The sequence below is a fragment of the Oncorhynchus nerka genome, linkage group LG2 (genome assembly GCF_034236695.1).
Source record: "Oncorhynchus nerka isolate Pitt River linkage group LG2, Oner_Uvic_2.0, whole genome shotgun sequence".
NCBI lineage: Eukaryota > Metazoa > Chordata > Actinopteri > Salmoniformes > Salmonidae > Oncorhynchus > Oncorhynchus nerka.
In genome coordinates, this window is record NC_088397.1 from 82,823,963 (window position 1) to 82,896,051 (window position 72,089).

The following is a 72,089-nucleotide window of genomic DNA, read 5'->3' on the forward strand; positions in this document are numbered from 1 at the left end:
CGTCAGTTGAGGATGCCTGGTCATTCTTTAAAAGTAACTTCCTCACCATCTTAGATAAGCATACTCCGTTCAGAAAATGCAGAACTAAGAACAGATATAGCCCCTGGTTCACTCCAGACCTGACTGCCCTCGACCAGCACAAAAATATTCCGTGGCGGACTGCAATAGCATCGAATAGTCCCCGCGATATGCAACTGTTCAGGGAAGTCAGGAATCAATACACACAGTCAGTCAGGAAAGCAAAGGCCAGCTTTTTCAAGCAGAAATTTGCATCCTGTAGCTCTAACTCCAAAAAGTTCTGGGACACTGTAAAGTCCATGGAGAACAAGAGCACCTCCTCCCAGCTGCCCACTGCATTGAGGCGAGGTAACACAGTCACCACCGATAAATCCATGATAATCGAAAACTTCAACAGGCATTTCTCAACGGCTGGCCATGCCTTCCTCCTGGCTACTCCAACCTCGGACAACAGCTCCACCTCCCCAGCTTATCCTTTACCCAAATCCAGATAGCAGATGTTCTGAAAGAGCTGCAAAACCTGGACCCGTACAAATCAGCTGGGCTTGACAATCTGGACCCTCTATTTCTGAAACTATCCGCCGCCATTGTCGCAACCCCTATTACCAGCCTGTTCAACGTCTCTTTCATATCGTCTGAGATCCCCAAGGACTGGAAAGCTGCCGCGGTCATCCCCCTCTTCAAAAGGGGAGACACCCTGGACCCAAACTGTTACAGACCTATATCCATCCTGCCCCGCCTATCTAAGGTCTTCGAAAGCCAAGTCAACAGACAGATCACTGACCATCTCGAATCCCACCGTACCTTCTCCGCTGTGCAATCTGGTTTCCGAGCCAGTCACAGGTGCACCTCAGCTACGCTAAAGGTACTAAACGATATCATAACCGCCATCTATAAAAAACAGTACTGTGCAGCCGTCTTCATCGACCTGGCCAAGGTTTTCGACTCTGTCAATCACCATATTCTTATCGGCAGACTCAGTACCCTCGGTTTTTCTAATGACTGCCTTGCCTGGTTCTCCAACTACTTTGCAGACAGAGTTCAGTGTGTCAAATCGGAGGGCATGTTGTCCGGTCCTCTGGCAGTCTCTATGGGGGTGCCACAGGGTTCAATTCTCGGGCCGACTCTTTTCTCTGTATATATCAATGATGTTGCTCTTGCTGCGGGCGATTCCCTGACCTCTACGCAGACGACACCATTCTGTATACTTCTGGCCCTTCCTTGGAAACTGTGCTATCTAACCTCCAAACGAGCTTCAATGCCATACAACACTCCTTCCGCGGCCTCCAACTGCTCTTAAACGCTAGTAAAACCAAATGCATGCTTTTCAACCATTCGCTGCCTGCACCCGCACGCCCGACTAGCTTCACCACCCTGGATGTTTCCGACCTAGAATATGTGGACATCTATAAGTACCTAGGTGTCTGGTTAGACTGTAAACTCTCCTTCCAGACTCATATCAAACATCTCCAATCCAAAATTAAATCTAGAATCGGCTTTCTATTTCACACAAAGCCTCCTTCACTCACGCCGCCAAACTTACCCTAGTAAATCTGACTATCCTACCGATCCTTGACTTCGGCTATGTCATCTACAAAATGGCTTCCAATTCTCTAGTCAGCAAACTGGATGCAGTTTATCACAGTGCCATCCGCTTTGTTACTAAAGCACCTTATACCCCCCACCACTGCGACCCGTGTATGCTCTAGTCGGTGTTAATCTGCTAAATTGTAATTATTCGCCTACCTCTTCATTTCTTTTGCACACAATGTAAATAGACTCTTTTTTATATATAAAAAAAATTATACTGTTTTATTGACTTGTTAATTGTTTACTCCATGTGTAACTCTGTGTTGTTGTCTGTTCACACTGCTATGCTTTATCTTGGCCAGGTCGCAGTTAATCTGACAATTAATCTTAATGGTTGTACAGTCGTCTCAAATAAAACTGTGAAGGACCTCGGTGTTACTCTGGACCCTGATCTCTCTTTTGAAGAACATATCAAGACCATTTCGAGGACAGCTTTTTTCCATCTACGTAACATTGCAAAAATCAGAAACTTTCTGTCCAAAACTGATGCAGAAAAATTAATCCATGCTTTTGTCACTTCTAGGTTAGACTACTGCAATGCTCTACTTTCCGGCTACCCGGATAAAGCACTAAATAAACTTCAGTTAGCGCTAAATACGGCTGCTAGAATCCTGACTAGAACCAAAAAAATTGATCATATTACTCCAGTGCTAGCCTCTCTACACTGGCTTCCTGTCAAAGCAAGGGCTGATTTCAAGGTTTTACTGCTGGTTTGTCCTCTGACAAATCAACTGTAAATTTCGGTGTTCTTCAAGGTTCCGTTTTAGGACCACTATTGTTTTCACTATATATTTTACCTCTTGGGGATGTTATTCGAAAACATAATGTTAACTTTCACTGCTATGCGGATGACACACAGCCGTACATTTCAATGAAACATGGTGAAGCCCCAAAATTGCCCTCGCTAGAAGCATGTGTTTCAGACATAAGGAAGTGGATGGCTACAAACTTTCTACTATTAAACTCGGACAAAACAGAGATGCTTGTTCTAGGTCCCAAGAAACAAAGAGATATTCTGTTGAATCTGACAATTAATCTTAATGGTTGTACAGTCGTCTCAAATAAAACTGTGAAGGACCTCAGCGTTACTCTGGACCCTGATCTCTCTTTTGAAGAACATATCAAGACCATTTCGAGGACAACTTTTTTCCATCTACGTAACATTGCAAAAATCAGAAACTTTCTGTCCAAAACTGATGCAGAAAAATTAATCCATGCTTTTGTCACTTCTAGGTTAGACTACTGCAATGCTCTACTTTCCGGCTACCCGGATAAAGCACTAAATAAACTTCAGTTAGCGCTAAATACGGCTGCTAGAATCCTGACTAGAACCAAAAAATTTGATCATATTACTCCAGTGCTAGCCTCTCTACACTGGCTTCCTGTCAAAGCAAGGGCTGATTTCAAGGTTTTACTGCTAACCTACAAAGCATTACATAGGCTTGCTCCTACCTATCTCTCTGATTTGGTCCTGCCGTACATACCTACACGTACGCTATGGTCACAAGACGCAGGCCTCCTAATTGTCCCTAGAATTTCTAAGCAAACAGCTGGAGGCAGGGCTTTCTCCTATAGAGCTCCATTTTTATTGAACGGTCTGCCTACCCATGTCAGAGACGCAAACTCGGTCTCAACCTTTAAGTCTTTACTGAAGACTCATCTCTTCAGTGGGTCATATGATTGAGTGTAGTCTGGCCCAGGAGTGGGAAGGTGAACGGAAAGGATCTGGAGCAACGAACCGCCCTTGCTGTCTCTGCCTGGCCGGTTCCCCTCTTTCCACTGGGATTCTCTGCCTCTAACCCTATTACAGGGGCTGAGTCACTGGCTTACTGAGGCTCTCTCATGCCGTCCCTGGAGGGGGTGCGTCACCTGAGTGGGTTGATTCACTGTTGTGGTCATCCTGTCTGGGTTGGCGCCCCCCCCTTGGGTTGTGCCGTGGCGGAGATCTTTGTGAGCTATACTCAGCCTTGTCTCAGGATAGTAAGTTGGTGGTTGAAGATATCCCTCTAGTGGTGTGGGGGCTGTGCTTTGGCAAAGTGGGTGGGGTTATATCCTTCCTGTTTGGCCCTGTCCGGGGGTGTCCTCGGATGGGGCCACAGTGTCTCCTGACCCCTCCTGTCTCAGCCTCCAGTATTAAGCTGCAGTAGTTTATGTGTCGGGGGGCTAGGGTCAGTTTGTTATATCTGGAGTACTTCTCCTGTCCTATTCGCTGTCCTGTGTGAATCTAAGTGTGCGTTCTCTAATTTTCTCCTTCTCTCTTTCTTTCTCTCTCTCGGAGGACCTGAGCCCTAGGACCATGCCCCAGGACTACCTGACATGATGACTCCTTGCTGTCCCCAGTCCACCTGGCCATGCTGCTGCTCCAGTTTCAACTGACCTGAGCCCTAGGACCATGCCCCAGGACTACCTGACATGATGGCTCCTTGCTGTCCCCAGTCCACCTGGCCATGCTGCTGCTCCAGTTTCAACTGTTCTGCCTTACTATTATTCGACCATGCTGGTCATTTATGAACATTTGAACATCTTGGCCATGTTCTGTTATAATCTCCACCCGGCACAGCCAGAAGAGGACTGGCCACCCCACATATGCTCTCTCTAATTCTCTCTTTCTTTCTCTCTCTCGGAGGACCTGAGCCCTAGGACCGTGCCCCAGGACTACCTGACATGATGACTCCTTGCTGTCCCCAGTCCACCTGACTGTGCTGCTGCTCCAGTTTCAACTGTTCTGCCTTATTATTATTCGACCATGCTGGTCAGTTATGAACATTTGAACATCTTGGCCATGTTCTGTTATAATCTCCACCCGGCACAGCCAGAAGAGGACTGGCCACCCCACATAGCCTGGTTCCTCTCTAGGTTTCTTCCTAGGTTTTGGCCTTTCTAGGGAGTTTTTCCTAGCCACCGTGCTTCTACACCTGCATTGCTTGCTGTTTGGGGTTTTAGGCTGGGTTTCTGTACAGCACTTTGAGATATCAGCTGATGTACGAAGGGCTATATAAATACATTTGATTTGATTTGATTTTATTTGACTGGTGCTGGAGACAGCAGGTCTAGAACGGATGAAGTCTGCGGAGCTCGTGCTACGGGCTGATGGCCGACTGGGCCTGAGGACTGTGACACCAGTAGAGGTAACTTGTGGCCTAGAAGGGCAGGAGGCTAGTCCCGAAACCACTCCTGCCGTGTTTTGGCTGTGTGATTAGGTCGTTGTCCTGTTGGAAGGTGAACCTTCGCCCCCAGTAGGAGGTCCTGAGCGCTCTGGAGCAGGTTTTCATCAAAGATCTCTGTACTTTCTTCCGTTCCTTCAATCCTGACTAGTCTCCCAGTCCCTGCCGGTGAAAAACATCCCCACAGTATGATGCTTCAACCACCGTGCTTCACCGTTGGGATGGTGTTGGCCAGGTGATGAGCGGTGCCTTGTTTCTTCCAGACGTGAAGGTTGGCATTCAGGCCAAAGAGTTCAATCTTGGTTTCATCAGACCAGAGAATCTTGTTTCTCATGGTCTGAGAGTCCTTTAGGTGCCTTTTGGCAAACTCCAGGGGGGCTGTTATGTGTCTTTTACTGAAGAGTGGCTTCCGTCTGACCACTCAACCATAAAGGTCTGATTGGTGTAGTGCTGCAGAGATGATTGTCCTTCTAGTTTACTGAGTAAAGGGTCTGAATACTTATGTAAATGTCATATTTCAGTTTAAAAAATGTATACATTTGCAAAAGTTTTTGCTTCATCATTATGGGGTATTGTGTGTAGTATGATGAGAAACAATGAATACTTTCCAAATACACTGTACATGAATAAATTGCATTTGGCATTACACTTGTAACAAGTTTATAAAGAGCTATAAGCACAGCAGCAATATAAACATCAAGCTAAACATGAACTTCTCACTGGAGAGAGAAAAAATTATTACTGATATTTATAAGGGGACAGGATTTATGCCACCCTCTCTCCCCTGCATCGTGCAATAATCTGCCAGGTTTAGATCTTATCAGATCTGCAGCGCCCTAAGGTTGTAAATTACTCTCCATCAACCATCTGGAAGGATTCGAGAAGCTTCCCCATGGCAGTGCAATAACACACTCTAGCAAAGGCCGTATGAAAAGCGCTGCGGTAGTGTGTGCTACAACAGACTGTTTACCAATAAGAACAAATAACTTCTGCATTAGCACTTGAGCAACCAATACAATAAGGGGCTTCCGAGTGGCGCAGCGGTCTTAGGCACTGCATCTCAGCAACCTTTATCTAAACAGTCTGTTTGAGAACAACTTTAAGATTGGGTTTTGGAAGTGTTTTTTCTCCAATTTATGCTTTTGACACAAATACGAGTATAGGAGTCGACAACATTACTCGGGTGTGAGTTAACAGAATATGTACTTTTAAAAGTGAGATTTTCACTGGGTAGTTACTTTAACCATTACTTCAACATCCATTTCCACCATCATGATTAGTGCATCAGCCTCACACTTCTTCCAGAACAGGTTTTATCATCTTTACAGGTATCTACTTCTTTGTCATATATGATGTCCTGCTTCTGATCATATTCATGTCAAGATTAACATTAGAATTTATAGCTATAGTGCAGCCAAAGGCTATATGTCATCGGGGGAATCATCAATCAAATTGTAAAAGGTGTGGTAAAGTAGTCTAGTCTTCCTTACTGTCATGTGGTTTTTAATTTACATTTAACACAATCCTCCAAGTCCACATTATGCTACTTAACTAACAAACTGCTCATCAGGCCTTCCTTTGATTAGTTGTGTTAGTGAAGGGATAGAACACAAATGTGTACTCCTTTGAGTGCCTAGGGACAGGATTGGGAAACACAAACGCATGAAAGCATGTTTGGGCTTTTAATACCTGTTTGGTGCCTTCAGAAAGTATTCATACCCATTGACTTATTCCAAGTTTTGTTGTGTTACAGCCTACTCAACAAATTGGATGCAGTCTATCACAGTGCAATCCGTTTTGTCACCAAAGCCCCATATACTACCCACCATTGCGACCTGTACGCTCTCGTTGGCTGGCCCTCGCTCCATACTCATCGCCAAACCCACTGGCTCCATGTCATCTACAAGACCCATGTATTAACTGCACCTGTTTGAACTCGTTACCTGTATAAAAGACACCTGTCCACACATCAATCAAACAGACTCCAACCTTTCCACAATGGCCAAGACCAGAGAGCTGTGTAAGGACATCAGGGATACAATTGTAGACCTGCACAAGGCTAGGATGGGCTACAGGACAATAGGCAAGCAGCTTGGTGAGAAGGCAACAACTGTTGGAACAATTATGGAAGAAGTTCAAGATGACGGTCAATCAACCTCGGTCTGGGGCTCCATGCAAGATCTCACCTTGTGGGGCATCAATGATCATGAGGAAGGTGAGGGATCAGCCCAGAACTACACGGCAGGACCTGAGAGAGCTGGGACCACAGTCTCAAAGAAAACCATTAGTCATGGATTAAAATCCTGCAGCGCACGCAAGGTCCCCCTGCTCAAGCCAGCGCATATCCAGGCCCGTCTGAAGTTTGCCAATGACCATCTGGATGATCCAGAGTAGGAATGGGAGAAGGTCACGTGGTCTGATGAGACAAAAATAGAGCTTTTTGGTCTAAACTCCACTCGCCGTGTTTGGAGGAAGAAGAAGGATGAGTACAACCCCAAGAACATCATCCCTACTCTGAAGCATGGAGGTGGAAACATCATTCTTTGGGGATGCTTTTCTGCAAAGGGGACAGGACGACTGCACGTATTGAGGGGAGGATGTATGTATCGCGAGATCTTGGCCAACAACCTCCTTCCCTCAGTAAGAGCATTGAAGATGGGTCGTGGCTGGGTCTTCCAGCAACGACCCGAAACACACAGCCAGGGCAACTAAGGAGTGGCTCCGTAAGAAGCATCTCAAGGTCCTGGAGTGGCCTAGCCAGTCTCTAGACCTGAACCCAATAGAAAATCTTTGGAGGGAGCTGAAAGTCTGTATTTCCCAGCGACAGCCCCGAAACCTGAAGTAACTGGAGAAGGTCTGTATGGAGGAGTGGCCCAAAATCCCTGCTGCAGTGTGTGCAAACCTGGCCAAGAACTACAGGAAACGTATGATCTCTGTAATTGCAAACAAAGTTTCTGTACCAAATATTAAGTTCTGCTTTTCTGATGTATCAAATACTTATGTCATGCAATAAAATGCAAATTAATTACTTAAAAATCATACAATGTGATTTTCTGGATTTTTTTTCAGTTTATGTATACCTATGATAAAAATGACAGACCTCTACATGCTTTGTAAGTAGGAAAACCTGCAAAATCGGCATTGTATCAAATACTTGTTCTCCCCCTGTACATAAGTATTCACAACCCTGAGTCAATACATGTTAGAATAACATTTGGTAGAGATTGTACAATATTTTCACATTATTGTTTTTTTTACTCTTCAAGCTCTGTCAAGCTTGTTGTTGAGCATTGCTAGACAGCTATTTTCAAGTCTTGCCATTGATTTTAAAGCCGATTTAAGTCAAAACTCTAAGACACTCAGGAACATCCAATGTCATCTTGGTTAGTAACTCCCGTTTATATTTGGACTTGTGTTTTTGTCACGCCCTGATCTGTTTCACCTGTCCTTGTGCTTGTCTCCACCCCCTCCAGGTTTCACCGATCTTCCTCGCTTATCCTCTGTTTGTCTGTCTGTGCCAGTTCAAGTCAACCAGCGTTTTGTCTCAGCTCCTATTTTTCCCCAGTCTCCCTTTTCTTGTCCTCCTGGTTTTTGACCCTTGACTGTCCTGACCCGGTATCCGCCTGCCTGACCACTATGCCTGTCCTTGAGCCTGCCTGCCGTCCTCTACCTTTGCTTCACCTCTGGATTACCGACCTCTGCCTGACCTGACCCTGAGCCTGACTGCCATCCTGTACCTTTGCTCCACCTCTGGATTTTCGACCCCTGCCCGCCTTGACCTGTCGTTTGCCTGCCCGTTACAATAAACATTGTTACTTCACACAGTCTGCACTTGGATCTTACCATGATTCCTGATAGTTTTAGGTTATTGTCCTGCTGAATGGTGAATTTGTCTCCCAGTGTTGGTTGGAAAGCAGACTGAACCATGCTTTCCTCTAGGATTGTGCATGTGCTTAGCGCTATTCCATTTCTTTTTATGCTAAAATACTCCCTAGTCGTTGCCGACGACAAGCATACTCATAACAGACATTTTTTTGAGAGAGAATGACGCCGAAGGAGATGGCTGCCGTTTTACGATCCCATAACCTATTGTGCTATTGTGTATTATTTTTCACGTTATTGTAACGGTTTTCTTTAGGTGAAGTAGAGGCGGACCAAAACGCAGCGTGGTGTTATTCATGTTCTTTAATAAAAAAAGATAAACACGAACACTACAAAACAATAAACGTGGAAAACCAAAAACAGCCCTATCTGGTGCAAAACACAGAGACAGGAACAATCACCCACAAACACACAGTGAAACCCAGGCTACCTAAATATGGTTCCCAATCAGAGACAATGACTAAGACCTGCCTCTGATTGAGAACCATATCAGGCCAGACATAGAAATAGACAAACAAGACATCCAACATAGAATGCCCACTCAGATCACACCCTGACCAACCAAAACATAGAAACATACAAAGCAAACTATGGTCAGGGTGTGACAGTTATTTGTATCTTATTTTGTACATAATGTTTCTGCCACTGTGTCTTATGACTGAAAAGAGCTTCCAGATATCAGGTCAGCGATTACTCACCCCGTACTGGAGGAATACTTTTTCTTTAACGAGACGGACGAGAAGGATTTACTTCAGACACCCGACAAGGCCCTCATTCCCGTCATTCACAGGAGAAAGACACAGAGGTATCATGGACGAAGGTCCGGGTGCCTTGTAAGGATCGCCGCGAGGGTAATCTACCTTTATCATTGGTCCTATTTGCCAACGTACAATCAATCAATAATAAAATAGACTAACTATGATTAAGTATATATTCTCCCAAAGGATCAATAAACACTGTAATAGCTTCTGTTTCACAGAGTCGTGGCTGAACGACAACATGAATAAAATACGATTGCTGGGTTTTAAGCTTTTTTGGCAGAATAGAACAACGCAGCCTCTGGTAAGACAAGGGGTGGAGGTCTATGTATATTAGTAAACAACAGCTGGTGCACGAAATCTGAGTTTTCATCTGTATTTTTTGTAGCTGTCTATATACCACCACAAACTGATGCTGGCACCATGACCGCACTCAATGAACTGTATAACAAGAGGCGATGCTCGTAGTGGCCGGGGACTTTAATGCAGGGAAACTCAAATCCATTTTACCTCATTTCTATCAGAATGTTAAATGTGCAACCAGAGGGAAAAAACTCTAGACCACCTTTATACCACACACAGAGAGCTCTCCCTCGCCCTTCATTTGGCAAATCTGACCATAATTCTATCCTCCTGATTCCTGCTTACAATCAAAAACTAAAGCAGGAAGCACCAGTGACTCAGTCAATAAGAAAGTGGTCAGACGAAGCAAATGCCAAGCTACAGGACTGTTATGCTAGCACAGACTGGAATATGTTCCGGGATTCTTCCAATGGCATTGAGGAGTACACCACATCAGTCACTGGCTTCATCAATAAGTGCATCAATGACATTGTCCCCACAGTGACTGTACGTACATACCCCAACCAGAAGCCATGGATTACGGGCAACATCCGCACTGAGCTAAAGGGTAGAGCTGCCGCTTTCACGGAGCGGGTCTCTAACCCGGAAGCTTATAAGAAATCCCACTATTCCCTCCAACGAACAGTCAAATAGGCAAAGCGTCAATACAGGACTAAGATTGACTCGTACTACACCGGCTCTGACGCTCGTCGGATGTGGTATGGCTTGCAAACTAGACTACAAAGGGAAGCACAGCCGAGAGCTGCCCAGTGACACGAGCCTACCAGACAAGCTAAATTACTTCTATGCTCACTTCGAGGCAAGTAACGCAGAAGCATGCATGAGAGCATCAGCTGTTCCGAATTATTGTGTGATCATGCTCTCCGTAGCCTATGTGAGTAAGACCTATAAACAGGTCAACATTCACAAGGTCGCAGGGCCAGACGGATTACCAGGACGTGTACTCCAAGCATGCGCTAACCAACTGGCAAGTGTCTTTACTGACATTTTCATCCCTGCCTAAATCACTACCGACCCATAGCACTCAGGTCTGTAACCATGAAATGCTTTGAAAGGCTGGTCATGGCTCACATCAACACCATTGTCCCAGAAAACCTAGAGCCACTCCAATTTGCATACCGCCCAAACAGATCCACAGACGATGCAATCTCTATTGCACTCCACACTGCCCTTTCCCACATGGACAAAAGGAACATGTGAGAATGCTATTCATTGACTACAACTCAGCGTTCAACAACATAGTGCCCTTTAAGCTCATCACTAAATCAAAATGTATTTGTACGTGCGCCGAATACAACAGGTGCAGATCTTACAGTGAAATGCTTACTTACAGGCTCTAACCAACAGTGCAAGAAAGGTATTAGGTGAACAATAGGTAAGTAAAGAAATAAAACAACAGTAAAAAGACTAGGCTATATACAGTAGCGAGAATATAAAAGTAGGGATGGCAACATACAGACACTGGTTAGTCAGGCTGATTGAGGTAGTATGTACAGTCGTGGCCAAAAGTATTGAGAATGATACAAATATACATTTTCACAAAGTCTGCTGCCTCAGTGTCTTTAGATATTTTTGTCTGATGTTACTATGGGATACTGAAGTATAACTACAAGCATTTCATAAGTGTCAAAGGCTTTTTTTGAATATTACATGAAGTTGATGAAAGAGTCAATATTTGCAGTGTTGACCCTTCTTTTTCAAGACCTCTGCGAATCCGCCCTGGCATGCTGTCAATTAACTTCTGGGCCACTGATGGCAGCCCATTCTTGCATAATCAATGTTTGGAGTTTTCAGAATTTTGGGGGTTTGGTTTGTCCACCCGCCTCTTGATGATTGACCACAAGTTCTCAATGGGATTAAGGTCTGAGGAGTTTCCTGTCCATGGACCCAAAATATCGATGTTTTGTTCCCCGAGCCACTTAGTTATCACTTTTTCCTTATGGCAAGGTGCTCCATCATGCTGGAAAAGGCATTGTTCGTCACCAAACTGTTCCTGGATGAATGGGAGAAGTTGCTCTCGGAGGATGTGTTTTTACCATTCTTTTTTCATGGCTGTGTTTCTTTGGCAAAATTGTGAGTGAGTCCACTCCCTTGGCTGAGAAGTGACCCCACACATGAATGGTCTCAGGATGCTTTACTGTTGGCATGACACAGGACTGATGGTAGCGCTCACCTTGTCTTCTCCGGACAATATTTTTTCCGGATGCCCCAAACAATCGGAAAGGGGATTCATCAGAGAAAATGACTATACCCCAGTCCTCAGCAGTCCAATCCCTGTACCTTTTGCAGAATATCAGTATGTCCCTGATGTTTTTCCTGAGAGAAGTGGCTTCTTTGCTGCTCTTCTTGACACCAGGCCATCCTCCAAAAGTCTTTGCCTCACAGTGCGTGCAGATGCACTCACACCAGCCTGCTGCCATTCCTGAGCAAGCTCTGTACTGGTGGTGGCCCAATACCGCAGCTGAATCAACTTTAGGAGACGGTCCTGGCACTTGCTGGACTTTCTTGGGCGCCCTGAAGCCTTCTTCACAACAATTGAAACGCTATCCTTGAATTTCTTGATGATCCGATAAATGGTTGATTTAGGTGCAATCTTACTGGCAGCAATATCCTTGCCTGTGAAGGCCTTTTTGTGCAAACCAATGATGACGGCGTGTGTTTCCTTGCAGGTAACCATGGTTGACAGAGGAAGAACAATGATTCCAATCACCACCCTCCTTTTGAAGATTCCAGTCTGTTATTCGAACTCAATCAGCATGACAGCGTGATCTCCAGCCTTGTTCTCGTCAACACTCACACCTGTGTTAACGAGAGAATCACTGACGTGATGTCAGCTGGTCCTTTTGTGGCAGGGTTGAAATGCAATGGAAATGTTTTGGGGGGATTCAGTTCATTTGCATGGCAAAGAGGGACTTTGCAATTCATTGGAATTCATCTGATCACTCTTCATAACATTCTGGAGTATATGCAAATTGACATCATACAAACTGAGGCAGCAGACTTTGTGAAAAATTTATATTTGTGTCATTTCCAAAACTTTTGGCCACGACTGTGCAGGTAGATATGGTTAAGTGACTATGCATATATGATGAACAGAGAGTAGCAGTAGCGTAAAAGAGGGGTGGGCGGGTGGTGGGACACAATGCAGATAGCCCGGTTTGCCAATGTGTGGGAGCACTGGTTGGTCGGCCCAATTGAGGTAGTATGTACATGAATGTATAGTTAAAGTGACTATGCATAATATATGATAAACAGAGAGTAGCAGCAGTGTAAAAAGAGGGGGTGGCACACAATGCAAATAGTCCAGGTAGCCATTTGATTACCTGTTAAAATTATCTGGGGTAGAAACTGTTGAGAAGCCTGTTTGTCCTTGTCTTGGCACTCCGGTACCGCTTGCCATGCGGTAGTAGAGAGAACAGTCTATGACTGGGGTGGCTGGGGTCTTTGACAATTTTTAGGGCCTTCCTCTGACACCGCCTGGTGTAGAGGTCCTGAATGCTAGGCAGCTTAGCCCCAGTGATGTACTGGGCCGTACACACTACCCTCTGTAGTGCCTTGCAGTCAGAGGCCGACCAATTGCCGTACCAGGCAGTGATGCAACCAGGATGCTTTTTTTGAGGATCTCAGGACCCATGCCAAATCTTTTTAGTTTCCTGGGGGGGAATATGCTTTGTCTTGCCCTCTTCATGACTGTCTTGGTGTGTTTGAACCATTCTAGTTTGTTGTTGATGTGGACACCAAGGAACTTGAAGCTCTCAACCTGCTCAACTACAGCCCCGTCGATGAGAATGGGGGTATTTTCGGTCCTCCTTTTCCTGTAGTCCACAATCATCTCCTTAGTCTTGGTTACGTTGAGGGATAGGTTGTTATTCTGGCACCACCCGGCCAGGTCTCTGACCTAATCCCAATAGGTTGTCTCGTCGTTGTCGGTGATCAGGCCAACCACTGATGTGTCGCCTGCAAACTTAATGATGGTGTTGGAGTCGTGCCTGGCCATGCAGTTGTGGGTGAACAGGGAGTACAGGAGGGGACTGAGCACACAACCCTGGGGAGCTTCAGTGTTGAGGATCAGCGTGGCAGATGTGTTGCTACCTACCCTCACCACCTGGGGGCGGCCCATCAGGAAGTCCAGGATCCAGTTGCAGAGGGAGGTGTTTAGTCCCAGGATCCTTAGCTTAGTGATGAGCTTTGAGGGTACTATGGTGTTGAATGCTGAGCTGTAGTCAATGAATAGTATTCTCACAGAAGTGTTCCTTTTGTCCAGGTGGGAAAGGTGTGAAGTGCAATAGAGAATGCATCATCTGTGGATCTGTTTGGGCGGTATGCACATTGGAGTGGGTCTAGGCTTTCTGGGATAATGTTGTTGATATGAGCCATTACCATCCTTTCAAAGCACTTCATGGCTACGGACGTGAGTGCTACGGGTCTGTAGTCATTTAGGCAGGTTGCCTTTGTGTTCTTGGGCACAGGGACTATAGTGGTCTGCTTAAAACATGTTGGTGTTACAGACTCAATCAGGGACATGACTAAGCTAAGGACCCTGGGACTAAACACCTCCCTCTGCAACTGGATCCTGGACTTCTTGACGGGCCGCCCCCAGTGACTTTTTTAATTAAACACTATTGGCCTCATGGTGAAATCCCTGAGCGGTTTCCTTCCTCTCCAGCAACTGAGTTAGGAAGATTTCACCATGCTCAAAGGATATTCAATGTCTGCTTTTTTATTTTCACCCATCTACCAAATGGTGCCCTTTTTGCGAGACATTGGAAAACCTTCCAGGTCTTTTTGGTTGAATCAAGTTTTTTGTAAAAAATTTAAATAAAAACATAATTCCACTTTGACATTATGGGGTATTGTGTGTAGGTGTCACGCCCTGACCTTAGAGATCCTGTGTATGTCTCTATTTTGGTTTGGTCAGGGTGTGAGTTGGGGTGGGTATTCTATACTCTATTATTTGTATTTCTATGTTTTGGCAGGGTAGGGTTCTCAATCAGGGACAGCTGTCTATCGTTGTCTCTGATTGAGAACCATACTTAGGTAGCCCTTTTTTTTCCATCTGTCTTTGTGGGAAGTTGACTTTGTTTAGGGCACATAGCCTTTAGCTTCATGTCTTTTTTTGTTGTGTTTAGTGTTTTTGTTCTGCGTCATTTTTCCAGCTAACCTGATGATTTAGAGTCAGATTAAGGGATGTTAAGGCCTTGCCCAGAAACCCCTAGACTCTACTCCCTAAGCTCTTATATCAAAGGTATCATGTTTCAGGTAAGACCCAGATGCAGACAACTTCGAAGTAACAACAGTTTATTGATCGAACAGGGTCAGGCAAAGGGCAGGCCGAGGTCGGTAATCCAGATAGGTGGGGCAAAGGTACAGGACAGCAGGCAGGCTCAGGGCAGGCAAAGGTCAGTAATCCAGAAAGGTGGGGCAAAGGTACAGGACGGCAGGCAGGTTCAGGACAGGCAAAGGCCAGTAATCCAGGAAGGTGGGGCAAAGGTACAGGACAGCAGGTAGGCTTAGGGCGGACAGAATGTTCAACACCGGGAAAACTAGGAAACAGGAACAATCGAGACTCAGGCGCAGAGGGAAAACCGCTGGTAGGCTTGACGGAGCAAAACAAACTAGCAACAGAGAGAGAACTCAGGTATAAATACACAGGGGACAATGGGCGACACCTGGAGGGGGTGGAGACAATCACAAAGACAGGTGAAACAGATCAGGGTGTGACAAAGGATTGGATATGGCAACAAAATATAAATCTGGTGGTGGTCAAGCTACTACAATATTTCATACACCTATCCAATTCTTTCAGATTTTCATGGGAATGAGGATAGGTAGGGGTTGTCTCTGGATAAGGGCAATGGTATTGGGAGAATGCGCCACTTCTGCCAGCCTTTGTAATCAGAGGCTGAATGCATTTCCTGTTTTCATACTAGCTGTGTTCAGTTACCACAAGCAAGTTTCTCGTCATGAATCTTCTTTTGGAGGCAGCTCTGCAGAGTGGTCAAAGTAATCCAAATCAAAAAAGCACATTTTTATTTAATGACTTTTTACCATATAGCCCATGTTGACTTTGCAGCTGGCCCATCTAGCGGAAATCACTCAGTTCTGCATCAAGGAAAAAACTCATGCCAAACGTCAATCTGCCTACCACATTGAGTCATGACTTCCGGCATCTGGACTCTACTTGTTGCTGTTACCATAGCTTTTCAGTGCCTAGCAACCGCTGTGAGCACATACTCATTGACCCTCCCCTTGCAGTCTGTGTGGAGCAACCTTTGGCCACAGCTGGAATCTACTCCCACAGGTCAAATTTATGTGCATGTTTGGATAGCAAGAAGTGACTGGGCTTACTATTCAGTTTGTGTAGTTTATGGTGCATGTTTCACGCTGTGTTTTTGGATTGTAGACTAGGCCTATAAATCTAAGAAGTCTATAACCTTTTCTTGGCATAAATCTAGCTAGCAGTTTGTCTCGCTCTCTCTCATACACACACACACACACAATGTGATTTGTCAGAGAAACCACTGTTTTCCTCCCCTCACAACTCTATAATGCTGTTTCCCAAACTACAAAACCAGTCATTCCAGTATACATAAAGCACCATGTGGGTAGATAACTGGCAGGGAGAGTGGGAAATGATTAGCCTAACCCCAGTGGGGGGACACCATACTGTACACGCTGGGAGTGCTCTTACCAAGGCCAGGGAGTGCCCTTAGCCAGGCCAGGAACTGCTCTTATCCAGGCCCTTACTGTGCCAGAGGCTAAGCTAACAGGTGAAGCATGTGTTGACAACAGCCTACTAGGGGTAGGCAGTACACAATTTCTGTTTTTATTTAGACCATGACTTGCCAAGGGCTAACTGTAGCATTGGCTAAATAAAGGGAACCATTGTTTCAACAAAAGCGTGAATAAATATGTAATGATGTTTACAGTACAGTGGTTGCCTCGAAATATGTTATTCCTCTGCATTGTATGTGCTGGTACTATATGGTACACACCAGTTTGCTACAGCAGGAAAATAATCCTGCAGCAACAGGAAATGTGAATATTATGTGGACATTTTTATAAGGATTGATACATTTTTCGAAAGGGAAAATCACGTTTGAAATTTCAAAGTGGAAATTGCAAACTACAGAAGCCTTTTTAAACCTCAAATACACTACAAGTATAACATTTCCAGGATTGCAGGAAGGTTCTCCTGCAACAGGGTGGTCAAATTAAGATCCTACATCTGTATGTACAGTGTATTATATAAGATAAATGCATAGATGTTGTATAATATAATTGAAGAGACAAGTCGGATGACAACCGCTCTGTAATTAGAAAAGAATGTCGAAAACTTCTGTCTGGTTGAACAATGAGGCTTTAGTTGTGCTTGGTTTGTTTGGAGACAGAGAGGGTGTGAAATGGGAATTGTCTTCCATGTCCTGCTTATCAACATGTTTGGCAGGATATAGGGTATGGCACAGTGAGGCCCCAGCTGCCTGTCAGCCTTCCCTTCAACCAAGGCCTTGTTTGTGTATTCTTGAAGTGCATAGAGTTACATGGAGAGAAACTGAGCTGTTCAGACATATTTAGTAATGAGAAAGGAAATGGAGCGAAGATCAGTGTTGATCTATGTTCTGTGAAACCTTCCACCAATCTGCATGCAGATGACTAGCTTGAAGTAAGTGCCAAGCTCCACCAGCCCTAGTGAGAGAAACCCAGCCTTCAGTAAGAGTTTAGCTCCCTCAGTCCAATTAAATAATCACACGTATTATGGGATAACTCCCCTTATATGTAGCAGACCTGCATTCAAATACTATTTAGAGTATTTCAATTACTTTCAAAGACATTTGGAAGTAAGTATTTTGATATTTTTTTATTTGAAAACACATGTAGTTGAATATTGGAATGTATTTGGAAACACATCTGGAAATGATTGTGTATTTGAGTATGGGCTAAATCAGGGTCACACAGAGTGTTTCTTGGTAATACTTAAACAAATCTACTAGTATACACCTCACACACACGGTTATGGGCTTAAAAAGAAGAGGACACCTTTACCATGTCAGACATAGAGGTGACATTTATTCAATTTTGAGTTTGCATCCCGATATTACACTTTATATACATCACAGAAGACTGAAATATAACCAAATCTGTTTGACATAGAAACACCGGATTTTTGGCTGGTTTAAAAAAATGGTGTTTATTAATTATGAAAAAAATATTAATAACATTCCACCCATGGGGCGACTAGGTTATTTGACTGCAGGAAAGGGCTACTGAAAACCTTGGAATCTCTCACCTGATCACCACCTCGGTAAGAGAAGGCCCTGTGCCAAACCTTCCAAATAAATCTCTACTGTACATAAGCTGAATGTTGTAAAAGCAACTCATCAAGGGAGCTTGATTTTAGACAGGTGTTACTAATAGTTCAGTCATGCCCTGCACATGGGATACATGCAGAGATTATTAATAGACCCATGGCAATGCATTGCGAGGTACACGTTAGTATCAGCATTGATGGTTACATCTGCAAGATGTTTTGACAAGGTGAGCAGATAGGAGCAGTCGAAAGACCTGCTGGTTTAGTTTCCTACACTGTTGGAATGAGACACACCTCTGCTGAGCAACCACAAGCTCATGCAAATTAAGCTTTGTTTCCAAATGCTCAGCCAGCCGTTTGTGTTCCTTCATCTGTCAGTAGACTCAAATGCTGTTCAGAGGAAGAATGTGAACCTGTTAGTCCAGCCACAAGGTATGACATTAAAAAACAGGAAGCAGCCTACTAGGCTGTAAAAAGAAGTTGTCACTGTATGATTTATGTCGAGTCCTGTAGCATGGGAAGATTCAAGACGATACAAGTCAACTTTGCAGTGAATTGCCGGTGGTATATCATATGTGTTAAATTGAAGCTGTTAAATCTGACATGTTTTACAGGACTGAGTGCAATAATCATTCAATGAGATCAAACATTTAATGACCTTGTACATATGACTTGTTCCTTGTATAACTCAATTATTTATGTAGAATGCCACACATTATGAGTCAAATGATAATACTAAATAATTGGTGCACAAGTCGAGTCAAGGGGAATGCATGAAATAGTTAGTTAGCTACAAGACTAAAACAAGGAAACTGAGGTTTGAATGGAGGTTTAAATTGAGTTAGTACATGCATGCATGTCTGATGATACTCCTCGTCTCTACTAGGGATGAAAAATGTATGCAGTAGAGTATTGCGATATTATTTCTGATGATATTATACCGGCTCTATGAGTCCAAGTATTGATTCTCAAAATGTAGTTAATGTTAGCTAGTCGGCTGTACCTGCGCCAAAACTGTGGAATTTCTCCTTCTTTAGCTTGTCCTAAATCTTTTTTTTTTGAATGGTGAGCCAACATTAATATCATTGAAACATCGAATCGCAAACAAATTGCACTAATGAATTGCAATACAAAGGCTATAGAACCCCCATACTTTCAACTTTCACTGCAGTTTTTTGTTCTGCATGAAATAAAGGCCACATTAAATGACAAACTTGAAGTGCACTAAGGGACACAAAGCAACGACAGTTCACTTGGGCTTTTCTTCTTTCCTACGTTGACTAGTGGTGACTGGTCCTTGAGAACTACAGTAAAAGTAGGTTGTTTGTGTAGAAGAGAGCCCTGGGATTTCATGCTGTTCTGGAGTTTTTTAAATTTGTATTTTCTTAATTTAACTAGGAAATGAGGTGTACTCTCTGCCTACCGAAAATAGTTACATAACAAATGTCTTTCATTTGCCATGTAGAATTAGACGTTTAAGCAAAAGTCACAATGATGCGAGCCAAGATTTTTCATTAGCTTGAGTTGTCCTTGTATTGTCCTTTGTTTCTTTTAGGAATAGCTCTTACTATCTCTTCATTCATCTATTCATTTCAGGCCATTCTCCCCTTGACCTTGTTCCAATGAAAACCTCACACTGTAACACAAAGGATTAAAGGAAGGTCAGATAATTATTGTTGTGCAATAAATGGTATGAGAGCAATAGGCAACATACTGTAAGTGTCCTCTTAGGGGGGCCACTAAAGTGTTTTGCCGACGAGGTAGGGGGGCCCTAACCATATCTCGCTTAGGGGGCCCACAAAAGGCTAGGGCCCTGGATGAGAGCATGGTGTTCTGAGTTGTTCTGCTTAGCTGTGTAGCTTAGCTAACTTCTGGTTTCTGCAGTCTGGTTTGTCTTTTAAGGCCCAAATTGGAAGCTATTCACAGGGTGCATCCCAATAGTATAAAATGGCTTTCTCTTGTCTCCTCCCCTTCATCTGTGCTGATCTGAAAACAAAAGACAGGTGAAAGTGACTGAGTGGATGCTTAACTGCAGGGCCACAGACCTTTGGTGGGTGTTACGAATTCCCTGCCGGTGACTGTTATCAGCAACTCACAACCATGAGCTGCACACTCCACTCCCCATCCCCCACGACCAGAGCCTGAGAGTCTAGGGGGTACCATAAACCTACCTTTCAAACACTCCCTGACCTATGTGACCTGTGCCCTGATAGGTTGCTAGTTTCAGAACCAGCAGCAATCCACTACCTCTCCCACTTTTGATCTCCATGTTCATCTTCCTCAGTTTCTTTAAATACATTTCCTGTGTGTTACCTCTTGGACAGCTTTATTCCCATCTAACCGGGGGCGGTGCCAGTGAGTCACAAACCAGTAAAATACTTGGAGACGGGTCACTCTCTGGGGCAGGTGCTAAAAGTTAAAAAAAATATATTTAAAAAACGCCCCCCTTCCTGCTCCTGCAGCCAAATTCTCCATAATTCTTTAACATGGGCCTTGATTTTCTGCAAAAACAGAACCATACTGGGGTGGGCAGTATCCACTGATTATCACAAATGTAGATGGAGAAGTTAGTTAGCTAGAGACTAGCTGCTACATTATGCTGTCAGAACAAACTAGTCTTAACTTGATTGTAATTACTGGCAGTCGAACTGCAGTTGCCCCCTTCCCTGTCCCTGACCGTGCTGCCACCACCATGTTTGACAGTGGGGATGGTGTGTTCAGGGTGATGGGCTGTGTTGCTTTTACGCCAAACATAACGTTTTGCATTGTTGCCAAAAAGTTCAATTTTGGTTTCATCTGACCAGAGCACCTTCTTCCACATGTTTGGTGTGTCTCCCAGGTGGCTTGTGGCAAACTTTAAATGACACTTTTTATGGATATCTTTAAGAAATGGCTTTCTTCTTGCCACTCTTCCATAAAGGACAGATTTGTGCAATATACGACTGATTGTTGTCCTATGGACAGAGTCTCCCACCTCAGCTGTAGATCTCTGCAGTTCATCCAGAGTGATCATGGGCCTCTTGGCTGCATCTCTGATCAGTCTTCTCCTTGTATGAGCTGAAAGTTTAGAAGGACGGCCAGTTCTTGGTAGATTTGCAGTGGTCTGATACTCCTTCCATTTCAATATTATCGCTTGCACAGTGCTCCTTGGGATGTTTAAAGCTTGGGAAATCTTTTTGTATCCAAATCCGGCTTTAAACTTCTTCACAACAGTATCTCGGACCTGCCTGGTGTGTTCCTTGTTCTTCATGATGCTCTCTGCGCTTTTAACGGACCTCTGAGACTATCACAGTGCAGGTGCATTTATACGGAGACTTGATTACACACAGGTGGATTGTATTTATCATCATTAGTCATTTAGGTCAACATTGGATCATTCAGAGATCCCCACTGAACTTCTGGAGAGAGTTTGCTGCACTGAAAGTAAAGGGGCTGAATAATTTTGCACGCCCAATTTTTCAGTTTTTGATTTGTTAAAAAAGTTTGAAATATCCAATAAATGTCGTTCCACTTCATGATTGTGTCCCACTTGTTGTTGATTCTTCACAAAAATATACAGTTTTATATCTTTATGTTTGAAGCCTGAAATGTGGCAAAAGGTCGCAAAGTTCAAGGGGGCCGAATACTTTCGCAAGGCACTGTATACACATACAGTACATTTGTGTGTGTGTGTGTGTGTGTGTGTGTGTGTGTGTGTGTGTGTGTGTGTGTGTGTGTGTGTGTGTGTGTGTGTGTGTGTGTGTGTGTGTGTGTTGGGGTGTATGTGCGTGCGTGTGTGTGTGTGTCTGCATGTGTGCATGTGTGTTTGGAATGTGGAGGGTGTGGTTGGAATGTGGTTTTGGAGAGTTTTGATTGATTGAACTAAGTATAGAAGAGAGTGAATATGCTTCAGGCCAGTACCTGTCTATTAAGACTGATGGTTTAACGATCCAAACACCTTTTTAAGGGGATAGTAAATGTTTGTTTGGATAGAAACCCATAGCTTGTTAAGCAATTGCCCAATCAAGTGTGTGTAGGCTCTATTCTCATTGTCACATACCTTGCAATTCTAAAAGGAAGAAAAGGAGAAAATACGAGTCTTAAAGTTGGATCCATGTATAAATTCTTCTTATAAAAAACCTGCAAAGCATTGTGCACACTCTAAGTATCTGCATGGATACATTCTTCTTACTCGTATTATTATCTATTCTGATGCCTAGTCATGTTTATGTGCAGTGCCTTCAGAAAGTATTCACAACCCATGACTATTTCCACATTTTGTTGTGTTACAAAGTGGGATTTAAAATGGATTTAATTGTATTTTTTGGTCAACATTTATGAAAATGTATGAAAAATAAAATGCTAATACATCTTCATTATAGGATGCCATCTTTCCAACAAGTCAGTTTGTCAAATTTCTGCCCTGACAGAGCTGCCCATGTCAGCTGTTATTGTGACGCGGAAACGTCTAGGAGCCACAACGGCTCTAGCCGGGCCTGTGTCCAAGGGCCCCCCACCTCGTGGCAAAACATTTTAGTGCCCCCACTCTTGATGGCAGAGAGAAAATTCTATGTTTTAATGTTAATTTACTGCAATTATACATATTTTGCCGTGGGGCGGAGATAACATTTAGCAATTTTATAACAAATGTATTGCAATTGTACTCATTTTGCCATGGGGCAGAGAGATGCATTTTTCAGTTTTAAAGCACATTTCCTACAATTCTACACATTTTGCCATTACTTATGCCATGTTAATATGATATCTGAGTGAGAATGACTAATACTGCGTCCCCAATCGGTATTTTGCCATGATTACTACAAGTATAGTTGGCTAGACTAACTAGACTAGACCATCCAAACATGTACATTGCAAATTGTCAGCTAACTGAGGGACTGTTGTTTTTCTCTTGTTTTTTGTTTTTTTTTCAAAATCACATCTGGTGTACTATTCTTACTCTCAATAGTGAGTTCCCTTTTTGGGGGGACAGGGGCCCCCTAAGTCACCGCTTATGTTGGTTATTCCTGGAGCCGGCCCTGCATATACACATTTCATACATTTCCCTTTTGGTGGGGTTTGGCATAAGGATAACAGCATCCTCTCATCAAATGACTCAATGGAAGAAATATGTCACACATCACATACACATTAAGAGGTTGTTTGTTCTCCTAGTGCTTTAATGGGTCTCTGAGCAAGCAGAGAGAAAAACATCTGCTACAATGGCACCTGCTGGTGACTCAGGTGTGGACAGACAAATGAGATGGATAGCTTCCATTGACAGTGAACGAGATCACACAAGTAGGCCAAATAGACATAAGGGGTCGACTTTCAGGGGCCTTTCAGGAATACATAACCCTTCACATTTACCACTTTAAACCGGACCATTTGTGGGTAGGAAAATTAAGTTACAGTTAGACTGCCTGTGATTCCAGGTGGATATAATTAGCCTGTTTGAAAGGTAACTGTTTGGCAGGTAAATTATGTACTAACCTGGCTAGAAAAGTTAAATGAATGTGAGTGGAAGGCTGAAAAGTAGGTTGTGGAAGCACACATCTGTTACAGAAAGAATAGACAAATTCCATGGTCGCCTGTGATGACGAAGTCTCCTCATTCATCTCCTCGGGTGACAGTGGAATCCATGTCTCTGCTGGTGCCTTTGCTGCCTCCCAGGGTGATGCTGGAATCCACATCTCTGCTGGTGCCTTTGCTGCCTCCCAGGGTGATGCTGAAATCCACATCTCTGCTGGTGCCTTTGCTGCCTCCCAGGGTGATGCTGAAATCCACATCTCTGCTGGTGCCTTTGCTGCCTCCCAGGCTGATGCTGGAATCCACATCTCTGCTGGTGCCTTTGCTGCCTCCCAGGCTGATGCTGGAATCCACATCTTTGCTGGTGCCTTTGCTGCCTCCCAGGCTGATGCTGGAATCCACATCTCTGCTGGTGCCTTTGCTGCCTCCCAGGCTGATGCTGGAATCCACATCTTTGCTGGTCCCTTTGCTACCTCCCAGGCTGATGCTGGCATCCACGTCTCTGCTGGTAGAGACCTGGATACCATTGGTGGCTCCCAGGATGATACTGCCAGGCAGGTCAAAACTGTGGCCTACATGGCTGTTCTCATGGCCACTGATGTAAGTTCTGCTGCTCTTGCATCCGCCTATTGAGCCCCGGACGTAGCTAGTGGTGTGATTGCTCTCCAGGGGGTAAGAGTTGTAGTTCATTGCTGGAAGTGGAAATGAACATTTCGGGTCATTGAAGTGAACATGGACTCGTGTTATTTATTTATCTCAGTTATCTGACCAGTGCGATGTGCAATAAGTACTGAGCATTAAGTGAAACAGAATAGCTGTGGAGTGAGAGGACATTCACTTACAAGAAGACTGTTTGGAGATGCTGACCGACTTGATTCCAGTCACCAGCCTGGGTAAAGAAGTGGAGAGTAAAGAGAAGGGATCATAGAAGTAGAAGGAATAGAACAGGCTTGGAAGCTCTTACCCTGAAGCTCTAACCCTGAAGCTCTAACCCAGAAGCTCTAACCCAGAAGCTCTAACCCAGAAGCTCTAACCCAGATGCTCTAACCCAGAAGCTCTAACCCAGACGCTCTAACCCAGAAGCTCTAACCCGGAAGCTCTAACCCAGACGCTCTAAACCTGAAACTCTAACCCAGAAGCTCTAACCCAGAAGCTCTAACCCTGAAGCTCTAACCCAGAAGCTCTAACCCAGAAGCTCTAACCCAGAAGCTCTAACCCAGAAGCTCTAACCGTGGCAATTTGACTGGTAGTGGTAGACTCATGGATACACCACGTTGTCTTATGTCAGATTGTGTCACTCCTACGTGACGCTCGTCGCTCGACCAATCTTTTATGTAGGACGTTGAACACAATTTTAAAAATCAAGATTTTGCTCATCTGCCTAACACTAGTTCCTGATTTCAAAAATCCCTCCGCTCTCGGTATCTATGACACACTGGCTACTGCGGCAAACCATGCTCCAGCTAGCAGCCTAGTGCAAGCTTGTTTATGGTAGATAGTTTGCCAGCTTGTTGATAAAGTTGTAAGTCACCAAAGTTATGGGACTGTTCTCAGAAATCAGCATTTATCTGATTCCGACAGCTGGCACTGTGCCTCACTACTTTGTAACATTTGGCCAAAGTGATAACGGCGCAGAGAGTAATGAGCTGTGTTGTAGAACTCAGCACACTAATCACGGCAGAACTAATCACTCCCTGCCATCCAGGACCTCTATATCAGGCTGTATCAGAGGAAGGCCCAACATTTTTCAGAAAAACTGCCAAAGACTCCAGCCACCCAGGCCATGGACTGTTCACTCTGCTACCGTCCATCGGCTCTCAGACCAACAGACTCCGAGACAGCTTCTACCCCCAAGCCATAAGACTGCTAAATAGCCAGACTGCTAAATAGTCAATTAATGGTACCCAAATTATCTGCACTGACTCTATCTTGCACTGACCCTATGCACACTCACTAGACTCTACAGTATATACACACCGTATACACACTCATTCACACACACTACATTGACACTCCCACATAAAACCCACACATATTCACATACACTACATACACACACACTCATAACACACACAAACATACCAACGCAACACAAACACACATACTTACACACACACACTTTTACACTCATCAGTTGCTGTAGCAACTCTGTTCTTTATTTTACTCTTATAGTTATTTATCCTGATGCCTAGTCACTTTACCCTGCCTTCTTGTACATATCTAGCTCAAACACCTTGTACCTCTGCACATTTGATCTGGTACTGGTACTCCCTGTATATAGCTCCATTCTTGTATATTTATTTTATTCCTCTTTTTATTTTATTTAACTAGGCAAGTTGTGTTACTATTTTATTTTTAAACTGCATTGTTGGGAGGGCTCGTAAGCAAGCAATTCACAGTAAGCATTTCAGCATTGTTAGCATCCCTGCCTTTTGTGTCATATGAATTAATTTTGCAAGCAGACACTAGCTAGCTAACACTAGCTAATTTTCACATTTCAAATTTCAACAACAAAACACCTTAACTAGATGTAGAATTGGGTAGTGAATACTTGCTCATTAAATGAAGCTAACTGATGTGGCTCATGCAATTAAACGTATTTTCAGGGGTGTGTATTCGTGGATGCCCCCCAAATATGCACAAAGAAAAAAAGAAAAAACACAAACTAATTTATCTTTCGTCTCTCTGTGTTTCATAAATTTACTTCAATTCACAAGAGTCTTAATGTACCAGAGAAAGAATACAAGTTAATGAAACAGCGCCCCTCTGTCTTAGTATTTGTAGCCCATCTATCTGATGTTGTCTGGTCAAAAAGAGTATGACATTGTTCCAGCCCGTAGCATTGAATCACTCTTTGATTGAATGTAAGGGAAGCCAGTGAGCGTTTGACCTCCTTTGATAAAAAAAAATATATATTAAATAATAGCCAATGGTCCTAGCGCACAAAAAAAGTGTTAAGGGAAGCCAGTTTGGATTTGGCTTCAAAGCCAAACATAATTGACAGAAAAAAATTGAATTATTCCATCATCTTGTTGTGTCCTTGTCATCCGGTGGCTAGTAAAAATAGTCTCCTTCCTAAATTAGCTATGGATGGAGATAGGGATTTGGACTTGTGGTTTTACTTCAATTCTCTGCACTGGCAAATTATTATAAATGTGATTCTGATCCAACCATAAATGAATACATTGTGCCTCTGGCCTGAGAGGATGGAAGTTCCACATGTAGCTAGATGTAGTATACTGATGTTTACTAGCTGGCCTGGCGCATCGTTGCCAATGAATGGAAGTTATGCTAGCCAGCAAGCATGTTAGCCAGGTAGCCTAGGCCAACAAAAACTAAAGGTGTATATAGTATGACAGAGTCAGAGACCGTTTAGGCAATATGAAAGAACAGGATGGCATTGGTGTTTCTCTACAAGTTTGGTGAGTCAAAATGTTTTTTCTATTTGCACACACACACACAGAGAGAGAGAAATCAGTAGCATGGACAGCCACATCATGTTTAGCTTACGTTGGAATAAATCATTTTGGGTATATTTTAGATGTCACTGTATTTGACTAAGCATAGGGATTACAGTGGCTTGCGAAAGTATTCACCCCTCTTGGCTTTTTTCCTATTTTGTTGCCTTACAACCTGGAATTAAAATGGATTTTGGGGGGTTTGTATCATTAGATGTATACAACATGCCTACCACTTTGAAGATTACAAATATTTTTTTATTGTGAAACAAAAAAGAGACAAGACAAAAAAACTGAAAACTTGAGTGTGCATAACAATTCACCCCCCCTCCCTCCCCCTCACACACACCCAAAGTCAATACTTTGTAGAGACACTTTTTGCAGCAATTACCACTGCAAGTCTCTTGGGGTATGTGTCTATAAGCTTGGCACATCTAGCCACTGGGATTTTTGCCCATTCTTCAAGGCAAAACTGCTCCAGCTCCTTCAAGTTGGATGGGTTCCGCTGGTGTACAGCAATCTTTTAGTCATACCACAGATTCTCAATTGGATTGAGGTCTGGGCTTTGACTAGGCCATTCCAAGGCATTTCAATGTTTCTCCTTAAACCACTGAAGTGTTCCTTTGGCAGTGTGCTCAGGGTCATTGTCCTCCTGGAAAGTGAACCTCCATCCTAGTCTCAAATCTCTGGAAGACTGAAACAGGTTTCCATCTGGTTTTTCCCTGTATTTAGCTCTATCCATCATTCCTTCAATTCTGACCAGTTTCCCAGTCCTTGCTGATGAAAACATCCCCAGCATGATACTGCGTGGTGGTACATGCTTCACTGTGGGGATGGTGTTCTCGATGGGATGAGAGGTGTTGGGTTTGCGCCAGACAGTGTTTTCCTTGATGGTCAAAAAGCTACATTTTATTCTCATCTGACCAGAGTACCTTCTTCCATATGTTTGGCGAGTCTCCCACATGCCTTTTGGTGAACATCAAACGTGCTTGTTTATTTTTTTCTTTAAGCAATGGCTTTTTTTCTGGCCAATCTTCCATAAAGCCCAGCTCTGTGAAGTGTACGGCTTTAAGTGGTCCTATGGACAGATACTCCAATCTCCACTGTGGAGCTTTGCAGCTCCTTCAGGGTTATATTTGGGCTCTTTGTTGCCTCTCTGATTAATGCCCTCCTTGCCTGGTCTGTCAGTTTTGGTGGGCGGCCCTCTCTTGGCAGGTTTGTGGTGCCATATTCTTTCAATGTTTTAATAATGGATTTTGGGGTCTCCGTGGGATGTTCAAAGTTTCTAATATTTTTTTATAACTCAACAGTGATCTGTACTTCTCCACAACTTTGTCCCTGACCTGTTTGGAGAGCTCCTTGGTCTTCATGGTACCGCTTGCTTGCTGGTGCCCCTTGCTTAGTGGTGTTGCAGACTCTGGGGCCTTTCAGAGCAGATCATGTGACAGATCATGTGACAGATCATGTGACAGATCATGTGACACTTAGATTGGACATAGGTTGACTTCATTTAACTAATTATGTGACTTCTGAAGGTAATTGGTTGAACCAGATCTTATTTATTTAGGGGCTTCATAGCAAAGGATTTGTAATGAAACAAATGTGTTGTTTAATTTACTCTGCCACTGTCTTTTTATTGTCTCGGTCATAGGCTTTCAGATTTGTATTTTTTCACATTTTTAAACAACATATTTTTTTAATTTCACTTCACAAATTTTGACTATTTTGTGTATGTCCATTACATGAAATCCAAATAAAATCCATTTAAATTACAGGTTGTAATGCAAACAAATGGGAAAAACACCAAGGGGGATGAATACTTTTGCAAGGCACTGTCTATGATGTTGAAATGTTGAAGTTGAAATGGTGCTGGAATAGTGGAGGCAGCGCGTGTTTTCTTTATGACTTGCGGTATCTCTCTGTGGTTCTAAATCAATAGTTGTTTAGTAGTCCGAAAATGTTCCAAACATTACCTTGCTTGACCATGCTGTAGGTCATGTAACTGTTGTTACTGTCACACCAGCCTTCGCTTTGGCTCCCCCTCCTGTCCAGCTCATGCAATATGTTTTGTGGACTTCACCAGACAGATCTTGCTCTCCGGTTTTGTAATGAAACAAATGTGTTGTTTAATTTACTCTGCCACTGTCTTTTTATTGTCTCGGTCATAGGCTTATATATCACAGTTGCAAGGCATATGAACTAACAGGTTATAGAGCAAACAACGCAATTATCACAACACAGGTTTTAAAATAGTTTTTTTCCTGGCTTGGAGTCCCCACTGATTTGACCCACGCACCGCTACTGTGTATTTTTTGTAATGTCAGTTGAGTTGACTCAACAAATCACAGCACGTATTGAAGGGTAAACTTCTTGCTTTTACTTCCTGGCCTGGGTACACTCAAAATTGCTGCCAGTCCACTCATTAGGCCATCATTGACATCATTGACTTGAATGGGGATGTCCATTCTATTCATTCCTTTCTGTGGAAGGCATATTATCAGTGAGAAAATTAACTCATTGGTCATCCTCAAATTCTCCTAATGCTAGAGTCAGGTCATTCAACACCATGTCTTAATGCTCTCATGTGTGAATGCTATCCTCCTTACTTCCTGTGACTACTCACTAATCTAAAAGAACATTACATGAAAGCCTAACTCAGATCAGATCTGAGGGAAAGAGGGAAGGCAGCCACTTCATTTGTGCAGGGCTCACGGTTCCTACCTGCTCTCCTCTCCCTCCAGCAGCTTCCTGTAGGTGGCGATCTCAATGTCCAGGGCCAGCTTGACATTCATCAGCTCCTGGTACTGGCGGACTTGCATGGTCATGTCCTGTTTGGCTCTCTGCAGGGCCACCTTGAGATCGTTGATGCGAAGCCTGGCGTCCTTCACCGCCAGCTCACCGCGCTCCTCTGCCTTAGCAATCTGGTTCTCCAGGTGGGTGCGCTATTGTCAGATAAATCATATTTTTAGTTGTGTTCCTATTTGTAAATGTTGTTGATCCTACCGCTGAATAGGAGAGACAGTCTATCCACGCTACAGGTCGACCGATTAATCGAAATGGCCGATTAATTAGGGACCATTTCAAGCTTTCATAAGAAATCGGAAATCGGTATTTTTGGGCGCCGATTTAATAAAAAAAAACTTTTATACCTTTATTTAACTAGGCAAGTCAGTTAATTAAGAACACATTCTTATTTTCAATGATGGCCTAGGACAGATTTTCACAGTGTCAGCTCGGGGGATACAATGTTGCAACTTTACAGTTAACTAGTCCAGCGCAATAACCACCTGCCTCTCGTTGCACTCCACAAGGAGACTGCCTGTTACGCGAATGCAGTAGAAGCCAAGGTAAGTTGCTAGCTAGCATTAAACTTATCTTATAAAAAACAATCAATCAATCATAATCACTAGTTAACTGCACATGGTTGATGATATTACTAGTTTATCTAGCGTGTCCTGCATTGCATATAATCAATGCAACGCGGGGGATGATTTAACAAAAGTGTATTTGCGAAAAAAGCACAATCGTTGGACGACTGTACCTAACCATAAACACCAATGCCTTTTTTTAAATCAATACACAGAAGTATATATTTTTAAACCTGCATATTTAGCTAAAAGAAATCCAGGTTAGCAGGCAATATTAACCGGGTGAAATTGTGTCACTTCTCTTGCGTTCATTGCACACAGAGTCAGGGTATATGCAACAGTTTGGGCTGCCTGGCTCATTGCGAACTAATTTGCCAAAATTGTACGTAATTATGACATACAATTGAAGGTTGTGCAATGTAACAAGAATATTTAGACTTAGGGATGCCACCCGTTAGATAAAATACAGAACCGTTCCGTATTTCACTGAAATAATAAACGTTTTGTTTTCGAAATGATAGTTTCCGGATTCGACTATATTAATGACCAAAGGCTCGGATTTCTATGTGTTGTTATGTTATAATTAAGTCTATGATTTGATAGAGCAGTCTGACTGAGCAATGGTAAGCAGCAGCAGGCTTTTAAGCATTCATTCAAACAGCACTTTAGTGCGTTTTTCCAGCAGCTCTTCGCAAGCACAGCACTGTTTATGACTTCAAGCCTATCAGCCTAATGGCTGGTGTAACCGATGTGAAATGGCTAGCTAGTTAGCTGGGTGTGCGCTAATAGCGTTTCAAACGTCACTCGCTCTGAGACTTGGAGTAGTTATTCCCCTTGCTCAGCAAGGGCCGTGGCTTTTGTGGAGCGATGGGTAACGATGCTTCGGGTGTGGCTGTTGTCGATGTGTTCCTGGTTCGAGCCCAGGTAGGGGCGAGGAGAGGGACGGAAGCTATACTGTTACACTGGCAATACTATAGTGCCTATAAGAACATCCAAAAGTCAAAGGTATATGAAATACAAATGGTATAGAGAGAAATAGTCCTATAAATACTATATTAACTACAGCCTAAAACCTCTTACCTTGGAATATTGAAGTCTCATGTTAAAAGGAACCACCAACTTTCATATGTTCTCATGTTCTGAGCAAGGAACTCAAACGTTAGCTTTTTTACATGGCACATATTGCACTTTTACTTCTCCAACACTTTGTTTTTGCATTATTTAAACCAAATTGAACATGTTTCATTGTTTATTTGAGGCTAAATAGATTTTTAATTGATGTATTATATTAAGTTAAATAAGTGTTCATTCAGTATTGTTGTAATTGTCATTATTACAAATACTTTTTTTTTTTAATCGGCCGATTAATCGGTATGGGCTTTTTTGGTCCTCCAATAATCGGTAACGGTATCGGGCGTTGAAAAATCATAATAGGTCTATCTATAATCCACGCTAGGGGTGTTAGATAAAATGGCACTTCTGTTACATAATGACTGAGAGGCATGCAGTATGAGACACTCACCTGACCCTTCATCATGTCAATTTCAGACTGATATCTCATGATTTTACGGTTCATATCTGCGATCTCTGCCTTGGTGTTTTTCAGGTCGTCCCCATACTTTCTGGCTGACACCTGCATCTGTTCATACTGTTACAGAGACAACACATAGAGACATAACAAAACAGTGAAGTCCATGTAATTTAGCTAAGATACCTGATACCTGAGATGGTAGAAATAGCCTTTGTTACCACAATTGCTATGGTAATCGAGAGAGGTTTCACAATGTATAGTTATAATGAAGTAGTGGAGGTGAGCTAGTCATGACCTCACACAGTGACATTATCCTCCCCTAGAGATCCTCCCTGGGGTAACTGTCACCCCAAACTATAGAACTTGAGATTTTATGGTTACGGTGGTTGTTCTAGTATCCACATTAGGATACCACGTAGGCATTCGACATCATAGGATGCTGGTGGGAGGAGCTATAGGAGGACGGGCTCATTGCAATGCTGGAATGAAATTAGTGGAACAGAGTCAAGTATGTGGTTTCCATATGTTTGATGTGTTTGATACAGTTCAAATTATTCCATTCCAGCCCTTACAGTGAGCCCATCCCCCTATAACTCCTCCCACCAGCATCCTCTAATGGACATCCATTCTCAGTGATATGCAAGTATGGACATAGGAGCACAGCATGAGGTGTTCTGGGGGCCTCACGGGGGAAAGGGCTTACCTTCTGTGTGTACCAAGTCTCGGCCTCAGCTCTGCTGCGGTTGGCGATGTCCTCGTACTGGGTGCGCACTTCAGCGACAATGGAGTCCATGTCCAGGTTACGGCTGTTGTCCATCTCTACCACCACAGAGGTGTCCTTGATCTGGCCCTGCAGCTCACACAGCTCCTGAAGAACCAAGAGAGGATGAGGCATCTACTCTTCACTCAATTGATTTCAATTGATTCCAAATCCAATGGAATCGACAGCATGGGCTAATCCTTCAAATGTTTTCTGTCAGTCTCTCCCATTGCAGTATGGACATGGTACATTACCATATCATAGATACTCCTGAGGAACTCAATCTCATCAGTGAGACAGTCCAGCTTGGCCTCCAGCTCCATCTTGATCATGTATGCAGAATCTGTATCCTGAGAAAGCAGGACATATCTAGTTTCATGTAGGGCGGCAGGTTGGACCAGTAACCGAGCAAGGCACTTAATCCTAACTGCTCCTGCAAGTAAATGTGCTTTTCTACTTCAGCCAATTTGTTGATGTTGTGGTAAAGCAACGATGCACTGCAAGTTATGCATGGGGGGCTTCTAGAATGATTCAGTCTACTGACCTTCTTCAGGAGAACAAAATTGTTTTCAGACCCGTTACGCTTGTTGATCTCATCCTCATACCTGAGAGTGGAGAATAGAGCAAGCCTTTTAATCAAACAAGAAACATCTCTGACAGATCTGTTATATCTGGAGTATTTCTCCTGTCTTATCCGGTGTCCTGTGTGAATTTAAGTATGCTCTCTCTTTCTCTCTTTCTCTCTTTTTCTCTCTCTCTCTCGGAGGACCTGAGCCCTAGGACCATACCTCAGGACTACCTGGGATGATGACTCCTTGCTGTCCCCAGTCCACCTGGCCGTGCTGCTGCTCCTGTTTCAACTGTTCTGCCTGCGGCTATGGAACCCTGACCTGTTCACCGGACGTGCTACCTGTCACAGACCTGCTGTTTTCAACTCTCTAGAGAGCAGGAGCGGTAGCGATGCTCTGAATGATCGGCTATGAAAAGTCAACTGACATTTACTCCTGAGGTGCTGACCTGTTGCACCCTCGACAACCACTGTGATTATTATTATTTGACCCTGCTGGTCATCTGTGAACATTTGAACATCTTGGCCATGTTCTGTTATAATTTCCACCCGGCACAGCCAGAAGAGGACTGGCCATCCCTCATAGCCTGGTTCCTCTCTAGGTTTCTTCCTAGGTTCTGGCCTTTCTAGGGAGTTTTTCCTAGCCACCGTGCTTCTACACCTGCATTGCTTACTGTTTGGGGTTTTAGGCTGGGTTTCTGTACAGCACTTTGTGACATCAGCTGATATAAGAAGGGCTTTATAAATACATTTAATTTGATTAATGATAATGACCTTTTCAGGGCAAATGAACCCTCCTAGTTAAACATTTCTAATATGAAGAAAGTACTCACTTGGTTTTGAAGTTCTCCACCAGACCCTTCAAGTTGTGCAGGTCCGACTCCAACCTCATCTTCTCATTGCCCAGGCCGTCCAGCTGTCTGCGCAGGTTGGAGATGTAGGCCTTGAACATGGCGTCGATGTTGGAGCGGGTGGTGTTCTGGTCCTGCAGGAGGCTCCACTTGGTCTCCAGCATCTTGTTCTGCTGCTCCAAGAAACGCACCTGCAGGGACAAAAGGGAAATGGTCAGTGCCATTGACTGAAACTTGTGAAGGAAGGAAGGAAGGAAGGAAGGAAGGAAGGAAGGAAGGAAGGAAGGAAGGAAGGAAGGAAGGAAGGAAGGAAGGAAGGAAGGAAGGAAGGAAGGAAGGAAGGAAGGAAGGAAGGAAGGAAGGAAGGAAGGAAGGAAGGTGTGTGGAGAGGGGTAGAATGCCACACATAGATAAGGTTAACCTGGTGGTAAACATAACCGATTTATGGCTTAACCTGCACATTGATCCTTGAGGTCTTTGGTTCTTTAGAAATAATGGGCCCCATTAAGGTAGGTAAAACAATAAGGGATGGTTGAAGCATGTAATCATTGTAGAGATAATTGACTGTTGATAAGCCCTGTGCATGAATGGGCTGATATATCTGACAGTGAACATGACATTTCCTGTTTGATTGTGTAGGTCTATGGGACAATGGCACATTGAGCAAGAGAGGACTCTGTGACAAGATGGATTTCTGGCCAACAACAAATCCCTATTTGCCTACAACTTCTACTGAGAAGAAAGATTGTTTTGTGGACTTAAGAGTCAGTAACTAATGTCTAGAAGGGTTTTCCGAACAACAAACCCTGTATTCATACAACTAACCTCGTCTTGTGGTCTCTCTCTGGCCCAATTTCTGTCCACCCTGTCTCCCTTTTTTAGTAAGAGGGAGTTTGGTGATCCCAATTTATTCTGTTAATAACCAAGTTTGTCTTTTATATGCTTGCCTAAAAAGTATGCAATAAGTCATAAATGTACAGTGTAATCTATTTCCATAGTTTTGTACACAATGTACGTTCTGTTTTGTACACAATGTATTGTACACAATGTACATTCAGTTATGATTGACCAAAGCAGGGAGCTTATTAAATTAAGGTAAAGGGAATGGTTATATGTAACATTGAACATCTGAAACAGATGACTGAAATCATCCTTCAAATGCCAAGTTAATACAAACCAGGGGTGGACATTGCACTTTTGGGAACACTCCATTGGCCCCATTGTACCAGACGAGCTAAATCAAGCTCAGCTCAAGTGTATGAAAGTATTTGGCATGCACTATGCATTTGACCCTGTTGTGATAGGAACACATGAGGAACTGACCTTATCGATGAAGGAGGCAAAGCGGTTGTTGAGGGTCTTGATCTGCTCCTTCTCATGGGTGCGGACAACCTGGATGTTGGGGTCGATCGCCAGGTTCAGTGGTGCCAGCAGGCTCTGGTTGACCTGAACAGCTGTGATTTGAGGGGGTCCCGTACAGGACATCGTCCCACCCCCCATACTCATACCGCCGCCAACACCCATACCACCGCCAACACCCATGCCCGTATACCCAAACTCCATCACACCCCATCTTTGCACAGACCCCCCAGCCACAACTACCCTATAACCACCTGCTGCAACGCCCCTGGCGCTGCTGCCAACGCCCCCGTAGGAGCTGCGGACGCTGTAGCTCTGTCTGGCACCGCCATATCCACCGGAGTAGGAGCTGCTGCTGAAGTTCTGAGGGGAGCCCATGCCTGCAGAGGAGGGCCTCACAGAGTAGCTGGTGCTCTTCACAGCTCTGGTGGACATGACAACTTACGTTTTAGCCAGTATTACAGGAGGTGGTCTGTGGAGACTGAGAGACTCTCTGTAGATGGAGCTCACTGTTCCCTGGCCCTCTTTTTATCTGGAAAGGGGAGGGTCCGATTGGAGTTATGATTGGCTAGCGTGCATTGGGGATGAGCGCAGAATAGAGGAATGCTGGAGGAAAATAATAGTCATGTTACATATTTACAGCACACAGATTGAATTTGAGAGAGTACAAAACTTACAGAAAAGGGATTGCCTGTCTCATTGAAGCTTTAGATGGATTTGGAGCTGCTTTTCCTTGTTTGCAGCATAAGATATTATCATAATGCTATTCTGACTATTCTTATGATGATTTATTTATGTTAAAGTGTCAATGCAGTTGACCAGTGCAGAATGCATTATATCAGGGTTGGGGAGAATCTGATTACAAAAAAACTGCAACTGTAATCAGTTACGTTACCTGCAAACATATTGTAATTCGATAACAGAGTAGAACTTCTTGTAATACTCTAAAATTGAGAAATGATGTTGGTAAAAAAACAACTAATTATGACACCTTTCTGTTTTGTCAATGACATTCAATTCAGCCTTGAAAAAAGGTGCAAGTTATGTTTGTTTCACCTGAGCGAGTCTGACCACAAGTCAGAGACCACTATAATGACACACCAAATGCGTTTGATGTATCATTTTTGTCTTCATCTAATGCCTCTGAAAGGGAAAGTAATCAGATTGCATTACTGAGTTTGGGTAACCAGTTACATTTCTGATTACAATTTTGGACGGATAACTAATAACTGTAACGGATGACATTTAGAAATTAACCAACCCAACCCTGCATTCTATGCATCGTCAAACACACCATCAGTATTGAATTGTACAGAAACATACAGCTCTGGGAATGGGCTACTGCACTGTACATGATTCAGGTGGTTAGTAAATTATATTTGAAAATATAATTACATACAAAATGTAGTGTTCATCTTTACTTGAATATAATTAGTACTTTACTCTACTTCACTTGTTCAACCAACCCAAATTGTATTTTAAATTAATTCAGCATAAGATAAATGCTTAATATTAACAACTATTTGTGTGTAAAAACAACTACAAGGTAAATTGTGTTTAACTTACTCAATTTTCATAATATTTCCTTTCAACTTAAGAATTTTAAGTTCTTCCAACAACTTGCCATGTGGCTCTGTTTTCAGAGGATAGTGGGTACATTTTTTATTTTTAGTTTACGATACTTTTACACAATATTGTAATCATATTTAATGAACGAAAAGCACATTTCTATATTTGTATCAAACAGTTTGTTATTTTGTAAGGTGTAATGGATCATGATGAATGGATATCAAAACCATCAGACAAATTGAGGTTCAGTGATGAGACCACCCATTCTCATCCTTAGTAAGATCATGCCGCCACGCTTGACAGAGGGAAATATATCTACAATGCTTGCAGCTTGACCTCCAGTTAGTGCTAGCGGAATGAGCACTGTGCTCAACAATTCCTGCTAAAGTGGATCAAAATGTCAAGCGATGAAATACATAAAGCCATGTTTAACAGTAAGACACGATCAATGAAAGTAACTAATTAGAAAGATTAAGTAGATCTAATGTACAATAGCAGTTCAGGATTTGATAAAACTAAGTTGAATCTTAGCCATTGTTTTATACTTCACTTAATGTATTAGTGTTTGAAACAGTAAAAGTGAAGTATAGTAGTGGAACTAGCACAATATTTTTTACGGTGTGTTAGATGATGGCTAATGAAATTAGTGCTTGGTGTCATCCTGCGAGACAGTTTGTCACCATTAACGATGTACCTTGCTGCAGCAAGGATTTTGCATGTGTAAAAAGGAACTTCATAATTCCCAGAACTGTGTTAGAGTTGAAACAACATTTATTTCAACTCTCAAGTGGACTACCATAATATAGTCCAAGGATAGATATTCCATGAGTCAGATTCTCCCAAAATCAAGAGACATATTTTAATATGACCAATGAGCAGCAAAAAATCTTCCACAGACAGACTGCACGTGTTAGCAAGTACTTCTAGGCACATTAAACCACATCAAGTAGATGGGGCAGGTTTTTACCCTCAGATATGGCGTGTCTGTGTTCATAGTGACTGAATGACTCACAGTTGTGGGTTAATTCACAATCCATATCTTAACACATCTTAAAGTGAGTCATACATACTGTATAATATGTTGCAATGAACAACTCTCATTGATCAATTACATTTTACACAGACACCTTTATTGTGTGGAGAGTGTCACATAGGCTATCGATTAACATTCCTCTCTTATCTGCTGAAAAAATAGCAAACAGTGGTTGTCTCTAGTTTCCTCAATATAATGCCAAGCCCACCTTGGTCACATACCCTTTTCCCTGCATCATGAAAGGCAGATCATGGCCCGTATGCAGAAAGTGTCTTAGAGTATGAATGCCTTCAGAAAGTTTTCATACCCCATGACTTATTCCACATTTTGTTGGGTTACAGCCAACAAGAGTTCAAAATATATATATATTTTTCAACACACAATACCCCATAATGAAAAAGTGAAAACAATAAAAAAATATGTAATTGACAAAAGTATTCACATCCCTGAATCACTACTTCATAGAATCATCTTTGGCAGCGATTACAGCTGTGTGTCGGTAAGAGTTTAGAGTTTAGAGTCGGTAAGAGTTTTCCACACCTGAATTGTGCAACATTTGTCGGCTATCAGTGCTTGACTTGGACTGCAGTAGGTGCCGCTACTCATTTTGGTGTTGGTACTTTTATATTTATTTGCAGGAGCTTCACAATACACGGCAGCGTAGCCTAGTGGTTAGAGTGGTGGACTAGTAACTGGAAAGTTGCAAGTTCAAACCCCTGAGCTGACAAGATACAAATCTGTTGTTCTGCCCCTGAACAGGCAGTTAACCCACTGTTCCTAGGCTGTCATTGAAAATAGGAATTTGTTCTTAACTGACTTGCCTGGTTAAATAAAAAATACTTTTGATCTAATATTTCTGTAAGAGAAACAGGAGCTCAAGCAATAGAAAATGTGAGGTTCCGGTTACTCGTCTCTGGTGAGCTCCTGCCCAAGTCAAGCATTGCCCATTTATAATTTTTTTAATGTCAAGCTCTGTAAAATTGGTTGATCATTACTAGGCAACACTTTTCAGGTCTTGTCATAGATTCTCAAGTAAATGTAAGTCAAAACTGTAACTTGGCCACTCAGGAACATTCACTAACTTCTTGGTAAGCAATTCCATTGTAGACTTGGCATTGTGTTTTAGGTTATGTCCTGCTGAAAGGTGAATTCTGTGTGTCTGTTGGAAAGCAGAGTGAACCAGGTTTTCCTCTAGGATTTTGCCTGTGCTTAGCTCCGTTCCATTTATTTTTATCTTTAAAAACTACCCAGTACTTAATGATTACAAGCATACCCATAACATTATGCAGCCACCACTATGCTTGAAAATATGGATAGTGGAACTTGGAAATGTGTTGCATTGGATTTTCTCAAAACATTACACTTTGTACTCAAGACAAAAAGTACATTTCTTTGCCACATTTATTTTGTAGTATAACTTTAGTGCCTTGTTGCAAACAGGATAAATGTTTTGGAATATTTTTATTCTGTACAGGCTTCCTTCTTTTCACTCTGTCATTTAGGTTAGTATTGTGGAGTAACTACAATCTTTAACTCTATAACATCACTGGCCTCATGGTTTTCCTTCCTCTCCGGCGACTGAGTTAGGAAGGATGCTGTATCTTTGTAGTGACTGGGTGTATTGATTCACCATCCAAAGTGTGGTGCTCAAAGGGATATTCAATGTCTGTTTTTTCCCATCTGCCAATAGGTGCCCTTTGTGAGGAATTGTAAAACCTTCCTGGTCTTTGTGGTCGACTCTGTGTTGAAATTCACTGCTCGACTGAGGGAGCTCACAGATAATTGTATGTGTGGGGTACAGATATGAGAAAGTCATTCAAAAATCATGTTAAACACTATTATTGCACACATACATCTTATGTGACTTGTTAAGCACATTTTTACCCCTGAACTTATTTAGGCCTGCCATAACAAAGGGGTTGAATACTTATTGACTCAAAACATTTCAGCTTTTAATTTGTAATTAATTTGGAAGTCACATCCTGTACAAATTGTCAGTATTGTACCTTCAGATTTCTATCAAGTATGATATATAGCTTTACCTTCGGGCTTCACTTCTTCTATTGTTGACACTCCCTGTACTTCAGTTGAAAGAATGTGATTCGGTTGATCAAAACAGAGGTCAAATAGTTTTTTAAATGTTTGTCCTGTTTCCGTGAGACACCCTCAGAGAGTGGGGTCACAGCCAGGAATCAGCCATTATTGTCAGCAACCCTGAAGCCTTTAGGGCTACGTGACTTGCTCAAGGGCAGATCAACAGATGTTTCACTCAGTCAGCTCATTATTCAAACTTGCAACCTTTTGGTTACTGGGCTAACACTAACAGCTAGGCTACTTGCCGCGGTTAATTGGTAGCTTTAAGAGAATGTGGTCCTTGTAAGAGCCTGGCCTATTGTGCTTAGCCCTAAGCAATGGAATGCAACTATAAACACCCTGACACTGTTGTCACAGTTAGACGCAAAGGATGTGTGTGTGTGTGTGTGTGTGTGTGTGTGTGTGTGTGTGTGTGTGTGTGTGTGTGTGTGTGTGTACAGCCTTGCTGCTTAGTAACACATGTTAACCCACACACCTCCCTGGGAAAGGCTTATCAGAGTTTGACTGCTGGGTTGAAGAGATAAATGACTCACTCAATGAACTCAATAACACACCTCAATGAATTCAGTTGGGAAAACATTATTTAGCATGACATTTTTCACATGATTTTAAATCATTTTTACAGATCTGGTTGAGTGAATAGTTTTAACTATTTTTCAGTTCATCTCAAATGTTGGAAAATATAACTCCATTTGTAAACAGACTCGAAGTTGCACTGTGAAGAGCCTACACCAATGTTTATTTTGCCATATGAAAGCAACATGGCTTACATTTGCATTGGCCATTGGGAGTCCTTATCTGGCTCAAGCCTTACCATGTTTGTCAAAAAGTGACCAATGACCTATTATTATTCATTAGGTTCATCCCTAAACAAACAAAAACAGATGTAATCTTTCTGTGATCATCTTCACTTTGATAAATCTCTACTTTCCTCTCTGGCTGAAATCACTACATTCCTCATCTGTCGTCAGAGGCCTGGGGTAATTTTAAGACACCCGGTTGACATCTGACCCTTCTCACCCCGTGGCCTCCAGAGACGAGAGCTGTTTTGGGCTTCACATGCAACACATAAAGTTTGGAATGTGCTGGGATAGGCATGGACAGTGGGGCAAAAAAGTATTTAGTCAGCCACCAATTGTGCAAGTTCTCCCACTTAAAAAGATGAGGCCTGTAATTTTCATCATAAGTACAATTCAACTATGACAGACAAAATGAGAAAAAAAATCCAGAAAATCACATTGTAGGATTTTTAATGAATTTATTTGCAAATTATGGTGGAAAATAAGTATTTGGTCAATAACAAAAGTTTATCTCAATACTTTGTTATATGCCCTTTGTTGGCAATGACAGAGGTCAAACATTGTCTTCACAAGGTTTTCACACACTGTTGCTGGTATTTTGGTCCATTCCTCCATGCAGATCTCCTCTAGAGCAGTGATGTTTTGGGGCTGTTGCTGGGCAACACGGACTTTCAACTCCCTCCAAAGATTTTATGTGGGGTTGAGATCTGGCTAGGCCACTCCAGGACCTTGAAATGCTTCTTACGAAGCCACTCCTTCGTTGCCCGGGTGGTGTGTTTGGGATCATTGTCATGCTGAAAGACCCAGCCACGTTTCATCTTCAATGCCCTTGCTGATGGAAGGAGGTTTTCACTCAAAATCTCACGATACATGGCCCCATTCATTCTTTCCTTTACACGGATCAGTCGTCCTGGTCCCTTTGCAGAAAAACAGCCCCAAAGCATGATGTTTACACCCCCATGCTTCACAGTAGGTATGGTATGGTTCTTTGGATACAACTCAGCATTCTTTGTCCTCCAAACACAACGAGTTGAGTTTTTACCAAAAAGTTATATTTTGGTTTCATCTGACCATATGACATTCTCCCAATCTTCTTCTGGATCATCCAAACGCTCTCTAGCAAACTTCAGACGGGCCTGGACGTGTACTGGCTTAAGCAGGGGGACACGTCTGGCACGGCAGGATTTGAGTCCCTGGCGGCGTAGTGTGTTACTAATGGTACGCTTTGTTACTTTGGTCCCAGCTCTCTGCAGGTCATTCACTAGGTCCCCCCGTGTGGTTCTGGGATTTTTGCTCACCGTTCTTGTGATCATTTTGACCCCACGGGGTGAGATCTTGTGTGGAGCCCCAGATCGAGGGAGATTATCAGTGGTCTTGTATGTCTTTTATTTCCTAATAATTGCTCCCACAGTTGATTTCTTCAAACCAAGCTGCTTACCTATTGCAGATTCAGTCTTCCCAGCCTGGTGCAGGTCTACAATTTTGTTTCTGGTGTCCTTTGACAGCTCTTTGGTCTTGGCCATAGTGGAGTTTGGAGTGTGACTGTTTGAGGTTGTGGACAGGTGTCTTTTACACTGATAACAAGTTCAAACAAGTGCCATTAATACAGGTAACGAATGGAGGACAGAGGAGCCTCTTAAAGAAGAAGTTACAGGTCTGTGAGAGCCAGAAATCTTGCTTGTTTGTAGGTGACCAAATACTTATTTTCCACCATAATTTGCAAGTAAATTCATTAAAAATTCTACAATGTGATTTTCTGGATTATTTTTCTCATTTTGTCTGCATAGTTGTTGTGTACCTATGATGAAAATTACAGGCCTCTCTCATCTTTTTAAGTGGGAGAACTTGCACAATTGGTGGCTGACTAAATACTTTTTTGCCCCACTGTACATGCAATGAGTGGATGATGGTGGGAGGGTCAGAAAACAACGATTATAGCCGAGAAGAAACAGCCTCTTTACAAATATCAGAAGTTGACCCTGACCTGTATAGGGCTGCTGTTTCAAATAACCCTAAGGGCTTGGCGGTATGGGTTACATAATTGCCCTACAGGCCTCTCCCTGCCACCTACGCTTAGAGTCATAAACATCTTTGTCTGAAGTGGAGTCAACACTAAGCTAGAAATGTCAACATCCCATAATAGCAATGGGATGGTCCACGGGAAGGTCAGGGCCAAGGCAGAGGAGGGGTCGTCACGGAAACAGGCAGGAACAGCTGCCCATTTGTACCTTGACTGCCACACCCTCTTCAGGTATGCCTGTTTAGGGTTGCTTGGCTTGAGGCTGCCTCTCCACGCTATTCAGGTGTACTTGTTTGGGTTGCTTGGCTTGAGGCTGGCTCCCCCTAGTGCCCCTTGGGAAGAATCCAATGCTTTAATATTATAGTTGTGCCGGTCGGCACGCCACTATAGTATGCATATAACAAACCACATACCGGATTTTTAATCGTTTTTTAAAAATAGTATTTTCTGTGCCTACCTAGCTCAAATTCCAGACTTCGGAATAAAATGAGATTATACCGTCCATAAAGTGGATAATAAAAAGGCGGATTGACTAAATTTGTAGGTACAACAGTTTTTATTAAATGTATAATTTATAGCTCACGATGTGCTACCTTTTTGTAGCCTTTCTGACAATGCTAACATATTTTTAGCTGATTCTCAGAGTTTAGCTATCTAACCTGGTCGAGCAACTTGGTTGCTCGTTTAACAACACAGCTGCTGCTGCCTGCAACAGACTGCCTGTCATAAGAGGTAGCTAGCCCTAGGGTGGTATTCAAGCTCAGGTTAATCAATAAATGCAAACAGATACTGTAAATATTATTGGGCTGTATGTATTTTTTTATATAGGCCTATTGTAAACGTGTATTATTGTAGTGTCACCATCTTTATTGCAAATACAAATACACTCATAACTTTAAGCTACATATTCATTTAACAGAGGTAATGAACTGCCCATTGATCAGCACAGCAATTGATAAAACAAGACCATGTTTGCAAAACAAGTGTTTCTGAGCTTATGTGCATATTACACAGGTAAGCTAACGGTTACAGAAATCAGGAATGCAGACAGGCTCTGTAGACCTCTATAAGAGTGACTGTATCCAACACACCATAACCTGTTGTTATGTTGGGTGCCTACTGACCCCCAAAAATATGTTATCAAGTATCTATTTTTCTCAATGCATGTATTGCTAAAATAAAGGTTTAATGAAATACAGGCAGGCACCACATTACTACAAGACAAAACAACTTGTTCAATCAAGTGTGATGGTCTTGTAAGTATAAAAGCAAAGCTTGCTTTCATATAATAAAAAAAGCTTTATAGGGTAGTGGATGGGATGTGTGAAGAATCCAACATTTGAACTTGCGGTACAAATCACATTATTGTGGCAGCACCTCCTCTAAGAGTATGAATTAGGCTGTTTGAGAAGGTTTGAATCCTAAGCAACCTGCCTACACGTTATTTGAAGTACAATACCAACATAGCTACTGAAGTAGGTCAAAGCTGTGTGCTGGAAAACCTTGGTGTAGCATGGGTGGAGTAGTTATTGTGGTGCTAGTGAATTTCCTTTCTTTTTTCGGCTTTAGACCAATGCCTATTCTCACTTAAAACATAATTTTTTGTTTTTAATAATATAGAGTATAATATGGTTGACTGTAATTAATGTGTATGTAAACCCCTGTGTTGATTTTAGTGTTGTAAAGTTTGTTTGATGGGAGAACCTGGTCAAGGGGTTTGAGTAAAGGTCAGTAAAGTAGGTAGGTAGTAACAAACTAACTTAGGGCTGGATTCAATCTGTATTGCCGAAGCATTGTGGAACATCTGTATTCAAATGTGAAGGTCATTTCCGATTGAGTCGACATATGCAGTATTTACCGTGAAAGCAGTCTCCACAACAACGGGAACATCTTCAGCTGTACGGATTGAGTAGTGCCAAAAGTAAATAAGATTTCATTTTACAGCCCACTATATATATACTGTATCTGATATTTAGCTCACAATTACAAGGTGGCAATGGCAAAAACACATTGATTACAATCACATGAATCATGTGTTGGTTCCTGGAGTGATTGAGTTCTGCATTATTGTTACTACATTATTTATCTGTAAATACAAATGAATAATTACTGAAATAGGACTGTAAAATAAAATGTAACCAGATGTTCTGGTGTGTGAAAGTGTGTGTGAATGTGTGTGTGTGAAGGCATACTGCCTTAATCTTCCTGTGCAAGTATTCTAATCGAAAAGAGGTGTCATCCAATTTATAAAAATGTCATTGTTTTCATAACCTCCATTCTAATCATTTGAAATGTTGCTTATTATCCCCGGTGTACATATCCCTGTGTTTCCTGTCTCTCTGTGCCAGTTTGTCTTGTTTTGAAAAGTCAAACAGCGGTTTTCCTAGCTCCTTTTTTCCTCAGTCTCTGTTTTTCCTGGTTTTGACCCTTGCCTGTCCTGAAGCTGAACCCACCTGCTTGACCACTCTGCCTGTTCGGACCTCGAGCCTGCCAATCACCTGGTACTGTTTGAATTCGGACCTGTTCACTGAACCCCTACCTATCCTGACCTTGAGCCTGCCTATTACCTGGTACTGTTTGGACTCTGATCTGGTTTATGAACTCTCGCCTGTCCCCGAACTACCTTTTGCCTACCCTTTTGTTATAAAAAATATCGGAGCTCAACCATCTGCCTCCTGTGTCTGCATTTGGGTCTTGCCTTGTGCCCTTATACCTGTGTAATGATCATGCTGTTTAATCAGCTTCTTGATATGCCACACCTGTCAGGTGGATGGATTATCTTGGCAAAGGAGAAATGCTCACTAACAGGGATGTAAACAAATTTGTGCATACAATTTGAGAGAAATAAGCTTTTGTGTATATGGACATTTCTGGGATTTTTTAAATTTCAGCTCATGAAACGTGGGGCCAACACTTCACTTTGCGTTCATATTACCTCACCAACATTAGCCCTAGCTAGCGATATTTATAACCATACAAGTACTGTATATGACAAAAAAAAAAGTTTATTTAGCTGTATTTTAAACAGTCATTGAGGGGTAAGGGGTCTTTCTGGTTGCATTCTACAAAATGTTCACTAGTGTGTAGCATTGAGAATGTTGACCTGATAGGCTTAGATATGTTTATTTTAATTTTATATAAGCTATACAATTAAATATGCACCATATAATTATAATCAAGTATGATGATATTAATAATAATAATACATGATAATTATGAATGTTTCACAAAATACCTAAAGAATGTTTTAATACATGGGCTCCTGAGTGTTGCAGCGGTCTAAAGCACTGCATCTCAGTGCTAGAGGTGTCCTTACAGACCCAAGGTCAATTCCAGACTATATCACAACTGGCTGTGATTGGGAGTCCCATGGGGCAGCGCACAATCAGCCCTGTGTTGGCCGGGGTAGGCTGTCATTGTAAATAATAATTTGTTCTTTAACTGACTTGCCTAGTTAAATAATTAAATAAATTTCATTTGTATGAATGATTGCAGTTTATCTTGAAATTATATAGGCTACTCTCTAATTTCTCCTTCTTTACAATAAATAATTAAGTGCCAATCTTGCCAATCAAGATGTCCCAATTTGCCAGTATCGACTGAAAAAGACATGGTCTCAGAACCATTTGTGTTTGAAGAAGTAATCCATTCTGTGTTTAATGTTTATTTGTTCCTTCTATTGTATAGTGTAGTAGAGTTCCTAAGCTATTAATGATAGTATCATGTTGGGGGCTAAGACAATGGGAGGATTTAATAAGGGGAAAGCACATTTTCAGAGAGTGTCCACTTTACCGATACTCACCCTACATGTGCATGTTAAAAGGGAGCATATTAATTAAGCAGGCCATTGGGCTGACTATGCATTTTCTGTAGTTAATGCATTTGTTGTCATGTAGTTGTTGTCATGTCAGTTGGTAGAGCATGATGCTTGTAATGCCAGGAGAGTAGGTTTGATTTCTGGGACCACCCATACGTAACATGTAACATGACCCATGACTGTTTTTATTTTATTTTATTTCAGCTTTATTTAACTATTTAATGACTGTAAATCACTTTGGATAAAAGCATTTGCTAAATGGCATATATATTACTTCTAATACTGTCACACCCTGACCTTAGTGTTCTTTGTTTTCCTTGTTATTTTGGTTAGGTCAGGGTGTGACATGGGTGATGTTATGTGTTTGACTTGTCTAGGGGTTTTGTATGTTTATAGGGCTGTTTCCTTTCTATGTAGTTTGTATGTCTATGGTTGCCTGGATTGGTTCTCAATTAGAGGCAGCTGTCTATCGTTGTCTCTGATTGGGAACCATATTTAGGCAGCCATATTCTGTGGGTACTTTGTGGGTGGTTGTCTTCTGTCTTTGTGTCTATGCACTAGATAGGTTGCAAGTTCAAATCCCCGAGCTGACGAGGTACAAAATCTTTCGTTCTGCCCCTGAACAGGCAGTTAACCCACTGTTCCTAGGCTGTCATTGAAAATAAGAATTTGTTCTTAACTGACTTGCCTAGTAAAATAAAGGTAAAAAAATAAAGAAATAGGACTGTTTTGGTTTTTCACATTTTGTTTTGTATTTTGTAGTGTTCAGGTTTATTGTCTTTATTAAACATGTTGAACACTAACCACGCTGGCATTTGGTCTGATCCTTCGTCCACAGAAGAAAGCCATTACAAATACACAAGAATCCCTCTCAAAAAGTGTTCTGCTTTTACCCCTATTATAAAGTTTAAAAACAAAGATGATAAATGATGTTCACCGGGATACCACTGGAAGGCATTGATTGGATTTTTATCTACCCTAACAATGTTACTCTATATATTTATTACCAACTTCTGTTGGATATTCACTTTCTGTTTCACACTCATGAAATGTTTATTTTGAGAGTAATAATGTGCCGAAATTATAAACTACATCAGCCAATTCAGAAGGGGAGAGATTCACTTTGGAGGAAGCTTCTTTTTTAAGGTAGCTCTCGAGACTAGAGTTTCTTTCTTGGATCAACAGTTATTATAAACTGGGCAAGCACTGCCTATCAGTCCACTGTCATTGGAGTGCTCTGTCCATAAGGTTTCTGGCATTTGAGACAGAATAGAGTGAGAGACAGAGACAGTTTCCCACTTCGGGGAGTGGTTAAATTTTGCCTACTCACAAATTGGTTCAGAACTTCATTGTTGGGGATATCAATGAAAACTCCATCGGAATACAATAAATGGTATCCTTAAGCTTAGCTAACAACTCGCTGCCTATCAAGTTAAACGGTTGAGAGGGTGAATACAGAAAATCATGTTCAACATTCATTGGTCCTATTGAACAGGGCATGAGGTTTGTTTCAACATATATCACGGGGTGGTGTTCCTTTTATTCTTGACGAACGCTCTGATTAACATGGCGATTATATTTTTTGTTGGCAGCCATTTTAAAAGCATGTCAAATGTGCCAATCTTTGTCTGACACGTTATTTTCCAGACCCTTTAGACAGGCATGCAGAGCTTTAACGTTATCGTTACCAAATGATCCATAAAGGGACAACTGAATATTTCTCAGAATACTTCTTGCACCACTTAGGTACATCTAGGTGAAGTTGTATATATACAGTTGAAGTTTACATACACCTTAGCCAAGTACATTTAAATTCAGTTTTTCACAATTCCTGACATTTAATCCTAGTAAAAATGACCTGTTTTAGGTCAGGTAGAATCACCACTTTATATTAAGAATGTGACATGTCAGAATAATAGTAGAGAGAATGATTTATTTCAGCTTTTATTTCTTTCATCACATTCCCAGTGGGTCAGAAGTTTACATACACTCAATTAGTATTTGGTAGCATTGCCTTTAAATTGTTTAACTTGGGTGAAACGTTTCAGGTAGACTTCCACAAGCTTCCCACAATAAGTTGAATTTGGTGAATTTTGGCCCATTTCTCCTGACAGATCTGGTGTAACTGAGTCAGGTTTATTGGCCTCCTTGCTCGCACACACTTTTTCAGTTCTGACCAAAATGTTCTATAGGTTTGAGGTCAGGGCTTTATGATGGCCACTCCAATACCTTGACTATGTTGTCCTTAAGCCATTTTGCCACAACTTTGGAAGTATGCTTGGGGTCATTGTCCATTTGGAAGACCCATTTGCGGCCAAGCTTTAACTTCCTGACTGATGTCTTGAGATGTTGCTTCAATATATCTGCATAATTTTCCATCCTCATGGTGCCATCTATTTTGTGAAGTGCATCAGTCCCTCCTGCAGCAAAGCACCCCCACAACATGATGCTGCCACCCCTGTGCTTCATGGTTGGGATGATGTTCCTCAGCTTGCAAGCCTCCCCCTTTTCCTCCAAACATAACAATGGTTATTATGGCCAAACAGTTCTATTTTTGTTTCATCAGACCAGAGGACATTTCTCCAAAAAGTACGATCTTTGTCCCCATGTGCAGTTGCAAACCGTAGTCTGGCTTTTTTTTATGGCGGTTCTGGAGCAGTGGCTTCTTCCTTGCTGAGCGGGCTTTCAGGTTATGTCGATATAGGACTCATTTTACTGTGGATATAGATACTTTTGTACCTGTTTCCTCCAGCATCTTCACAAGGTCCTTTGCTGTTGTTCTGGGATTGATTTGCACTTTTCGCACCAAAGTACGTTGAGACAGAACGTCTCCTTCCTGAGCGGTATGACGGCTGCCTGGTCCCATGGTGTTTATACTTGCGTGCTATTGTTTGTACAGATGAACGTGGTAACTTCAGGCGTTTGGAAATTGCTCCCAAGGATGAACCAGACTTGTGGAGGTCTACAATTTTTTTCTGAGGTCTTGACTGATTTCTTTTGATTTTCCCATGATGTCAAGCAAAGAGGCACTGAGTTTGAAGGTAGGCCTTGAAATACATCCACAGGTACACCTCCAATTGACTCAAATGATGTCAATTAGCCTATGAGAAGCTTCTAAAGCCATGACATAATTTTCTGGAATTTTCCAAGCTGTTTAAAAGGCACAATCAACTTAGTGTATATAAACTTTTGACCCACCGGAATTGTGATACAGTGAGTGTTTGTCATCTTGTCCGGGTGGCGGTTGTTGTCGCCGGTCTACTAGCTGCCACCGATCCTTTGTTCTGTGTTCGTTTGGTTTTGTCTAATTGGTTTCACCTGTTTATTGTTTGGTTGTTAGGGTGGGGTTATTTAAGTTCGTTTAGCCCGCTTCTGTTTGTGCGGGCTTGTTCTCCTGTATGTCTGAGAGGTGTTAGTGTTTTTGTTGGGTTTTCTCGCTGTCCTAGTATTTCACATCAGGGTACTATTTTGTTTTATAGTTACTCCTGTGTTGGGTATACTATTTTTGTTCCTGTGTATTTTTGGACATTATAGCGTGTTTTTCCCAAATCCTTTGCTCTCTGCGCCTGACTCCACACCCATTCACTCATTGAGTGTTACAGTGTTAAGTGAAATAATCTGTCAGTAAACAATTAATGGAAAAATGACTTGTGTCATGCCAAAACTATAGTTTGTTAACAAGAAATTTGTGGAGTGGTTGAAAAATGAGTTTTAGTGACTCCAACCTAAGTGTATGCAAACTTCCGACTTCAACTGTATATATCTTTTATTGTTTTCTCATGTTTGTTTGTTTTTGTTACATCATCAAATCTCTAGTAACCCATTATACACACATACAATTTCACAATACTTTTCTGTCGGCCGGCTACGCTATCCTTAAACTATGGTCACACTCCGAATACTTTTGTACTCATTTTAAACTACGGTCACACTCCGAATACTTTTGTACTCATTTTAAACTACGGTCACACTCCGAATACTTTTCTACCTACCTTGAAGAACAGTCAAACTCTGAATACTGAATATTGTTGGATGCCTTGGTTACACCCCAAGAACCTGAATATTGTTGAGACTCAGGGTGTAACCAAGGCATCCAACAATATTCAGGACCTCAGGGTGTAACCAAGGCATCCAACAATATTCAGCATCTCAGGGTGTAATCAAGGCATTCAACAATATTCAGGACCTCAGGGTGTAACCAAGGCATCCAACAATATTCAGGACCTCAGGGTGTAACCAAGGCATCCAACAATATTCAGGACCTCAGGGTGTAACCAAGGCATCCAACAATATTCAGCGTCTCAGGGTGTAATCAAGGCATTCAACAATATTCAGGACCTCAGGGTGTAATCAAGGCATCCAACAATATTCAGTGTCTCAGGGTGTAATCAAGGCATCCAACAATATTCAGGACCTCAGGGTGTAATCAAGGCATCCATCAATATTCAGTGTCTCAGGGTGTAATCAAGGCATCCAACAATATTCAGGACCTCAGGGTGTAATCAAGGCATCCAACAATATTCAGGACCTCAGGGTGTAATCAAGGCATCCATCAATATTCAGGGTCTCAAGGTGTAACCAAGGCATCCAACAATATTCAGGACCTCAGGGTGTAACCAATGTATCAAGCAATGTTCAGGACCTCAGGGTGTAACCAAGGCATCCAACAATATTCAGGACCTCAGGATGTAACCAAGGCATTCAACAATATTCAGGGTCTCAAGGTGTAACCAAGGCATCCAACAATATTCAGGACCTCAGGGTGTAACCAAGGCATCCAACAATATTCAGGACCTCAGGGTGTAACCAATGTATCAAGCAATGTTCAGGACCTCAGGGTGTAACCAAGGCATCCAACAATATTCAGGACCTCAGGATGTAACCAAGGCATTCAACAATATTCAGGACCTCAGGGTGTAACCAAGGCATCCAACAATATTCAGGACCTCAGGGTGTAATCAAGGCATCCAACAATATTCAGGACCTCAGGGTGTAACCAATGCATCCAACAATATTCAGGACCTCAGGGTGTAACCAAGGCATCCAACAATATTCAGGACCTCAGGGTGTAACCAATGCATCCAACAATATTCAGGGTCTCAGGTGTGTCCGGGTCTTTATCTAATACCTCTAATTAATTTAAAGAGATCAATATCCACCCTCCCATTTTCCGCTGTCCTTCTCTCAGATATGGCACAACTCGTGGTCATGGGATTGAGTAAGTACCGTTGCCATAACATTGGGTCACACTTTATTTGTATAGACCGGATTTTCCATCTGTAAATGCCATACTATGTCATACTATCAACAAACAAACAAACATCTGTTGATAAATAACTGTTTGCTAAGGTTACGGTTAAGGTTGGGGTTAGAGCTAGGGTTTGGATTAGTAGAAAGTTGAAATATTATTGAGAGTCTGTAGATAGTCTGTAGAGCATCTACAGATGGACTATCCAAATAAAGTGTTACCTAACATTGTAGCAGTATAGTTCTTTTAGCTGGGTAAGCATTCCCGAGCTCTGGGGTAACAGAGTGGAAGTGAGTAAAAAAAAACAAGAATAAACAAGTTCAAGTTCATCCAAGAACGATCAAGCTGGGCGCTTTCATTCTTTGACGGTTGTCCAGAACCCATGAAGCACATGAGCTCCTGTTGAGTTTCCCACATTCCTGTTGTTATTGCTATGAGTCAGTATCCATTTTCTCTTCTCTTTTTATCCCTCTTTCCCTCTCCCCCCATGGCCTCGCTGGCCTGAGGGTCTCCAGAGCTACTGCACATGCAGCAGTTTAAAGTGATAGTGCCCTCTGAAATCAAAGTTGGTCCGATTTTTTTGGACTTCAAGAATATATCAAATGTTGAGTCCACAAATGTCGCCATCTGTTGTGTAGGAAGTAACAGTAGGTTTGCAGTATCCAAAACCATTCTGTTTATTTGCCCGTTCAAAAAATGGCAACTGCACAAAAACCACAGTGTGGGTACACTTATATATTGAGCATGTGAAGTAAATAAGAAGTAAATAAGAATGAAGTATTTGGTTATATATCGCATGCCATAATAATTGCATCGAACCTGCAACCCATTGGCATATCGCATGCCATAATAATTGCATCGAACCTGCAACCCATTGGCATATTGCATGCCATAATAATTGCATCGAACCTGCAACCCATTGGCATCACCAAACTCTTGTATTTTCCTTTTTTGCAGCCATTTCAGTTGTTGTTTATTTTGGGGAGTTTCTGACTTCAGTCTTCTCATCAGTTAAACGCACGCTCCATTGAATTTAAAGCTAGACATGGCCTGTATATAATTTCCAGGTAGCACTTCAGAAGTGCATTTGATTTGCACAATGAAATGAGTTGAAATATCTGACAAACTTTGATTTAGAAGTAGACTCTCATTTTAAACGTTTTCGAAATGGCATAGAAATAGTAAGATGAGTCATTCTGATTCCATGGAGAAGTTTCTCTTCCTCAGCCATTAAACCCATTCTAAATCACTGAGGTATGAACTCCTTGATATATGATACTACCAAACATAAGTACTGTATTATATGAGAGTTGTTCTGATGTAGAGGGGAAGCTTTGAAACGTGATCAACCATGAAGGTGAGGTAGAGTGACAGTATAAAGAAAACAATGGAAGTGTATGAGCTTTAGCCAATGTCCCCTGGGTACTGTGTGTTTTGTTATTTTGTTCCCTGGGGTCCATTTTGTGAATCCGCCCTAGCCAGGGCATACAGTAGTCTCGTCAGAGAAAGTGGTTGGGAACCTACTATTTTCCACTGCTATAAACACCACCACCTATTAAATTTGAGTCCATCTACTTAAGGGCAGAGGTTTTATTTTGGAATGTTCTGTTACATTTCCACACAGAACCAACCCTTCATTGAATAATGTCTAAGATACAGTATATCTGTTGTAAGTTTTTTTTAAATGTTTAAGTAAGTAACCTTGTCCAAGCCAGAATGGCCCATATTTCTGTAGCGTGAAGCAGCTTGACATACAAGTACACTCCCTGGACAGGATGCTAGTTTATTGCAGGGCCTGAGGAGCCATAAAATTCCTTGTGAACATAATTTGAGGCTAGGAAGTTGCTTGTTTATTGTGAGACTAAAAGTGGCAAGAGTCTGAGTAAAATGTTACATAGCGGGTTCTTATTCATATATTATGTAATTAATTAATTACTGTATATGTTATTTCTGACACTCACAGTCCTATTCTAGTGTGTTTTCTTAAGAACAATGGATATTGATGGGCTTTTTGTGTACTGGATTAAAAATTCAATGGCTCTGTCTGTGTGACTTAATTACCTTTCGGGTGACACAATCAACACTCCTGCTCAATGAGATCAATGAGATACAAGCTCGACTAAAAGATACCATTCAAGGTGTCACAGCTATCTTGAGATATCTACTCAAATGTATCAAAGGTATCAACTTGAAGATATTAACTGAAGAATTTTGTGAAAATAGTGCCCAGTGTTCTATCTCTCAAAGGTGACTGAAGAGCAACCCCTTCCCTCCCCCAATCCTATCCCTGAAGACTGAGAGACATATACACTGTGGTATCAGCATACCAAAGTCTTTGTGCATACCTAATTTGATTAACCTTTACATATTCTAGGTGTGTTTGAAGTTTGGGTGTTTCCTGTTTAATATGGGCTATGGGGTCTTTCAATACATGGTTATACTACACTGAGTATCGAAAACATGAAGGACACCTGCTCTTTCCATGACATAGATTGACCAGGTGAATTCAGGTGAAGTCTATGATCCCGTATTGATGTCACTTGTTAAATCCACTTCAATCAGTATAGATGAAGGGGGGGAGACTGGTTAAAACTTTTTATGGCTGCAATCCCGATATCGGGATAAGTGTCATCAACAACCGTTGAATAGCATAGCGCTACATACAATAAATATTACTATAAATATTTATATTCATGAAATCACAAGTGCAATATAGGAAAACACAGCTTAGCCTTTTGTTAATCCACCTGTCGTGTCAGATTTTGAAATTATGCTTTACAGCGAAAGCAATCCAAGCATTTGTGTAAGTTTATCGATCGCACGATAAAACATTAAGTACACTTAGCATCAGGTAGCTCGGTCACGAAAATCAGAAAAGCAATCAAATTAATCGTTTACCGTTGATGATCTTCGGATGTTTTCACTCCCGAGACTCCCAGTTACACAACAAATGTTCCTTTTCTTCCATAAAGATTATTTTTAGATCCAAAATACCTCTGTTTGTTTGTCGCGTTATGTTCAGAAATCCACAGGAAAGAGCGGTCACGACAACGCAGACGAAAATTCCAAATAGTTTCCATAATGTCCACAGAAACATGTCAAACGTTTTTTTATAATCAATCCTCAGGTTGTTTTTAAAATATATAATCAATAATATATCAACCGCAAATGTCTTTCACAGTAGGAGAGGGAAAAGCAATACCCATCCAAATTCTGTTGCGTGAGCAAAACTCACCTGACGCGATGTTATCGTTCTGGCTCATTTTTCAAAATAAAAGCCTGAAACTATGTCTGAAGACTGTTGACACCTTGAGGAAGCGATAGGAAAGGAATCTGGTTCATATCCCCTTAAATCCAGCAAAGGGAGGCTATGGAACATGGAGTTTTCAAAATAGAAGCCACTTCCTGTTTTGATTTTCTTCTGGGTTTCGCCTGCAATATCAGTTCTGTTATACTCACAGACAGTATTTTGACCGTTTTGGAAACTTTAGAGTGTTTTCTATCCAATACTAATAATAATATGCATATATTAGCAACTGAGACTGAGGAGCTGGCCGTTTACAATGGGCACCTTTTCATCCAAGCTACTCAATACTGCCCCTGCAGCCATAAAAAGTTAAAGAAGGATTTTTAAGCCTTGAGACAATTGAGACATGAATTGTGTATGTGTGCCATTCAGAGGGTGAATGGGCAAGACAATATAAGTAAGTTCCTTTTAACAGGGTATGGTAGTAGGTGCCAGGCATACTGGTTTGTTTCAAGAACTGCAAAGCTGCTGGGTATTTCATGCTCAACAGTTTCTGTGTGTATCAAGAATGGTCCACCACCCAAAGGACATCCAGCCAACTTGATACACCTGTGGGAAGCATTGGAGTCAACATGGGCCAGCATCCCTGTGGAACACTTTCGACACCTTGTATGGTCCAATGAATTGAGGCTGTACTGAGGGCAAAAATGGGGGGGTGCAACTTAATATTAGCAAGTTGTTCCTAATGTTTGGTATACTCAGTGTAAATGATAATGGGATAACTATTGTTATCACTGGTTTTCTCACAAATTCATCATAGGTCGGTCCAAAGAGGATTGGTGTGGTAAAGTTAGCCATTCCAAACAAGAGGTGCAGGGAAATAGTTTGTGAAAGTAGGTCAAAGTTAGCTAACATATTCAATTAGTTTTGTTTAGCCCTGCTGAGAAGTATGCCCATATCCAGCTATTTTGGGGTTTGGCTGACCACGTATGTATAAACTATGCAGCAACCATTACAAATATGCTTTTATGGGCAAAACCAGAGGAATGCCAATACATTCTCAGATTAAAAACTCTTAAATTATTTTCTTCTTCATTCACTCCAGTCTTTCATTATTTTCTTAATTATATGTTTTTGTTTCTTTTTTCCAATTAATACATTTTCCCTATTTTTTACAATGTCATGAAGTTGTAGGCTGGACTGTCACAGTAGTAGGAAGTACATTTTAAATATACAGTACCAGTCAAAGGTTTGGACACACCCATTCATTCCAGGGTTCTTCATTGTTTTTACTATTTTCTACATTGTTAAATAATAGTGAAGACATCAAAACTATGAAATAACACATATGGAATCATGTTGTAACCAAAAAAGTGTAAACCAAATTAAAATATATTTTATATTTGAGATTCTTCAAAGTAGCCACCCTTTGCCTTGATGGCAGCTTTGCACACTCTTGGCATTCTCTCAACCAGCTTCATGAGGTAGTCACCTGGAAGGCAGTTCAGTTAACAGGTGTGTCTTGTTAAAAGTTCATTTGTGGAATTTCTTTCCTTTTTAATGCGTTTGAGCTAATCAGTTCAAGAACAGTTGCAAAAACCATCAAGCGCTATGATGAAACTGGCTCTCATGAGGACCCATAGTTACCTTTGTTGCAGAGGATAAGTTCATCAGAGTTACCAGCCTCTGAAATCAGCAATGAACTGCACCTCAGATTTCACCTCACAGAGTTCAAGTAACAGACACATCTCAAAACCAACTGTTCAGAGGAGACTGCATGAATCTAGGGCCTTCATGGTTGAATTGCTGCAAGGAAACCACTACTAAAGGACACCAAGAACAAGAAGAGACTTGCTTGGGCCAAGAAACAGGAGCAATGGACATTAGACCGGTGGAAATCTGCCCTTTGGTCTGATGAGTCCAAATTTGAGATTTTTGGATCCAACCACCATGTCTTTGTGTGACGCAAAGTAGTTGAACGGATTATCTCCACATGCGTTGTTCCCACCGTGAAGCATGGAGGAGGTGTGATGGTGTGGGTGTGCTTTGCTTGTGACACTGTCAATGATTTATTTAGAATTCAAGGCACACATAACCAGCATGGCTACCACAGCATTCTGCAGTGATACGCCATCCCACCTAGTGTGCACTTAGTGCGACTTTTTTCAACAGGACAATGACCCAAACACACTTTCAGGCTGTGTAAAGGCTATTTGACCAAGAAGGAGAGTGATGGAGTGCTGCATCAGATGACCTGGCCTCCACAATCCCCCGAACTCAACCCAATTGAGATGGTTTTGGGATGAGTTAGACCACAGAGTGAAGGACTGCACCTCAGATTTCACCTCACAGAGTTCAAGTAACAGACACATCTCAAAATCAACTGTTCAGAGGAGACTGCATGAATCTAGGGCCTTCATGGTTGAATTGCTGCAAGGAAACCACTACTAAAGGACACCAAGAACAAGAAGAGACTTGCTTGGGCCAAGAAACAGGAGCAATGGACATTAGACCGGTGGAAATCTGCCCTTTGGTCTGATGAGTCCAAATTTGAGATTTTTGGATCCAACCACCATGTCTTTGTGTGACGCAGAGTAGTTGAACGGATTATCTCCACATGCGTTGTTCCCACCGTGAAGCATGGAGGAGGTGTGATGGTGTGGGTGTGCTTTGCTTGTGACACTGTCAATGATTTATTTAGAATTCAAGGCACACATAACCAGCATGGCTACCACAGCATTCTGCAGTGATACGCCATCCCACCTAGTGTGCACTTAGTGCGACTTTTTTCAACAGGACAATGACCCAAACACACTTTCAGGCTGTGTAAAGGCTATTTGACCAAGAAGGAGAGTGATGGAGTGCTGCATCAGATGACCTGGCCTCCACAATCCCCCGAACTCAACCCAATTGAGATGGTTTTGGGATGAGTTAGACCACAGAGTGAAGGAAAAGTAGCCAACAAGTGCTCAGCATATGTGGGAACTCCTTCAAGACTGTTGGACAAGCATTCCAGGTGACTACCTTATGAACTTAGTTGAGAGAATACAAAGCTGTCATCAAGGATAGGGGTGGCTACTTTGAAGAACCTAAAATAAAAAAATGTCAATACATTTGGTTACTACATGATTCCATATGTGTTATTTCATAGTTGCGATGAATTCACTATTATTCTACAATGTAGAAAACAGATTTTTTTTTAAACAACAACAAAAAACTTAAATGTGTAGGTGTGTCCAAACTTTTAACTGGTACTGTATGCTTCTCATTAGATGCATGCAAAAAAACAGGGGAAATAAGGAACCGGGCGAATGAAAGCATGAGAGAAGGGGGAGGAGAGTAGGAAAGAGAGGATGGGGGTGTGGATGTAGGCAGGGTCTAGGGGGAGTTTTAGTTCTCCGGTTCATTCTACCCGAGTCACTCTCTCTGTATCTCAGCTCAGTCTCCTCTCGCTCTCTCTCTCTTCTCAATTCCTTTTAACTCCTCCATCAGCAGTCATGAGTTACAGACCGTCCAGCAGCCACACCTCTTTCCAACGCTCCGCGCCCGTGTCCTCCTACCGGGCCGCCAGCACCTATGGCGGGGCCGGAGGCCAGGGCACCCGCATTTCCTCCACAGCCTACGGGGGCCTCCGCAGTGGTGCCCCGGCCAGCTCCTCCTCCTACTCCACATCCTCCTTTAAGGTGAGCGGCGGTGGTATGGGCATGGGTGGTGGCATGGGCGCCGCTATGGGTTTGGGCATGGGTGGTCTGATCAAGACGACGGCGGCAGGTGGTGGCGGTGGTCACGTCATGGGAAACGAGAAGGGGGCCATGCAGAACCTGAACGACCGTCTGGCCAACTACCTGGAGACGGTGAGGAACCTGGAACAGGCCAACGGACAGCTGGAGATGAAGATCCGAGAGGCCCTGGAGAAGGGAGGACCAGACGCCCGCGACTACAGCAAGTACAGCCCTATACTGGACGACCTGCGCAAGAAGGTAGGGGTGTGAATGAGAAAGAGAGAGAGCAATATGGGGTGTCTTGATGAGTAGTATCACATTCAAACAAATAATAATACAGTATCATTACAAGAGTGATAGAGACAAAGAGAGAGTGACAGAGAGAGAGGGGGTTGGAGAGAGGGTTGTTGATAATGTGTGTAGAAAAAGGCTTAAGGTGAGGAATTTGTTTTGTCTTTTGTTGCTTTAGATACGTGTGTTCATAGATAATCCTTACTTGATTAACCTATAAATCAAAATATCCATGTAATGTCACCACTGTTGCAACTTTTCTGTGAACTAAAACCCATATGGTATGAGAGATGTCCCTCCAATAATTAATTTAAGCATAGTGAAAATTATTTATTCACCCATTTAAACTTTGCTTCTCTTTCTGTCTTCACTTCAACATTTCTGTGATGAACCCTGCTTTGTAACAACTGCCTTATAAAATGTCCTAACAACTGAATAGAGGGTGGGGCCGGATGGGGCAGATATCCCCTTTCCTTCCCCCTCCTTCCCTAGTTCCCTCACTCCTCAAACTGGTCAAATAGTTCCTCAAATGAATCCTTTGGTGGAAGCAGTGAATCATCATCAAAAAACTGACCAAAACCCATAAACAATGTTCCAAGATTGTTTCCAACTTGCCAGGTCACTCTCCTTGGTTACTCTGGGGCGTAGTGTGGTGTGGGAGGGACCAGCAATGTGAACCAGATGTGGTGTGACAACACACAAAAGAATCCCCTGTGAGATTTGAAACACATGGTGGGTGTGCTGGTTGTATAACCATTATAGCTCCACACAGCACAGTCAAAGTCTCTGTAAACTACTCACAGCACAGTCAAAGATCTCTAAGAATTCCAACAAGATCTCTTGAATTCCTGGCAAAAACAGACTTTTGTCCAAAAGAATTCAGAGGCCCTCTATAGTTTATGATGGCACTCTTATGATGAATGTTAGCCTTGTTCCACTTGCCGGACACATAAAGGGACAAGAGGTTCCTTTTTTTGTGTGATTCACACCAGAATGCCATGGTAGAAACACACAGAACTTTTTTTTGGGGGGGGGGGCTCTCTTTATGGTTTTGTGGGGGACAGGAAGCCCCGCCTTTGTCTTTTAACAATGAAAATTGAGAACAGATTCAGCCCTAGAGAGAGAACTCATTTTCCTGTTCTTCCGTTTGTGGTTCCTCTTTTTTCTTAGAGACATGTGACGGTAACCATAGATTCATTTGTGATTCACTCAACCTGCAGTTTCAATATCACTCCCCTGAGAGTCTTAGATTTAAAATGGTGGTGATGAGCAGCAGATCCCGTGATCTGTTTTAGTTCTTCTTTTTTATTGCCAGCTCATCTGTGTATGACACACACAATTATAGTTAGAATTAAGAAGTAAGTGGGGTGAAACATACAGGCCTACAGCTTTCCTCTATAACTGACATGGATTCAAAAGTTATGTTAAGTAAAAGCATCATAATGCTCACATCATCTGCAAAATTGTCCTCCAAAAGATTTAGTCTGTTATTGTCATGTATTCATTAGCATTAACAATCTTTTTCTCCAATAGGTCTTTGATGCGACAGCGGACAATGCTAGCCTTGTGCTCCAAATCGATAATGCCCGCTTAGCTGCAGATGACTTCAAAGTAAAGTGAGTTTCCCACTGTAAATTACATCTTTCTGCACACTGGTTGAGGGTTCATTTGCGATTTTGTAGATCGTCGCTCTGTCAAAAAAAATCAACTGATCTGTTTAATTTCATACTGTACTTGTGCTTCTCACAAATTCAATTGGTTTAAACTCACTATACACAATTAGGTCGTGTATCCGCCATTCAGTTCAAGGAAGAACTCTCAAGAGTTTGAGATATCCCAGAGCCATATGTACCGGTATGCAGTCTTATCTAATCTCTCGTAATGAATCTGTCATATTGGCATCTTCATGTCAATGTCTGATGTGCTTATAAATCTTCCCTCCCAAAATTCTACTTTTATATTTTACCCCTTTTTCTCCCCAATTTCGTGGTATCCAATTGGTAGTTACAGTCTTGTCTCAGCACTGCAACTCCCGTACAGACTCTGGAGAGGCGAAGGTCGAGAGCTACGAATCCTCCGAAACACAACCAAACGAAGCCGCACTGCTTCTTGACCCAATGCCCACTAAACGCGGAAGCCAGCCATAACAATGTGTTGGAGGAAACACCATACACCTGGCAACTGTGTCAGCGTGCACTGCGCCCATCCCACCACAGGAGTCACTAGTGCGCAATGGGACAAGGACATCCCTACAAGCCAAACCTTCCCCTAAACCGGACGACGCTGGGCTTATTGTGCGCCACCCCATTGGTCTCCCGGTCGCGGCCGGCTACAACAGAGCCTGGACTCGAATCCAGAATCTCTAGTGGCACAGCTAGCACTGCGATGCAGTGCCTTAGACCACTGCACCACTCAAGAGGCCTCCCTCCCCAAATTCTAATGATAATAAAAAGGAGGGAGAGAATCAAAATTGACTTCAGATTAGTGTCTGAGTCAACACATTTTGGTTGAGCAACTGACTAGATATCCATTTTCCCTTTCATAGTGAACTGAAACACGGCAGCCATTTTGTGCCTTCACCCCATCATTTCGAGACCTTGGTTCAAGGTTCAATCTGGCATTTTTGTCAAAAATGAGATAGTTACATAAATGATCTTAAGAAACAGTGGAAGAAGGCCTCAGAAGTGGAAAAGGAGGGCATAGAGGCACTTCAGGCTGACATCAAAACCCGGTTGGCATCCCTCCGTAGAGCAGAGAACCTACGGAAACGCAGAAGGAAGAAAGAACAAACTAGAACTCGATTCTATAAAGATCCCTTCAAGTTCCTTAAAAGTCTCTTCACGAAGGAAAAAAGTGGAGCTCAAAAACAACAAAGAAAGACCTAGAGGAGCACCTGAGAACAACAAACTTTGACTCAAAGTGACATGAACATCTGGCCATCCCATCAGATATCCCACCCATTGAACCCCCGGAACATCATATTGAGACCAGCTCTCCGACATGGAAAGAGGTGGAAAACACAGTTCGACGGGCAAGAACAGCATCAGCACCGGGGCCAAATGGAGTCCCGTACAAAGTGTATAAGAACGCACCAGACGTCCTGAGGTTCCTCTGGAGACTTATGAGAACAGCTTGGCTGAAGAAGATAATACCCAAAGTGTGGCGTTGGGCAGGCGGGGTCCTGATCCCTAAGGAGAAGGATGCAGTGAACATCAGCCAATTCCGCCAATCTCCTTACTGAATGTCGAGTGTAAAATCTTCTTTAGGGTCATTGCCCAGAGGATGGCCGAGTACCTGCAAAGGAATGCGTACGTCGATACATCTGTACAGAAGGCAGGAATATCAATATCTCTGGCTGCTTGGAACATTCCAGCATGATCTGGCACCAGATCCAAATGGCCAAGGTGGAGAAAAGGGACCTCCATGTAGTCTTCCTCGACCTCGCCAATGCATTTGGCTCTGTGCCCCATGAACTCCTGTGGTCTGCCTTCAGATTTTTCCACATACCGGACACCATCACAACCCTGGTGAAGTCGTACTTCCAGGATCTGCAGTTCTGCTTCACCACCTCAGAGTTCACCACCTCATGGCAGTGCCTGAATGTAGGTATAATGGAAGGATGTACCATTTCTCTGTTGGCATTCATAATGGCAATGGAGGTTATCATCAGATGCTCAAAATGGGTTGCTGGTGGACAGCGAGTCGACTCTGGTTTCCGCCTCACTCCACTCAGAGCCTACATGGACGACATTACAACATTGACCACCACTGTCCCATGCACCAGGAGACTGCTCAGAAAACTCGAGGAGAACATCAGCTGGGCCCGTATGAAGATTAAACCATCCAAGTCACGCAGCATCTCGATTGTGAAGGGAGTACTCTCTGACCTGAAATTCTTCATCGGAGATGACCAAATCCCAACAGTGTCTGAGCAGCCGGTAAAAAGCCTTGGAAGGTGGTATAATGCAAGCCTGAAGGACAAAGACCAGGTGCAACAGCTGCGCAAAGACATCAGTAGTAGCCTACAGTCCATCGACAACACCCAGCTACCTGGAAAGTTAAAGGCCTGGTGTCTGCAGTTTGGTCTCCTACCCCGGGTGTTGTGGCCCTTAGCAGTGTATGAGGTTCCAATCTCAACAGTGGAGAAGATGGAAAGAGGAGTCACAGGCTACTTAAAGAAGTGGCTCGGAGTTCCACGATGCCGTAACACCATAGGCCTCTATGGAGATGGTGTCCTCAAGCTGCCCCTCACCAGTCTAACGGAGGAATTCAAGTGTTCAAAAACCAGGCTCCAGATGACACTGAATGAATCTCGAGACCCAGTGGTGAGCAACAGCGCGCCGACCTTGGCAACTGGGCGCAAATGAAGGCCAGGAAAAGCAGTCCAGGAGGCAACAGCAGCCCTCAGACATGCTGACATTGTGGGTCATGTTCAGCAAGGGAGAGGAGGCCTTGGGCTAACTAGCCGTGCTGCTTGGAGTAAGGCCACTGGACCAGAGCGGCGGAAGATGGTAGTGCAGGAAGTATGCCATCAGGAGGAGGCTGCAAGGTGGGCCAAGGCAGTCTCTCTTTCCAAACAGGGACAGTGGACTCGATGGGGCAGTGTGGAGAAGAGGAAGATCAGCTGGAAGGATCTGTGGGCCATGGAAGGTGGGCCAAGGCAGTCTCTCTTTCCAAACAGGGACAGTGGACTCGATGGGACAGTGTGGAGAAGAGGAAGATCAGCTGGAAGGATCTGTGGGCCATGGAAGCGAGGCGGTTGAGCTTTTCCATCAGAGCAACATATGACGTACTTCCAACACCAGTTAATCTTCACCAATAATATGGTGAAGATCCGGACTGTGCCCTCTGTTCCATGCCAGCCAACCTCAGGCACATTCTCACAGGGTGTAAAACAAGCCTCACCCAAGGACGCTACACTTGGCGTCACAACTAAGTCCTTAAAAACCTTGCGTCCGCCCTGGAGGACAAGCGAGCTGCCACCAACTCCCTACCACCCCCAGCAGCATCACACCCCTTACGGACAAACTTTGTCCCTGAAGGGGCTAAACCACCGAAGAGCGGCTCTACACCATTAGAGCGAGACCAGCTGCGCTTGGCCCGCGACTGGAAAATGTTAGCTGACATTGGCCGGCAACTTGTGTTTCCTCCGGAGATCGCAACCACCACCCTAAGACCTGACATGGTGCTCTGGTCCCGTTCGCTCAAGAAGGTCTTCATCATTGACCTCACAGTACCCTGAGAGGACTTAGTAGATGAGGCTTATGAGCGAAAACATCTGCACTATACCGATCTAGCTGCCGAAGCACGGCATCATGGCTGGAACACAGAAGTCCGACCAGTGGAGGTGGGCTGCAGAGGTTTTGTGGCAACATCTACAACCAGACTGCTTAGAGACCTGGGAATTAAGGGCCAGAGCCAGCGTTCGGCAATCAAAGCTGTATCGGAGGCGGCAGAAGGCAGCAGTCAGTGGTTCTGGATGAAGAGGAAAGACCCCAGCTGGGCCCCGAAGTGAGAGGGCCAGGAGGTATGCGGTCAACAATGCTTGACTCAGGGAGGAGGACGCCCCTGCCATGCATTGTCCCATGGGATGTTGGCTATCAACAACAAGGCAACTCCTATGACTAATTGGGAATGGGACGCAAGCGTAGGATTGATCACCCTGTAGCTGGTCGCCTTTGGGGAGGGTGTATAGTGTGAAAGACCGAAACACCCTAGGAACCAAAGGTACACTACTGACGATGCGCTCCCCAAATTTCACCAGGCTCACTGTTCATTAACTCTTGGAAGTGCTTGCACAAAGGATAGTAACATCTCATCCTGTGTTCTTGGAATCTGATGTGTTCTGACTGTCTTGCAACGGCGAAATTGTAGTTTCGATATTGGGGGGACGGACGAACAGTAGACGACTTCTTCGGTATGACACTCCAAGCTTGGCACACCTGCATTTGAGGTGTTTCTCCCATTCTTCTCTGCAGATCCTCTCAAGCTCTGTCAGGTTGGATGGGGAGCGTTGCTGCACAGCTATTTTCAGGTCTCTCCAGAGATGTTCGATCGGGTTCAAGTCTGGGATCTGGCTGGGCCACTCAAGGACATTCAGAGACCTGTCCCAAAGCCACACAATGGCTTCCGTCTGGCCACTCTACCATAAAGGCCTGATTGGTGGAGTGCAGCAGAGATGGTTGTTCTTCTGGAAGGTTCTCCCATCTCCACAGATGAACTCTGGAGCTCTGTCAGAGTGACCATCAGGTTGTTGGTCACCTTCCTGACCAAGGCCCTTCTCCACTGATTGCTCAGTTTGGCTGTGTGGCCGGCTCTAGGAAGAGTCTTGGTGGTTCCAACCTTCTATTTAAGAATTATGGAGGCCACTGTGTTTATGGGGACCTTCAATGCTGCAGAAATGTTTAGTATCCTTCCCCAGATCTGTGCCTCAACACAATCCTGTCTCGGAGCTCTACGGACAATTCCATCGACCTCATGGCTTGGTTTTTGCCCTCACATGCACTGTCAGCTGTGGGACCTTATATAGACAGGTGTGTGCCTTTCCAAATCATGTCCAATCTATTGAATTTCCGCGGATGTAGAAATCAAGGCCGGTCTGGACTGTACCAAAGCAAAACGTTCAAAAAGAGTCAGCGTCGTTCCATGCATACTGAGGTGCCTGTAGTGTTGCCTGAAATTAAATTGTATGAATGCCCTTCTATGTGGTAAGCCTACCATTTGTAAAACACCAAAAAAAGACTACGACTGACCGTGCTTACTGGGGTGTAGCCTACCATGTCGGCCAGCAATGGAATTGTATGAATGCCCATTCATGTGGTAGGCCCACCATTTGTAAAACAGGCCGTTGCATTGGCTTTATTAGTCCTGTTTCCTGTGACTAATTCATTTGGCTATTTAAGCTCTGAATATCAGCTACCCAACTTTATCAGGAGTTATCGTAAGCCTGTTTGTAATGTGTTTACACAGTTGGAAATGCAGAACTATTTAATTTTTCGCTATCATCAGCTTATCACAAATGTATGGATACAAACTTGAAACCACTGATCATGACAATGAGGTGAAACACCAGGACATAAGTTGTGATTGTCAATTCCATATTGTCCATTTTACTTTTACCTATCCTGTTTTTAGGATGTGTTGTTTGTTAACATGACAGCACATTTTTATTTGATTGGGTGCAGTTTAGGTTAGGTTACTTGATCGGAGAAACCTGCATGATGTAAAAAGTGTCAGTCTCATTACATCGTCATACATTTTATCTCCAGCCGGTAAGATTTACAGTAAGATTTGAATGGAGAAAGCTGATCCGAGCGCAGTGCTCCCTTTCTTTCGATCCTACCAGTATCGACACATGCTCCAACGACTCACTTAGCAGCCATTGTCTCTGTGTGGTGTTTTGGGAAACGCATGTTACATCTTTGGCCATTGTAAGAAAGGTGCATCATTAAAACACACGTAAGTCTAAGTTCCATCGCTATTGGGATCCGGGCCCTGTTCTCCCATCCCAGTGGCAATTTCACCCATGCTATCTTTGTATTATTCTATCATTTATGTATTCAAATAGTTACACTTTTTTTAAAACTGAACATGTCAAATTCAGAAGTGTCAGTTAGAAAATAAAAAATGAAGGTAAAAAATTATTTAGAAATGTCTAAGGATTTTTATACTCTGCACTTTAGGTACCTTTAAGGTGAGGGTTATGAAAGAAGACTTCACTACAAAACAGTTCAGAGATCTGGGATGTGAAAACTTTGTTGCTTAATATCTCAGAACAATGCTTTTCTCAGATAAAGTCCCAAAGTCACAATTTCCAACTATTTCATGTCAACAAGGAGTGTAGTGACAGTCTCCCTATGCCCACAGGTTTGAATCTGAGAATGGCATTCGCCAGTCAGTGGAGGCAGACATTGCCGGGCTGAAGAAGGTCATCGATGACACCAACATGGGCAGGATGAACGCGGAGAGTGAGATTGAGGCCGTGAAGGAGGAGCTCATCTTCCTCAGGAAGAACCATGACAATGTGAGCTATAGTATTAATATTGAATATCCACATCAAATTATAATTTTTAAATTAATATTTGTATTGTATTTCAATAGGTTGAAGACTAATATTACTATTGGAAGCGTCTCATTGGGGGGATTCTCAAGACTTAACATGCTCAATTTGAGCTACTGCAGGTAGCGACATTGCAGGCTAGCTCAGTGCTGCCCCCTCTCATTGATTATCTCAAATTGAAGGCATACTGAGGTACTGCAGGCTGCCGGTAGCAATTTGAATATCCTTATAACTTCTTCTGTGTGCGATTTTAAAATAGTTGGTTCAAGGACATACATTTGGTGTGATAGAAGCAAATATTGGTACCATAACCATCTTTCCCCCGATCCTTCCGGGTTGGAGCGAGCGGTCGCATTCGCACTTCGGCTCGCAGGTAGTATAACTTTTCATTACATTTCATTACATTTCACTATAGCACAACGGTTTGATTTGTCTAATCTTAGCAATTTCTCCTTAGCTAGCTACATAGCCGTCTTTGTATCAAAGATAATTGCGTAATCATCGTATTTCGTCGTCCTAACGTAGTCTACACTGCTATCTGCCCAGCAGCTAGCCAGCTAGCTAACGTCCACCGTCTACCAGTTGTCTTTGCTGTCTTTGCTGTCTTCGTATCCAAGATAATTGTGTAGTTTAGAGTGTGTAGTCTTAGAGTGATTATCTTAATTTACCGAGGTTAGCTAGCCAGCTATTTGTCGTCCTTAACGTAGGAGACACTGCTAGCTAGCCAACAGCTAGCCAACGTCTGCCGAATAGAACTTCCTCACTCAACAACCCGGTCGCATTCCGCTTCGCTCCACAGGTAGTATCACATTTTCATTTAATTTCATTTCATTACAGTACAACGGTTTGATTTGTTTGATCGTAGCTAGCTACATAGCTAGCTACATAGCCGTCTTTGTATCAAAGAGAATTGTGTAGTCTAGAGCGATTTTCTAGGTTAGCTAGCCAGCTATTGTCGTTCTTTTAACGCAACGTAACGTAATCAACACTGCTAGCTAGCCAGCTAGCCCCCGAATAGCAGCACTGTGGAAACTTTCACACTCAACGGAACGACTTGATTAGTGTAGTGTCAACAACGCAGCCACTGCCAGCTAGCCTACAAAGTCAACAACGCAGCCACTGCCAGCTAGCCTACTTCAGCAGTACTGTATCATTTTAATCATTTTAGTCAATAAGATTCTTGCTACGTAAGCTTAACTTTCTGAACATTCGAGACGTGTAGTCCACTTGTCATTCCAATCTCCTTTGCATTAGCGTAGCCTCTTCTGTAGCCTGTCAACTATGTGTCTGTCTATCCCTGTTCTCTCCTCTCTGCACAGACCATACAAACGCTCCACACCGCGTGGCCGCGGCCACCCTAATCTGGTGGTCCCAGCGCGCACGACCCACGTGGAGTTCCAGGTCTCCGGTAGCCTCTGGAACTGCCGATCTGCGGCCAACAAGGCAGAGTTAATCTCAGCCTATGCCTCCCTCCAGTCCCTCGACTTCTTGGCACTGACGGAAACATGGATCACCACAGATAACACTGCTACTCCCACTGCTCTCTCTTCGTCCGCCCACGTGTTCTCGCACACCCCGAGAGCTTCTGGTCAGCGGGGTGGTGGCACCGGGATCCTCATCTCTCCCAAGTGGTCATTCTCTCTTTCTCCCCTTACCCATCTGTCTGTCGCCTCCTTTGAATTCCATGCTGTCACAGTTACCAGCCCTTTCAAGCTTAACATCCTTATCATTTATCGCCCTCCAGGTTCCCTCGGAGAGTTCATCAATGAGCTTGATGCCTTGATAAGCTCCTTTCCTGAGGACGGCTCACCTCTCACAGTGCTGGGCGACTTTAACCTCCCCACGTCTACCTTTGACTCATTCCTCTCTGCCTCCTTCTTTCCACTCCTCTCCTCTTTTGACCTCACCCTCTCACCTTCCCCCTACTCACAAGGCAGGCAATACGCTCGACCTCATCTTTACTAGATGCTGTTCTTCCACTAACCTCATTGCAACTCCCCTCCAAGTCTCCGACCACTACCTTGTATCCTTTTCCCTCTCGCTCTCATCCAACACTTCCCACACTGCCCCTACTCGGATGGTATCGCGCCGTCCCAACCTTCGCTCTCTCTCCCCCGCTACTCTCTCCTCTTCCATCCTATCATCTCTTCCCTCTGCTCAAACCTTCTCCAACCTATCTCCTGATTCTGCCTCCTCAACCCTCCTCTCCTCCCTTTCTGCATCCTTTGACTCTCTATGTCCCCTATCCTCCAGGCCGGCTCGGTCCTCCCCTCCCGCTCCGTGGCTCGACGACTCATTGCGAGCTCACAGAACAAGGCTCCGGGCAGCCGAGCGGAAATGGAGGAAAACTCGCCTCCCTGCGGACCTGGCATCCTTTCACTCCCTCCTCTCTACATTTTCCTCTTCTGTCTCTGCTGCTAAAGCCACTTTCTTCCACTCTAAATTCCAAGCATTTGCCTCTAACCCTAGGAAGCTCTTTGCCACCTTCTCCTCCCTCCTGAATCCTCCTCCCCTCCCCCCTCCTCCCTCTCTGCAGATGACTTCGTCAACCATTTTGAAAAGAAGGTCGACGACATCCGATCCTCGTTTGCTAAGTCAAACGACACCGCTGGTTCTGCTCACACTGCCCTACCCTGTGCTCTAACCTCCTTCTCCCCTCTCTCTCCAGATGAAATCTCGGGTCTTGTGACGGCCGGCCGCCCAACAACCTGCCCGCTTGACCCTATCCCCTCCTCTCTTCTCCAGACCATTTCCGGAGACCTTCTCCCTTACCTCACCTCGCTCATCAACTCATCCCTGACCGCTGGCTACGTCCCTTCCGTCTTCAAGAGAGCGAGAGTTGCACCCCTTCTGAAAAAACCTACACTCGATCCCTCCGATGTCAACAACTACAGACCAGTATCCCTTCTTTCTTTTCTCTCCAAAACTCTTGAACGTGCCGTCCTTGGCCAGCTCTCCCGCTATCTCTCTCAGAATGACCTTCTTGATCCAAATCAGTCAGGTTTCAAGACTAGTCATTCAACTGAGACTGCTCTTCTCTGTATCACGGAGGCGCTCCGCACTGCTAAAGCTAACTCTCTCTCCTCTGCTCTCATCCTTCTAGACCTATCGGCTGCCTTCGATACTGTGAACCATCAGATCCTCCTCTCCACCCTCTCCGAGTTGGGCATCTCCGGCGCGGCCCACGCTTGGATTGCGTCCTACCTGACAGGTCGCTCCTACCAGGTGGCGTGGCGAGAATCTGTCTCCTCACCACGCGCTCTCACCACTGGCGTCCCCCAGGGCTCTGTTCTAGGCCCTCTCCTATTCTCGCTATACACCAAGTCACTTGGCTCTGTCATAACCTCACATGGTCTCTCCTATCATTGCTATGCAGACGACACACAATTCATCTTCTCCTTTCCCCCTTCTGATGACCAGGTGGCAAATCGCATCTCTGCATGTCTGGCAGACATATCAGTGTGGATGACGGATCACCACCTCAAGCTGAACCTCGGCAAGACGGAGCTGCTCTTCCTCCCGGGGAAGGACTGCCCGTTCCATGATCTCGCCATCACGGTTGACAACTTCATTGTGTCCTCCTCCCAGAGCGCTAAGAACCTTGGCGTGATCCTGGACAACACCCTGTCGTTCTCAGCTAACATCAAGGTGGTGGCCCGTTCCTGTAGGTTCATGCTCTACAACATCCGCAGAGTACGACCCTGCCTCACACAGGAAGCGGCGCAGGTCCTAATCCAGGCACTTGTCATCTCCCGTCTGGATTACTGCAACTCGCTGTTGGCTGGGCTCCCTGCCTGTGCCATTAAACCCCTACAACTCATCCAGAACGCCGCAGCCCGTCTGGTGTTCAACCTTCCCAAGTTCTCTCACGTCACCCCGCTCCTCCGCTCCCTCCACTGGCTTCCAGTTGAAGCTCGCATCCGCTACAAGACCATGGTGCTTGCCTACGGAGCTGTGAGGGGAACGGCACCTCAGTACCTCCAGGCTCTGATCAGGCCCTACACCCAAACAAGGGCACTGCGTTCATCCACCTCTGGCCTGCTCGCCTCCCTACCACTGAGGAAGTTCAGTTCCCGCTCAGCCCAGTCAAAACTGTTCGCTGCTCTGGCCCCCCAATGGTGGAACAAACTCCCTCACGACGCCAGGACAGCGGAGTCAATCACCACCTTCCGGAGACACCTGAAACCCCACCTCTTTAAGGAATACCTAGGATAGGATAAAGTAATCCTCCCCCCCTTAAAAGATTTAGATGCACTATTGTAAAGTGGCTGTTCCACTGGATGTCATAAGGTGAACGCACCAATTTGTAAGTCGCTCTGGATAAGAGCGTCTGCTAAATGACTTAAATGTAAATGTAAATGTCTTCTGAAAAAAAATGTTCACACAAATATTGCCAACGAAGATTGCCATTTTCCCATTCACTATAATGGGGGATCCTGCTTTCCGAAAACAACAGCCTGCAGTACCTTGGTCGGCCTTTAACTTCATGGCTTCAATGAGACGTGGTAGTTGTTCTCCCCTGATTGAGATTGAATGTCCATGTCAAACAATTGAATATTTGCATGAAATAGAACATTTCCAGACTAGATTTAAGAATGATATAATCCAGGAAGAATGATGATGATAACGTGATAACAAAATCAGACTAACCTCATCGCTAGCTATGAACTTTTCACAGTTGGTTAATTTTGGAATGCCTTACTATT

At 43.2% G+C, this 72,089-nt stretch overlaps 2 protein-coding genes across 3 annotated transcripts in view; one reads left to right on the top strand and one right to left on the bottom strand.

Moving 5' to 3' along the window:
- Window positions 1–23,214: 23,214 nt before the first annotated feature.
- Window positions 23,215–36,362, bottom strand: LOC115143540 (keratin, type II cytoskeletal 8-like). Its single transcript, XM_029684046.2, has 9 exons — window positions 35,448–36,362; window positions 34,107–34,315; window positions 33,250–33,310; window positions 32,960–33,055; window positions 32,649–32,813; window positions 31,937–32,062; window positions 29,768–29,988; window positions 24,431–24,477; window positions 23,215–24,280 (listed from the first exon to the last, which is right to left on the bottom strand). The coding sequence occupies exons 1-9, from the start codon at window positions 35,916–35,918 to the stop codon at window positions 23,670–23,672; spliced, it is 2,007 nt and encodes a 668-aa protein (XP_029539906.2). The 5' UTR covers window positions 35,919–36,362; the 3' UTR covers window positions 23,215–23,669.
- Window positions 36,363–58,714: 22,352 nt separating this feature from the next.
- LOC115143550 (keratin, type I cytoskeletal 18-like) overlaps window positions 58,715–72,089 on the top strand; it is a 15,805-nt gene continuing 2,430 nt past the window's right edge. For both annotated transcript variants that reach the window (XR_003865653.2, XM_029684054.2), the window contains exons 1-3: window positions 58,715–59,291; window positions 60,858–60,940; window positions 67,191–67,347. Coding sequence is in view for 1 of the 2 variants with exons in the window: in XM_029684054.2 (XP_029539914.1) it covers window positions 58,809–59,291; window positions 60,858–60,940; window positions 67,191–67,347 (723 nt within the window). In the remaining variant the exon portion in view is untranslated. The remainder of the gene's footprint in view (window positions 59,292–60,857; window positions 60,941–67,190; window positions 67,348–72,089) is intronic.

Bases quoted from the DNA above. Each gene is read 5' to 3' on its own strand.
- LOC115143540 (XM_029684046.2), bottom strand. From the start codon at position 35,918: ATGTCCACCAGAGCTGTGAAGAGCACCAGCTACTCTGTGAGGCCCTCC. The intron at 33,311-34,106 runs GTGAGTACTTTC...CTCCACTCTCAG, and splicing joins GTGGAGAACTTCAAAACCAA to GTATGAGGATGAGATCAACA. The intron at 29,989-31,936 runs GTGAGTGTCTCA...ATCTGACAATAG, and splicing joins TTGACATGATGAAGGGTCAG to CGCACCCACCTGGAGAACCA.